The 72,089-nt window shown below is 43.3% G+C and overlaps 1 protein-coding gene and 1 pseudogene across 1 annotated transcript; both read right to left on the minus strand.

Annotated features, from left to right (window-relative positions):
- Positions 1-7,422: 7,422 nt before the first annotated feature.
- On the minus strand, positions 7,423-25,486 carry LOC133116930 (deoxynucleoside triphosphate triphosphohydrolase SAMHD1-like). The gene is made up of 15 exons (XM_061226952.1): positions 25,478-25,486; positions 22,975-23,135; positions 22,487-22,602; positions 20,118-20,188; positions 19,793-19,948; positions 19,381-19,481; positions 15,346-15,454; positions 14,034-14,125; positions 13,805-13,920; positions 13,397-13,536; positions 12,794-12,798; positions 12,251-12,267; positions 12,064-12,134; positions 7,706-7,810; positions 7,423-7,560 (listed from the first exon to the last, which is right to left on the minus strand). Exons 1-15 carry the CDS (start codon positions 25,484-25,486, stop codon positions 7,423-7,425), a joined length of 1,407 nt encoding a protein of 468 aa, XP_061082936.1.
- A 3,333-nt stretch (positions 25,487-28,819) lies between these two features.
- LOC133116931 (deoxynucleoside triphosphate triphosphohydrolase SAMHD1-like) lies at positions 28,820-42,157 on the minus strand (annotated as a pseudogene).
- Positions 42,158-72,089: the final 29,932 nt, after the last annotated feature.

Consider the following 72,089-nt stretch of genomic DNA (forward strand, 5'->3'; position numbering starts at 1 on the left):
ACTTAACAGTGAACCATCAAATACCCCCCAGATTTCAGTGCCCATCAGTCCTAACATTTAGCAATAGAATCAAACAGTCCAAAAGTAAATTAAATCCCAAACCAAAGCGAAAATCTTTTGATAGCCTACCGGTATGCTGCTCCAAACGAAACGCATGTCTCACAATAAAACGCACTTTAGGAAAAAAAGATCCTTAACTTGCTGTTATCTACGCTAATTTGTTATTGTTTATGAAGGCGTGTCTGGCAAGTTGTTACTTTATGAAGACGCCTCTGTTTTGGCTTTCAGCTTTAGCTACTCAAGTTGCGTTTCTGAACGGTTACAAGAAGTGTTGAACAGAGTTCGCCCACTTTAAGTGTAGCCTTTTACTTTATTTCTAAGAATAAAATTCTACAACAGAAGCCTAATAAGAAATAAAGGCCTGCCTCGAATACAAGCCTGCCCCAAATAAAGGCCTGTGCTTTGTGCAGCCTTAGTAAATAAAAGACCACAATTTGAGGATTTACGGTAAAGAGGTATAATAAAGTAAAAATGTTCCTAATAAAGTGCTTGGTGAGTGTATATATTGAGCAGGTTATATAAATCAGCAGTCGACTGAAGTGGCTGTTCCTCCAGTTCTGTTCAATGTTGAGCCTGAATTGCGACCTCACCCTCCCTAGGGGTGATCGCCGTGGTGATCCTGGTGCTGATCTGCCAGGCTGTCGTGCTCCTCTGTTACATACACCAGCGCAAGGGAACCTACCGCACCAACGAAGCCAAAGGCACAGAGCGCCAGAGACTCCTGACGCCGCACTGAAGAGAGATCCAGGACTGGAAGGTTCCATGGACGACGGCAACAAGGAGTACTTCATTTAAATGGCGTGTCCGCGCCAGGTCTAAGCTAGAGACTCAACCTGTGCCTCGATCCATAGCACAAAGAAAACAGAACATTCTAAAATTAATTTAACATTGCGATATATTAACTTCAGAAAATGTCAAATGTTCAAGCATGTAGCTCCTTCCACTCATATGCGAGGCATTGGGATGGCTCTTTTGACACCTACAAAAATGCAACACACACACACACACACACACACACACAATTGTGCAAACAGTGAGACATTATAAGCACTTTATAAGGTATTTATAACTTTACGTTTCTGCTGCTGCAGCCTATCCACTTAGAGGTTTGACACGTTGTGTGTTCAGAGATGTTCTTCTGCATACAACTGTTGTAATGTTTTGTTATTTGCGTTACTGTCATCTTCCTGTCAGCTTTGGCCCTTCTCCATTGACCTCTCTAATTAAGAAGGCATTTTTGTCTGCAGAAGTGCTGCTCATTGGATATTTTTAGTTTTTCGCTCCATTCTCTGCAAAGTCTAAAGACTGTTGCGTGTGAAAATCCCAGTAGATCAGAAGTTTCTCCGATATTCAAACCACCCTGTCTGGCACCCTCTGATCCTCCTGGGTGACTTCAACCTCAACTCAGAGTCTACCTTTCTCTCCCTCCTGACCTCACTCTTTCCCCTCCGACCCACAAAGCAGGCAACCTTCTTGACCTCATCTTCACAAGGAGCTGCACAACAACCAACCTCTCTGTAACACCACTCCATATATCTGACCACTCCTTCATCTCTTTTTCTCTTCCACTCTCCTCTAACACCCATCCATCTCTCCCACCATCCACTGTCACCTGTCGGCAGAACCTACGCCACCTGTCTTCCTCCACCCTCTCATCTACAATCCTCTCCTCCCTACCATCCGCGGAGTCTTTCTCTCGACTGTCTCCCGATGATGCTGCTACAACTCTCATGTCCTCCCTCTCATCTTCCTTTGACTCTCTGTGTCCCCTCACCACCAAACTAGCTCGGGCCTCCCCCCCCAGTCCTTGGCTTTCTGATGCTCTACGAGCTGTCCGAACCGAACTGCGGGCAGCGGAGAGAAAATGGAAAGGTCCTGTCTCCCCAGTGATATGGCTTCCTTCCATGCCCTCTGATCATCTTTCCATTCCTCTGTCTCTCTAGCTAAATCTTCCTTCTTTCACTCAAAAATTAACGTGGCCGCCTCTAATCCCTGCAAACTGTTTTCAACCGTTTCCTCTCTTCTGGCCCCCCCTCACCCCACCTCCTTCATCACTCACACCTGATGACTTTGTCTCCTTCTTTGAAAAGAAGGTTGATGCCATTCGCAATTCCTTCTCACAACCGTCTCCCCCTGCTGACCCTCATACCTTCCCCAACTCCCTAGCCTCCTTTTCTCCCCTCTCTGACGCCGACACATTGAAACTCCTTACATCCCACCGCCTGACCACCTGTCCTCTTGGCCCCATCCCCTCTCCCCTCCTACAATCTATATCCAATGACATTCTCCCTTTTCTCTCCTCTCTAATCAACACCTCCCTCTCTTCCGGCACCATGCCCTCTTCCCTGAACAGGGCCAGAGTCACTCCCCTGCTCAAAAAACCTACTCTTGACCCCTCTGCCCTGAACAACTACCGGCCTGTCTCTCGTCTTCCCTTTCTAGCTAAAACTCTGGAACGGGCGGTCTGCTCCCAACTGTCCACTTATCTTCTCCAGAACAATCTCCATGACCCCAACCAGTCTGGCTTCAAGAGTGGCCACTCCACTGAGACTGCCCTGCTCGCGGTCACTGAGGCACTCCACTCTGCTAAAGCCAAATCCCTCTCCTCTGTCCTCATCTTCCTCGACCTGTCGGCCACCTTCAAAACAGTCAACCATGAGATTCTGCTCTCATCGCTGTCTGGGATGGGTGTCACAGGGTCTGCACTCGCTTGGTTTTCCTCCTACCTCTCTGGTCGCTCCTACCAGGTGACTTGGAGGGGCACAGTCTCTGACCCTCACCCCCTACAAACTGGAGTCCCGCAGGGCTCAGTTCTTGGGCCTCTCCTCCTCTCACTATACACCATGTCTCTTGGTTCTGTTATCTCTTCCCATGGCTTTTCTTATCATTCTTACGCTGATGACACCCAACTCTTTATTTCCTTCCCCCCCGATAGCCAAGTCACCACACAGATGTCTGCCTTCTTGGCTGATATCTCTGCGTGGATGACTTCCCACCACCTGAAGCTCAACCTTGCCAAAACTGAGATTCTTTACATCCCTGCTAAGTCCTCTCCGTCAATCGACCTCTCACTGTCTGTTGAGGACTTTGTAGTTTCCTCTTCCCGTACGGCAAAGAATCTTGGGGTGACTCTTGATAACTGCCTCACCCTGGCTCCACAAGTATCCTCCACTGCCAGAACCTGCAGGTTCTTTCTCTACAATATACGCCGTATCCGTCATCTCCTGACGGAGAAAGCCACCCAGCTCCTATTCCAGGCGCTCGTCATTTCCCGCCTGGATTACTGCAACTCCCTCCTAGCTGGTCTCCCAGCATGTGCCATCAAGCCCCTCCAGCTGGTCCAGAATGCTGCAGCCCGCCTGATCACCAGTCAGCCCAGGTCGGCTCATGTCACCCCGCTTCTCATTGGCCTCCACTGGCTTCCTATTGCCGCACGCATCCGTTTCAAGGCCCTAGTGTTGGCATTTCAGGCTGCTAAGGGGACTGCCCCACCTTACATACAATCCTTGATCACTCCCTACTCCCCAGCTAGACCACTCCGGTCTGCCAGCTCTGGTCGCCTTATGTTTCCCTCTCTACGTGCACCTGGCAGTCGAGCTGCACGTTCACGCCTGTTTTCTGTTCTGGTTCCTCAGTGGTGGAATGACTTGCCTACCACTGTCAGGACAGCAGAATCCCTCCCCCTATTTCGACGCAGACTCAAAACACACCTTTTCAAACTCTACCTTAGTCCTCCCTCCTCATTTTCCCGGCCCCTCCTTTCTGATATCCCTATCCTTGTCTAACCCCCCCCCCCCCCCCCCCAAAAAAAAATATATATTTTTTAAATAGCACTTATGATGACGACTATATGTTTAGAACAGCATTCCATGTGTATGTTCCTAGTTCTGGATGTGATGCTTTGACTTGTGGTAGAACCTATGCACTTGTAAGTCGCTTTGGATTAAAAGCGTCTGCCAAATGACAAAATGTAAATGTAACAATCATTGTCAAAAGTCAAAAAGTCACCTTAGATTACATTTCTCCCCCATTTTGACATTTGGTCTGAAAAACAGCTGAACCTCTTGACCACATCAGCATGCTTTTATGCATGGTGTACAGGTCTACCTAATAAAGTACATACAAACACACACACAAATGCTCTGTGCAGACAGTGAGGCACACACACACACACACACTGTGCAGACAGTGAGGCATACACACACACACACACACACACACACACAAACGTACTGTGCAGACAGTGAGGCATACACACACACACACACACACACACACACACTGTGCGGACAGTGAGGCATACACACACACACACACACACACACACACACACACACACTGTGCAGACAGTGGGAGACACTGCTGCCCCACTACCACAGTGTTGGCAATGGAAATTCATGAGGGACAAAGGGTGCCAAAAACATGACCAACAGATCATATCTGTGACTTTGTCGTAGGATATTTTTTGTTTTGTGATTTATTTCCTGAGAAATGTGAAATGATGCCTGTTTTTGAAATCATCATCATCATCATCATCATCATCATCAATTCTATCACAAAATTAGAATTCCCTCACTGGCTGATATTCAGGCATACCTGTCTCCTGCAGTGCAAATCAATGAAATGCACATCACATTGTGCCAAGATTTGGGTTGCAAAGGAAATTTGACGTTTGCTGTCATTTAGCTGACACTTTTATGCGAAGCGACTTACAGCTGATTATGGTAATTGGTAAAAGGTTGGCATTTATATAGCGCCTTTATCCAAAGCGCTGTACAACTGATGCTTCTCATTCACCCATTCATACACACACTCACACTCACACACCGACGGCAATTGGCTGCCATGCAAGGCGCCAACCAGCTCGTCAGGAGCATTTGGGGGTTAGGTGTCTTGCTCAGGGACACTTCGACACAGCCCGGGTGGGGGATCGAACCGGCAACCCTCCGACTGCCAGACGACTGCTCTTACTGCCTGAGCCATGTCGCCCCCAATGTGATTAGACTAAGCAGGGGGCTAAACTAAGTTTGGGGCCTTGCTCAAAGGCCCAACAGCTGCACTGCTCTTGGTGTGGCTATACTGGGGCTTGAACCACCAACCTTCCACCGACATTTGGAGATAAGATGAGAATAGGCAAGCCGTCAACCAGCAAGACAATGCCTGGAAGCATTTGCTTTCAGTCGGGGTTACACAAGATGCTTTACTTCAAAAGGTTGTGTGTGTTTGAAACTTGTGGCTGCTATTATAAAGGCAACCAACCAGCTTGCTGAAATACTATTATTTCCCTTTAAATAAAACATAAAGACGCACAGACTGACAATAGAAAGGGGTGTACCCTGTGTGCCATTAATAGTTGAATTAATTGCCATTGATTTGGAGTCAATTGGTTATGTGACCTTTAAGCTATTGAAATATTAATATAATACTTGAAATATCTGTAAAAACTCAAACATGAACTCCTAGGGGGATCCTCTTGATCCTAAATACATTGTCTGAACACTCTCAGTCCTGTGGCGATTATTTTATTATTTTACTTGATCACCATTTTTCAGACAACAAAGCACTGTTCAGATGGCCTAAAAATGACAATTCGTTGCGAACATAGAAATATTGTTTAAGAATAAATTATGTGCCTAATGGGTAACTGAAATGTTATGCCTTAATGTTGTACGGTCCCACATCATAACACAGTTGTTCTGGAATGTGTTACCATTGTCATTTTGAAGCTATTGACGAAATATATTGTTGAATTAAAAGTGCGATGAAAAAAGCGTTGCGCCGCGTTCTCTGGGCTCCATTGATTAACAAACAGTTATTTTGAGCACTGTGCACAGTGTTTTGTTGAAGAGCTTAATAGCTTAAGTCCGAAAATCGAATATTGAACTTTACCGCACTTAAACGGCATCAGGCACATACGCTTAAACATTAGCGTTCAACCATTCCAACTAACACGACTGTTTAGATACAAAAAGTGGCAAAATAGCCTACACGTGCACAGAAACAGATTGAAAACGTACTGTCAATGTGTACATGTGATAGCCAGCGTCCAGTTATAGCAGTGAAGTAAGTTCCACACCTTATAAGTTCGTATGTATATACAAAACTAGTGCACACACAGACCTGAAAGTGAAAAAACATAAAAATACAAAAATACAAAAAAGGCAACAGTCTAATCTAAATCAGTGTAATTTTATTTATTTCCCAGCTGCAGTTACATGTACATCAGAGTCAAAACAGACTGAGACACATATGAAAGTGTGATAATGATACATTTTCTTTGTAATCTTCCCTTTAGTTTATGAACAGCCATCTCCCATCTGAACACCACCACCTGCTATATAGAAGAGTTTTACTTTTGCAGTCAAGGCACTATTCCCCAAAAAACACAAATAAATGTAAATAAGATGCCCCCTCAGACGACCACCTTCATCTTCATCATCATCTCAGCTCTCCATCAGCTTCAGGCCAGGCACATCTACATTCTAAACGAGTGACAAAATGTCAGTGAGGGATGGAATTATCTACTGCATTAAACTAAATGACTGTTATATGATTCACATCCCTCATACTAGCATTTTTCCAGGACAGCCTTGTCAAGCGTCTCCCAATACAATTTATGTTGCCCAACTAAGGCTGCTTCAAAAATGCATTGATCTTCAAAGAGTTTACAAAGATGCATTCATGGATTTGGACACAGATACTACAAGTCAAACAACAGGCAAGGCTCCCATTCAATAAATCACCAATGTGAGTGTCACGCAAACAGGCTATTCATCAGAGTGATGTCATATCTTCAAGGGAATTAAGAAGCTACTCTGTCATTGGTCGTGATGTACAGCCGACCAATCTGAAACTAGCACTAGTTAAAAAACTAAAAACACTTCATTCCCCCAAAAGTAATACATAAGATAATTATATTTATTAGGTGGCACGGATGGTGCAGTGGGTAGCACTGCCACCTCACAGCAAGGAGGTCCTGGGTTTGAATCCCCGTCGGCCTCTCTGTGCGGAGTTCTCCCCGTGTATGCGTGGGTTTCCTCCGGGTACTCCAGTTTCCTCCCACAGTCCAAAGACATGCAGGTTAGGCTGATTGGAGAGTCTAAATTGCCCGTGGGTATGAGTGTGTGAGTGAATGGTGTGTGTGCCCTGTGATGGACTGGCGACCTGTCCAGGGTGTATTCCTGCCTTTCGCCCAATGTATGCTTGGATAGGTTCCAGCCCCCCTGCGACCCTGTTCAGGATATGCGGGTTAAGATAATGGATGGATGGATGGAATTATGTTTATTATGTTGTTTTCAAATGATAATCTGTGGATAAGGCACCATATTGGTGGGGAAAAGGGCTGTGCTAGAGGATGGATGTTTAACCTTTGCTCAAGCGGGGACGTTTACGCCACTCCTCAAAGTAGATCTTGGCTGCCTGAAAGTTTATGTCATCAGTCTTCTTGCAGTAGACCCGGACCAGTTGTTCAGCAAACGTCTTCGGAAGGAGCTGGGACACCTGTGGGCAAGACGGTCCACTGCCAGGCATCAGGAAATGCACAAATGATGGACGGACATGATTCAAGGAAAATAGGATTCATCCTGTACTTCCTGTCTATCCAAAAATTTTCCAGAATTATACAGAAGCCCAAATAACCTCCTACCTCGTCTTCGTTGATGATTCTGGCATTTGTGGGGTCATTCTTGGTGTAAAAATACACGTTATTGATCAGGTTATGGTTTTTCATCCCATAATCCATGTTAATAATCTGCAGGAGTAAACAGGGAACAAAAGAGCACACGCAGAAAGCATGCCAAAGTTACTAAAAATTTTGTTATTAGCATGAAACGGAGACAATTATGCCAAGGCGTGTGCATTAGTGTTCTGCAGTGGCTTGGTAGCATTTTCTCCTGGATTAGTTAAGTCATTTGTTTGTTTGTTGTTTCTAATTCAGTTTAGTTGTCATTATAGTGTTCTGCTGTGTATTTGTTTGTTTGTTAGCTAATACAAGGGGTGTTTATTTAGATTACAGCGAAACTGGGTTAGGTGTTTGTTTCTCTCAGGTGAGCTAGGCTATTGAGTTAGGCTATTGTTTTTACTGGCTGGCAGGCCACAGCTTTTGTTGTAGGAGGAGCCAATAGTTTGCACCCTGCTTAGGGTATAATTACTGGCACACCTGAACTCACTTCAGTGTGCATTAGTGTTCTGCAGTGGCTTGGTAGCATTTTCTGGATTCAGCGTCAGTGTTATTTAAGCAGTTGTGTAGCACAACAGCGGCAGTTGTGTAGCGCAACAGCGGCAGCTGTGTGCGGCAGCCTCGGCTACTTGCCTCGGCTTACGAAGTCGCAGGTGTACAAAGTCGAGGGTGTCTATCGAGGCTGTCTGAGAGCCTGATGAGTGTTTTTGTTTTCGCTGCCTGCCCTCATTTCACTACGTAGTATTCCTCTTGTCCTCCCTAGTTCCCTCCATGTGTTTCCTTCCCATTCCTGTCCTCTCTCCTCTCCCCAGGTCCCAGTCAGGTAGGAGGTTCGCCTCCTGCCAACATGGCCAGAATATCTCAAACCTCATCTTCCCTCCCAGATCCGCTGGTATTGATCTCTATGTGGCTGGTGGCCTCTGGAACTGCCAGAAAGCAGACTTCATATCTGCCTATGCCTCCCACCTCAACCTTGACTATCTTGCTTTAACTGAAACATGGCTCTCACCAGAGAACACAGCCACCCCGGCTGCCCTTTCCTCTGCCCTCTCTTTTTCCCACACACCCAGAACCTCTGGCAGAGGAGGTGGCACAAGTCTGCTAATCTCATCCTCATGGAGATCTAGTGTCTTCTCCTCTTCCTTCGCCTTCTCCTCTTTTGAATTTCATGCGGTTTCTGTTACTTTGCCGTGAAAACTGTTTATTATTGTTGTTTATCGCCCCCCGGGTCCTCTGGGGAGCTTCTTGGATGAGATGGACATCCTCCTTAGCTCCTCACCAGTAAATGACACCCCCCTGATCCTCCTGGGTGACTTCAACCTCAACTCAGAGTCCATCCAGTCTACCTTTCTCTCCCTCCTTTCTTCTTTTGACCTTACCCTCGCTCTTTCCCCTCCGACCCACAAAGCAGGCAACCTTCTTGACCTCATCTTCACAAGGAGCTGCACAACAACCAACCTCTCTGTAACACCATTCCATATATCTGACCACTCCTTCATCTATTTTTCTCTTCCACTCTCCTCTAACACCCATCCATCTCTCCCACCATCCACTATGACCTGTTGGCGGAACCTACGCCACCTGTCTACCTCCATCCTCTCATCTACAATCCTCTCCTCACTACCATCCGCGGAGTCTTTCTCTGGACTGTCTCCAAATGACGCTGCTACAACCCTCATGTCCTCCCTCTCATCTTCCTTTGACTCTCTGTATCCCCTCACCACCAAACTCTCTCAGGCCTCCCCCCCAGTCCTTGGCTTTCTGATGCTCTACGAGCTGTCCAAACCAAACTGCGGGCAGCGGAGAGAAAATGGAAAAGGTCCTGTCTCCCCAGTGATATACCTTCTGTCCATGCCCTCCTATCATCTTTCCATTCCTCTGTCTCTCTAGCTAAATCTTCCTTCTTTCATTCAAAAATTAACGCGGCCGCCTCTAATCCCCGCAAACTGTTTTCAACCTTCTCCTCTCTTCTGGCCCCCCCTCACCCCACCTCCCTCATCACTCATACCTGATGACTTTATCTTCTTCTTGGAAAACAAGTTGACGCCATTCGCAATTCCTTCTCCCCACCCTCTCCCCCTGCTGACCCTCATACCTTCCCCAACTCCCTAGCCTCCTTTTCTCCCCTCTCTGACTCCGACACTTTGAAACTCCTTACATCCCACCGCCCGACCACCTGTCCTCTTGACCCCATCCCTTCTCCCCTTCTACAATCTATCTCTAATGACATTCTCCCTTTTCTCTCCTCTCTAATCAACACCTCCCTCTGTTCCGGCACCATGCCCTCTTCCCTGAAGAGGGCCAGAGTCAGAGACACACAAAACCTACTCGACCCCTCTGCTCTGAACAACTACCAGCTTGTCTCTCTTCTTCCCTTTCTTGCTAAAACTCGGGAAAGGGCGGTCTGCTCCCAACTGTCCACTTATCTTCTTCACAACAATCTCCACAATCCCAACTAGTCCGGCTTCAAGAGTGGCCACTCCACTGAGACCACCCTGCTCGCGGTCACTGAGGCACTCCACTCTGCTAAAGCCAAATCCCTCTCCTCTGTTCTCATCTTCCTCGACCTGTCGGCCGCCTTCGATACAGTCAACCATGAGATTCTGCTCTCATCGATATCTGGGATGGTTGTCACAGGATCTGTACTTGCTTGGTTTTCCTCCTACCTCTCTGGTCGCTCCTACCAGGCAACTTGGAGGGGCTCAGTCTCTGACCCTCACCCCCTACAAACTGGAGTCCCACAGGGCTCAGTTCATGGTCCTCTCTTCTTCTCCCTATACACTCTTTGTCTTCCTATGGCTTTTCTTATCACTCTTACATCGATGAAACCCAACTCTTTATTTTCTTCCCCCCCGATACCCAGGTCACCGCACAGATCTCTGCCTGCTTGGCTGATATCTCTGCGTGGATGACTTCCCACCACCTGAAGCTTAACCTTGCCAAAACTGAGCTTCTCTACATCCCTGCTAAGTCCTCTCCGACAATCGACCTCTCACTGACTGTTGAGGACTTTTTATTTACCTCCTCCTGTATGGCAAAGAATCTTGGAGTGACTCTTGATAACTGCCTCACCCTGGCTCCACAAGTATCCTCCACTGCCAGAACCTGCAGATTCTTCCTCTACAATATAAGCCGTATCCGTCATCTCCTGACGGAGAAAGCCACCCAGCTCCTAGTCCAGGCGATCGTCATTTCCCGCCTGGATTACTGCAACTCCCTCCTAGCCGGTCTCCCAGCTTGTGTCATCAAGCCCCTCCAGCTGGTTCAAAATGCTGCAGCCCGCCTGATCACCAGTCAGCCCAGGTCGGCTCACGTCACCCCGCTCCGCATTGGCCTCCACTGGCTTCCTATTGCCGCTGCCAGCTCTGGTCGCCTTATGGTTCCCTCTCTACGAGCACCTGGTGTTCGAGCTGCACGTTCACGCCTGTTTTCCATTCTGGTTCCTCAGTGGTGGAATGACTTGCCTACCACTGTCAGGACCGCAGAATCCCTCCCCCTATTTCGATGCAGACTAAAAACATACCTTTTCAAACTGTACCTTAGTCCTCCCTCCTTTCTGATATCCCTATCCCTCTAGTCTAAACCCCCCCCCCCCCCAAAAAAAAAAAAATGATGACTATATGTTTAGAACAACTTCTAAACTTCATGTGTATTTTACGAGTTATGGATGTGATGCATTAACTTGTGGAAGAACCTATGCACTTGTAAATCGCTTTGGATTAAAAGCGTCTGCCAAATGACAAAAAAATAAAAAAAATAAACAAAATAAAAACAGTGCTGGGTTTGGCTTACAGCCCAGTTTTGCAATGTGGTGTGGCTGTGATTATCTGAACCTTGAAAAGAGTATGCCATGAAATCAATTCTCAATGTAAACATTGTTTCTCACCTTGCCATATGACCAAGTATGCTCAAAGCCAACTCAAATCCAACAGAGATGAAATGTGTGCTTCACAATGCTTGGTAAATATATCTTGAACATTTCTAAACATGGTTAAACGCAGGCCAAGCAGAAATGTAAAAGTAAATGGTTTCCAGGTATTCGCATTGTTAAATACAATAGTGCCATGATGTTGTTACTTTTATAAGGCAGGGGATGGCGGTTTTGTTTCATGAACATTTGTAGGTTGTATACAGTGGTCATTACGTGTGTATGGCATCAGGAATAGTTGTTTATTCCAATGTCACACAATAAGTTAATGTCACTGATATGACAAAGTATTTGGAAATGGAATTCTTATAATAATTATAACTGACCTGCATGGTATACATAAGGTTTCAATCAGAGAACAGTTGCAAAGAGGCATTATTGTAGACATTTGACTCACAGTGACTTCGAAATCTTCAGCCTGAAGTGTTACACTTCTTCTGCAGTCAGGCAAGGCTTGAGCAATGCTGGCTGCTATCGCGGCACGCACTTCCTGAAGAAAAATGGACCACCCGAGTCAGAGTGATGAAAGACCTATTACAGAACAGTGACACAAAGTAGACAGAGGTATAAAGTGTAGGGACTACATTCCCACAGGAAAATTCTGCGACGTCCACGACGAATGACGTCTAATCCCGTAATGGCGGGAGCAATAAACGGTCCCGTATAAGAGCAAGACACGTTCTTGGGACCTCTCTTCTGTTTCTTCTGCTTCTTCTCTTCGACGCACCCTTTTTGGCCATTCGCTTCAGCTCATCTGCTCCGAGACTCGGACAGAGGCTGAATGCTGCACAGCGCACTACCAGGCCTACGGACCCACCCAGTTAACCTTGCGGTAACTTCGTGGCCTATAGCGAGTTTAAACTGGTGTACGCGGAACGCTACATCAGTTTACCCCTGCAAAGCTCACCAAAGAACAACTGAAGCGAACATCCTTCCAGCAACCGAGTGGACCAGACGACAACGCACGGCTAAGACGCCCCAGCCTGCGCACCTCTCCAGTACATTCACATTACCATCGCCGCTTCTACAAGGACAGCACGTCTTTTGGATCCAGCAATGCGTATGGACTCAGTAAGACAACACACCCAGAAATCTAGCTTACCCAAGCTAGCTACTCCCACTTTTACCTTTCCTTTGTTCAAGCGACACGCACGCTTGCTCGCACCCACACACACGCACACACACACCCTAACCCCCCCTACTAATTCCCGTTAGTTTATCTGTTCTGTGTTTGTACATTGTTTAATAAATATATTTTATTAAACCCCGGTGTCCGTTTTGGAATCACAAAGACATGAGAGCCGAGTTAAAGCAGTCTTTCGAAGAACTTCCAACCTTCAGGTTATCAGTGTGTTCAATCATTAATATTGGTTATTTTAATTATTAATTGAAATACTAAATTTGTGGTTGGATATTTCTGATAACAGTAATTTTATGAGACTGATTACTTTTTGCAGTTATACTGCTACATAACATTAACTGGCGCCCCGGTTTCGTAGAGAGTAAAATCCCTACGTTATTTGGCGGCCCGTGCGAGGACCCTACATAATTTGGAGCCCCGTGCGAGGACCCCTACATATTTTGGAGCCCGTGCAAGGACCCTTGCACTGATTGTGTTAGAAATGCTGGACTCATATGCTCTGTCAAGGCTCCCTGTCATTCCCACCATCTCCTTCTGTCACTCTCTCCCCCATTTTACAGCGTCTACAGACTGGTTCATCTAGTCTCACCGATGTGTCTGCCACAGGATTCTTGGGTCGGATCTTGCCCAAAAACTTGTAGATCTTGCGACAATTGATGTTTCGCAGGATGGCATTGGCCTCAGCCAGCTCTGGAGACGAGGAATACAGGATCTGCTGGAAGATGTGGTCTGAACAGGGAATGGGGGGGGGGGGGGGGGGGGTTCTTCTTATTATTATTATTATCAGGTGTAGGTTCATTCTTAAGCCTAAACGTTCTCAAAAGCTACACAATTTTCAAAAACTTGGGCTGCATATAGGTGATGCAGATAGCACCTGCTCTTTAGTAAATGTGATACCATTGTGTTTTAACGGGCACTTAATTTGCTGCTCTTCCGTTAAATCTCGGCAATATGAGAGCCTTCCATCCCTATATAACAGGTAAGTAAAGTGCCTAACCGGTGAGTTTGGTATAAGCCTCCATATCGTTAATGGCAGTGGAGAGGGAGAAAGTCTTGCCATCAGAGCCTATGATCTGAATGTGTTTGTTAGCCTTCACAAAAGCCTCTGTTATCCTGTAGAGAAGAGAAGCCATCACTGCTTACATTCATATCATTATGGCAAAGCAATATTGGACATGGTTCCCCAGTATGAGCTGGGGTCTTTTTGGAAGTGTGAAGGTACTCACATTGTTGCAATGATGTTTCCCACTTTGTGCCGGCAGGCCCGGCGATGAAGGCTATACCGTGTGTAGAACATGTCGTACATATTTTCCATTTCCTGGAACCAACAGAAATTGGCAAGGTGCTCACAAAACCATACGATTAACATACGCATCATAATGGCAAATCAAAAGTCCTAATAATATCAAAATAATAAATAATATCAGCAAAAGGGAAGTTTGGTGCAAGTATAATCCATGTGCAATGCATGAGACTTGTTTGATTCTAAAATACAAAGATACTTAAACTAGGTCTTCAGCTTGTAATGGGAATGGCAAGTATCTGTCCCAGTGAAAGCCATTTGCCTCGACCCCCCTGATCAAATCCTATCAAAAATCAAGGGCCTGGTTTGTGCTTTTATTTAGTGTAGTTTTTATATACTGGAGAATGTAGTCAGACTCCCATGCACATAATGCATGTAGATTTTGTTGTGGTGTCTATAGCCAGACCCACATAGTGTGTATAGCCTTTGTCAGGTATGACTTTTAAGACTCTGCAATTTTGGTTTCTCTTGTAAAACTTTTATTTATATTTAATTTGGAATTGAATGTGATTAAGTAAGTAACCTGCCTGGTAAAATACATTGTTGGTTACTCCCTAGAGTTGGTCTAGGGAGGTTGCAAATTTACTCTTAATGTATCATGGCATATTGCACCCGTAGGCAGTAAATCAATCGCCTCCGCTAGTCAGTTCATTCATGTCAAGAACAGTCATAGCTAATGTTGGTCTTCTTGGGTCCCTGAGCCGCCATCGGCTACACCCAATAGCAGTTATTCCTGCAACCTCTGTAATGACTGGAGATATCTAGCCAGCTTGTGACACATGCACATAACGGCCGATGTGACATGTGGCGGGACCAACAGAGGACTGTTCAGGGAGTTCGTTACGGGACAGGATTCCTTTAGCCATCAAGTCTAAATTATAAATAAGAAATCTACCAAAGCTAGATAACTAATCTAAATGATTATTAAAATGGAGTTAGATAATAAATACGAAGGTATATTTATTGGCCCTATTGTGGAGATGCCCGGACCAGTAGAAAGTGGTACTACTCTCTTTGTAACTTGGTTTATTTATTGGCTGATCTAGTCATTAACCATTAACATTTAACCCTACTAACCTCATTCAGATCAGAAGGACAAGCACACAGATACCTTCACCCTCGCTAAATTCTGTCGTTGGGTTCGTGTGAGGCTTACACATTTATTCCAGATATAATAGATCCCATTTCACGATGTGGTGTGTGGGGTCCTGGTCTCGGCACAGTGGCACCAGTACCTTGTCTCTAGGGCAGATGTGCTTCAATCCGTCCACCTCACACACACGTGAAAACTTCAGGAAGCGTCGGTGGTCAAAGCTATTTTGCATGCCCAGGTAGTAGGAGTCTCTAATGACAAAAAGAGAAGTTTGTAAAGATTATGGAAATTGGATATTGGTTAAAAGAATTTAATAAAATTAATCATTAACTGGCAAACAGACCCAACTGTCATGACATGCACGCTGCTTGTTCTGAGTAATTGACACATTCATTGAAAGGGGCGTGTTCAAAATAATAGCAGTGTGGATTTTAATAAAAACAGATGTCATTAATTGTCCTTTATTAAGGAAGAAGGGAAGCAAATGTTTCGCACATTGTCATTGTAAGGTGGAAATGATTAACATCTGGCATTGTCACTCAGGGCGCTGGTCAGCTTGCTGGGTTCCTCTGGTATTGTGGTAATATGTGGCTGTAAAGTAATTTAACCCAGGAGCATGCACCATTAACCCCCACCAACTCCGCACCCATACGGGCAGGAGCCTGTGGGGGAAGACTCAGGCCTCCAGCCGTAAAACTTGTTACGACAGGGGAAACATCCTTTACCGCACGGGAAGGTTTCAGAGGGCACGGTCTGTTGGGCCCATTATTCCCTTCGACCCCCTTCCTTACTCCCTCCCTCTCACATCTCCCTCATTCCTCAGTTTCCCTGGAAGTATGCATAAAGCATTGGATGTTTCATGACAAAGTCAGTTTAGATAATATTCATGTTTGGTATTATTCTGATTGTTTCAGTGCGACTGGTGCAATGGTTTTATTTCTGCAACAGCAAACCCTGGACATCATAACCAACCAGGAACCAGGGAGAAACTGTGTGGAGCTCTGCCCCAGTGAAAGACATGTGCCTCAACCCCCCGGCGTTTCCTGGGGAGGGGTGGCTCCAAATTCCAGATGGGTGACATCAAAGGCCAGATTTTGGATTCAAGGACAGTAAACTAAGCAATCTGGGAGGATGCAATCAGTCTCTCCCGTGCACACTGTGCACGTAATTTCTATGTACAGGGTGTCTGTAGCCAGACTCCCGTATGTAGCTTTTATTACCAGGTATGACTTTTAAGACTCCGTAATTTGGTTTCCTTCTAATGTTTTTATATTGTATTTGGAACTAGTGTGTAATTACGTATGTAACCTGCCTGGTAAAATAAATTGTTAAAACTTGATCTGTGTGGTTTCCCTTACTGACACTCAATGTTATGGTTTACCCCCTCGAACTGGTCTAGGGAGGATGAATATTTACGCTTAATGTATCACGGCGTATAGCACCCGTAGACCTATGATGGTAAATCCCTCGCCTCCGCGTGGTAGTTCATTCATGTCGAGCACAGCCATAGCTAGGTTGGTCTGCTTGGGTCCCTAGGCTGGAATCAGCAAGAAGCCGCCCGTAAAGCACCATTGTTGAAAAAACCGCATGTGCAGAATCGGTAAAAATTTGCCACGGAACACATTGATTGGCCCAAAGGGAAATGGCGTAACATTCTGTTGACTGATGAGAGTAAAATTGTTATTTTCTGGTCTACTGGTCATCGACAGTACTTCAGAAATGGGTGTTTCAACAAGACAACAACCCCAAACACATGAGTAAGTGAGCAACATCTTGGTTCCAGACAAAAAGGATTGAGATAATGGACTGGCCAGCTCAATCCCCCAACCTCAACCCCATTGAAAACTTGTGGGGTGACATTAAAAATGCAGTTTCTGAAGCAAAACCCAAAAATTCACAGGAACTGTGGAATGTAGTTTGTTCATCCTGGGCTGAAATACCTGTTTCTAGGTGCCAGAAGTTGGTTGACTCGATGTAACGCAGATGCACAGCAGTTATCAAAAACAATGGTTATGCACCTAAATATTGGTTCAGTCATTTAAAGTGAAGTTAAATCTTGAAAGATTTCTTCAGTTTATACAGTAAGTGGTTGAGTTTGAAGAGAAAAATGTTGACAGATTAATATTCCTTTTCTTTGCTTCCTGTAAAAGAATAATGCAGACTTGCCAAAATTTGTTAATGCTTTGATTTGGAATTGAATGTGTAATGTTTCCACTACATTTGAAATATTGGACGAAAAAAGCTATTTAAAAATATCTGCACTTTATTCACTTGTTTAATGAACTGCTATTTATTTGGACACAACTGTATATATATATATATATATATATATATATTTTTTAAGTGAGGACTGTAAACAGGCGGTTCTAAAGTGGTCATCAACTGATTATTCTGGGATGGATAGAACGATAGTTTATAATTGAATATTACTGTCAGAGAAATAACCAAAAAAGTACTAGTTCCATATGAATGAAAAATAATCTAAATTGGGGATGAACAATAACATCATCATTGAATAGTTATGAACTGATAATAGCTTAATACTCATTTTTAAGCTATATTTTTGGTAAAACACAGCAAGTACTTTTTGTGTTATTTCTCAGAGACCCACCAAGTATAAACTATGTAGAGTGAGGTCTGTAAGTATTTGGACAGTGGCACAATTGATTTTCTTTTGGCTCTGCAGCACATTGGATTTAAAATGAAACAATTAATAAAATGAGATTAAAATACAGACTGTCACCTTCAATTTGAAGGTACTGTATGTACATCATCAGGTGATCCATATAGGAATTGCATCCTTTTTTATACATAGTCCCCCCATTTTAGGAAACCAAAAGTAATTGGACAGTTGGCTTCTCATCTGTTCTGATGTGATAGGTGTATCCAATCGCTTCCTTAGTGCAGGTATAAGAAAGATTTTAGTAGTCTTGATTATAGGCTTTGGATTGCCTTTGGATTCTGTCATTGGAATTTGTCAACATAAGGACCAGAGTTGTCAGTGACAGTTGACAGTCAAAGAAGCAATGATGAGGCTGAGAAATAGGAAAAGTCCATCAGAGATATATTAGGCTTACCAAAATAAACTACTTGGAACATAATTACTGGTGAGCTCAGTAAAAGGAGCTGCCAAAGAAGAAAGAGGTCTACAGTTGATGACCAAATAAAGAAAAACCACAAACACCTGTCCAGCAGATCAGAAACACTCTTCATTAGGCAGGTGTGGATGTGACTACTGTCTGCAGAAGATATCACAAACAGAAATACAGAGGCCACACTGCAAGATGCAAACCATTAGTAAGCAGGAAAAACAGGATGGCCAGATTACAGCTTCCTAATAAAAACCTAAAGGAGACTGCAGAGTTCTGGAAAAAGGTATTTTGGAAAGATAAGATCAAGATTGACTTGTAACAGTGTGATGGCAAAAAGGGAGTAGGCCAAAAGTGGCCACCATCTGCCCACGATCCAAAGCAAACCCCTTCATCTGTGAAACATGGTGGTGGCGGTGTTACCATTTAGGCATGCATGGCTGCCACGCGTGCTGGCTCATTAACTCTGGTCCTCATGGTCACTCCAGTGGCAATCCTAGAATCAGGACTAGATACTGACCGATTTCACTGAGGAAGTGATTGAACACACAAGTAATCAGAAGAAGCGGAGAAGCCAAAACCTGGGATAAAGTTAAATAGTATCTATTTATAAATCCTGCCCTTCAAAACCTGGCTCCACTACACTATGTCCTGGCAAGCACTCTCTGCGTGAAATATATATTATCCTTTTCTAATTTCCAATTATGCCCCCTCATTCTGCTAACCAAACTCCTGAATAATTGCCTGTACTTCACTTAGTTAATCCCTTTAAGAAATGTAAAAGCCTCAATCAAATCACCCCTAAGTCTCATGATCTAGCTTTTCTTATTAGTCCCCATGAAGTCTGAGTAATGGGTCCTTATTACACCCCTAAGTCTCCTTTTACCAATCTTAAAGAGATTAGGCATCTTGAATCTTTCTGATGTCAATCTTTCTTTAAGTCAATTTGGTAGCCGTTCTTTGAACCTTTTCAAGCACCACTATATCTTTCTTGTAGTGCAACTTTGTTGTAGGAAATCAGCGTCTGAGAAGATATTGATATCAGCCCCAGAATTTCCATAAAGTGCACTTCTACCAAAATCACTCACCTAGCAAGATAATCGAACTTGTCCACATCAATTCCATTGTTGTTGTTGGCCACAATCTCATACAAGAAAGATTTTTCTTCCTGTCTTCCTTGATATGGCCACTGTAGAGATGAGAAAAAACAATATTTGGAACCTAGCACAGAAAAAGCCCATAGAGAAGAGATATGTCAGAATAGAGAGCAGGCCTATGTGTTTGGGTTACATTACATTACATTTGGCAGGCGCTCTTATCCAGAGCGACGTACAGTTGATTAGACTAAGCAGGAGACAATCCTCCCCTGGAGCAATGGAGGGTTAAGGGCTTTGCTCAAGGGCCCAACGGCTGTACGGATCTTATGGTGGCTACCTTGCCTATCCCAGTCATTTACCTTAACCACTACGCTACAGGCCGCTCCGGGTTGTAGTGACGCACCTGGCCGGGAGGAACATGGTTCCTCAGGGGTCCGGCAATCTGTTCCTTAATAAACACCAAATCCTCAGGCAGGTTCAGCTGATGACGTGTCATCACTGGCTCCAGACCGTTTACCTTGATCAGGTGATCTAACATTTGCACAGATGCAGTCTCATGCTAGAGCACGCACAGACAGACAGACAGACGGACAGACAGCATTAAGGATAAGCATAAGCATAAGTACCACCATAAACCGATACGCATTGTGTGGTTTGTAGAGTAATGTAAAAGCAAAAATACAGGCAACAAAAGAACAGGACACAAAAGAGTAGAAGTTGAAAAATACCTTCCATCCCAAATTCGGGTGTAGTTTTGGGATGAACATTCCATCGAACGTGTGGGAAAAAGGGCCATGTCCTGACCACAGCAAGAGGGATGAAAGAGGGGATAAGAACTGTCACTCACACACAATAAAAATATATACGATAACAATTGGGGAAAAATAAAACCCAAAGAATAATAAAATATATTACAATAGGGAAGATGACCCTCCTTATAGCAGACTTTTAAAAATAGCAACAAAATCAACCAATAACGTGACTACATTATCCTCCAACTTCAATAAGGAAAGAGATGCAAATCAACAGACAGTGTAGGCTAATTAGTGTTCCGTTTCAACCTGACAGAAGATGCATGTTATGGCTCAGACACGGACACAGATTTGAGGATGTCTGGACAGATGACCGCACCCAGCACCAACAGGGCTGTTTCGACTGGACAGGATTCTGAATGCGTCAGGATTCTTCTGACAATATTGATGAACTCACATATTGTATGTGGTTTACAGTTGCTTTTTGTGAGGATGCTGTGATTTCTTCAAAACTAGTAAAGATTTATCCCAACAATAAGCCTTAGGTTAATAAGTCACTGGAGGGTTTATTGGCCAAAGAGCATTCCAATTATGAGGCTGCCGAAAGAGAAACCATGAATGTATAAGGAAGAAATTGAGGGTAGGCTTGGTTCAAATTTGAGATTGGCTTGGAATGGAATGAAAACTATGGTTGGGCTGCAGGAGATGAAAATTGAGAATGTGGTGAACAGTAAGCTTGAGGTCCTTCCAACTTGGCGTGGATTCAGGGTACCCAAGCTCAAGAGAGAAGAGAACCATTAATCTGCCAAACAAGCACAAATAATCATACTTTTTATTTATTTAAACCTGATAATGCACCCTACATATTATATAAACTTAATATTAACTTTGAGAACTGGTGCATATTCAGTTTATTAACTCTATGGCTATAGCTCTACACTCACCGAGCACTTTATACGGTATTTATTAGACTTATTTTTTAGACTTCTACTGCTGTGGCCTATTCACTTAGTGCTGTGTGTTCAGAGATGCTCTTCTGCACACCACTGTTGTGTGTTGTGTGGTTATTTGCATTACTGTCACCTTCCTGTCAGCTTTGACCAGTCTGGCCATTCTCCTCTCATTAACAAGGCATTTATGTCTGCAGAACTGCTGCTCACTGGATTATTATTTTTTTGCACCATCCTTTGCAAACTCTAGAGACTAGTGTGTGTGAAAATCCAAGGAGATCAGCAGTTTTTGAGATACTCAAACCACCCTGTCTGCAACCAACAATTCCACGGTCAAAGTCATTTAGATCACATTTTTTATCATTCTGATGGTTGATGTGAACATTACCTGAAGCTCCTGATCCATATCTACATGATTATATGCATTGCACTACTGCCGCACAATTGGCTGATCAGATAATCGCATGAGTATGTAGGTGTAATAAAGTAACAATGTTCCTAATAAAGTGCTTGGTGAGTGTATGTATTGCTGACTACCTTAGACCTGTCATTTTAGGTGTTCTTTTAACTTGTGTGTTCTGTGTTCTTTTAAACCTTTCTGCAAATTGCCCTTCGAGGAACAATAACAGAATTGCAGTGCATTCCCTGTACTGGTGAGGGCAACTGACTTGCATTATATTTACTTATGGCTAAAGCCAATACCAGTCAGGTTCTGTGTTTTTCAATTGTCAGTTTTTGTCTAAGTTCCCTCTGTATTTACCATAGTCTGTTTCCTGGTTGTTCCATTCATTCATTCATTTCATCTGTGTTTTATTTCGTGTCTCCGCCTTCCCAGTCCTTATATGTATTTCCTTTCTGTCTCCTGTCATTCCACTCACCTGTTCCTCGTTATCATGCTTGTTATGTCCATGTATTGAACTCCCTTTGTTTCTGTCTTTCGTTGCCAGATTGTTATGTGTCTTGACATACTTATTTCTGATTGATCGCCATTACGACCTGTTTTGTCTTGGACCTCCAGCTCTAGATTTATCCTTCTGAAGTTTTTTGGCCCTGTTTGGCTTCTCGGTTTTTGTTTACGGATTCTGTTTTTGTTTGGACTGCCTGTGTGTTATCAACCCTTTGCCTGTGACTTTGACTTCGTATTGGATTATCCCTGATCTATCGGTCTGCTGGTGTACCGACCCATTGCATGGACTCTCCTTTACAAACTGCCTGTTCTCTGTTGCTACCTTTTGCTGGCTATCGACCTTTGCCTGTTTACTCTGCTGCAAAGAAAATTAAGACTTGAAAGCTTACTCCTGTGTTTTCGCTACTGGGTTACTGTTCTGGTCCCTGACAATACCAACTGTTTAGGGTAAGAGGAAGATGTATTGAGGGAGGGGCTGTGAAACATACCAAGGTCATGGCACAGTCCTGCTATCTGGACACACAGTATGTCGTTCTCAGTAATATTCAGCTCAGGCTGGCGCTGTTTCAGGGCCTTCATCAGTTTGCCTGCCAGGTAGCACACCCTGCCAGAAAGACCACATTCTTTTACATTGTTTACAGTACATTATTTGGGAAGTGGATACCCAGAGGCAAATTGGATCAAATAATTTGATAACTTGATAACTAGCAGACACTGCTACTCTGTGCTATACGCTCTTGACCCACACTCAAAAATATACTTACTGTGACACTATTAAGAGCTACCAAATCATACCCTGCTTTTATTTTTCAATGCATAATTGTTATGTTTTATACTTCATTCAAGACTTTCTTAAAAATGCTATTAATTGAACATTTCCAATTTATAAAATGTTAAAATTGGTTACGTTAATAAAAACCTTTGCCATGCAAGACCCAAATGGCACTTGAGACCTTTTAAAGGGAACATGACGTACCCAATAGAGTGTTCAAAGCGGGTGTGGCAGGCTCCCGGGAAAACAAAGTCTGTGGCTCCCAGCTGCTTGAGGTGGCGCAGACGCTGGAACTGAGGTGTGTCAATAATGCTCACCAGCAAAGGGTGCAATTCAATATAGCCGTGGATAGGGTCATTGAACACCTATAAGGATGTGAGGAATCAAAGCAAAGGAAAATGCTGAAGACCAATCCATATTGAGTTCAACTTGAGTTTGCTTTATTGGCAAGAAATACAGTGCAAAAGCCTAGATTAAAAAAAAAAGTCTTATTAATTTTACTGTTTTCTACATTAGTTTGTCAGTAGAAAATACAAATTTGAGACAAACATTAATTATCCAAAAGATTAAATGTTCTGAGGTTGCTCAAAACAACCGACCAGCCAATTTTCTGATAAGACAGTTTACCTAAGAGATTTGATGTGGGTTTTAAAGGTTAATGGTCATCAAAATAAATATTGATTTAGTTTAATTGTTTACTACTCTTTATAATACATTCAATATTTAGAAACTTTTAATTTCATTATTCTGAAAGCATCTTCGCTTTACATGCTTCTTTTTACAAGTGCATAAGACTTTTGCACAACATTGTACATACAGCAAATAGAGAAAGGGTAACACACAAGTAGTGCTGTAGAAGGTCATGAATACAGTAGTGTGCAGTGATGATTATACACTTAACATAATGAAGATAAATCATAAACCAAGTACTATTCAAGTATTTATTTCATGTAATATTGGGTCATGTGGATGAAAATAAGTAAACAGATAACAATATATTGTGTGGCCAAAACCCTTTGCTTTGCATTTAATCATTCACATATTTTTTATATTTCTTCACTTGTTAAACCATTCCATATGAAATGTTTTACACCAAATGAAACACCAAAGCTCAGAGCAATGCCAGGAAGAGACTTACAGTGCATCTAGAAAGTATTCACAGCGCTTCACTTTTCCCACATTTTGTTATGTTACAGCCTTATTCCAAAATGGAATAAATTCATTTTTTCCCTCAAAATTCTACACACAACACCCCGTAATGACAACATGAAAGAAGATTTTTTGAAATTTTTGCAAATTTATAAAAAAAAACAACAACTAAGAAATCACATGTACATAAGTATTCAATTTCTCCCCCATTCTGACATTTGGTCTGAAAAACAGCTGAACCTCTTGACCACATCAACATGCTTTTATGCATTTAGCTGGTGTACAGGTCTACCTAATAAAGTGCTCACTGAGTACATACAAACACACACACTGTGCAGACAGTGAGGCATACACATACACACACACACACACACACACACACACACACACACACACAAACGTACTGTGCGGACAGTGAGGCATACACACACACACACACACACACACACTGTGCAGAGAGTGGGAGACACTGCTGCCCCACTACCACAGTGTTGGCAATGGATATTCATGAGGTACAAAGGGTGCCAAAAACATGACCAACAGATCATATCTGTGACTTTGTAGTAGGATATTTTTGTTTTGTGATTTATTTCCTGAGAAATGTGAAGTGATGCCTGTTTTTGAAATCATCATCATCATCATCATCATCATCATCATCATCATCATCATCATCATCATCATAATCAATTCTATCACAAAAATAGAATTCCCTCACTGGCTGATATTCTGCAGTATGCCAGGCATACCTGTCTCCTGCAGTGCAGATCAATAAAATGCACATCACATTGTGCCAAGATCTGGGTTGCAAAGGAAATTTGACGTTTGCCGTCATTTAGCTGACACTTTTATGCAAAGCGGCTTACAGCTGATTAGACTAAGCATTCATAGGCCCAACAGATGCACTGATCTTGTTGTGGCTATACTGGGGCTTGAACCAACAACCATCCACCGACATTTGGAGATAAGATGAAAATAGGCAAGCCGTCAACCAGCAAGACAATGCCTGGAAGCATTTGCTTTCAGTTGGGGTTACACAAGATGCTTTACTTCAAAAGGTTGTGTGTGTTTGAAACTTCTGGCTGCTATTATAAAGGCCACCAACCAGCTTGCTGAAATACTATTTTTTCCCTTTAAATAAAACATAAAGACGCACAGACTGACAATATAAAGGGGTGTACCCTGTGTGGCATTAATAGTTGAATTAATTGGCATTGGTTTGGAGTCAATTGGTTATGTGACCCTTAAGCTATTGAAATATTACTATAATACTTTTAATATCTGTAAAAACTCAAACATGAACTCCTGGGGGGATCCTCTTGATCCTAAATACATTGTCTGAACACTCTCAGCCCTGTGGTTAAAAAGCGATTATTTTATTATTTTACTTGATAACATTTCAGACAACAAAGCACTTTTCAGATGGCCTAAAAATTACAATTCGTTGCGAACATATAAATATTGTTTAAGAATAAATAATGTGCCTAATGGGTAGCTGAAATATTATGCCTTAATGTTGTTCGGTCCCACATCATAACGCGGTTGTTCTGGAATGTGTTACCATTGTCATTTTGAAGTTATTGACGAAATATATTGTTGAATTAAAATTGCGATGAAAAAAGCGTTGCGCCGCGTCCTCTGGGCTCCATTGATTAACGAACAGTTATTTTGAGCACTGTGCACAGTGTTTTGTTGAAGAGCTTAATAGCTCAAGTCCGAAAATCGAATATTAAACCTTACCGCACTTAAACGGCATCAGGCACATACGCTTAAACATTAGCGTTCAACCGTTCCAACTAACACGACTGTTTAGATACAAAAAAATAGCCTACACATGCACAGAAACACATTGAAAACGTACTGTCAATGTGTAAATGTGATAGCCAGCGCCCAGTTATAGCAGTGAAGTAAGTTCCACACCTTATAAGTTCGTATGTATATACAAAACTAGTGCACACACAGACCGTCAGTAGGAACTGGAGCGGGAGGGAGGGTCCAGGTGGTGAAGTATGGAAAGAGAAATGTGTTCCACATTTCAGGAAAATACTCTGTGCTGTTATAAATAGTAAATGAAGACCAATAATTATGAAACCTTAATACACCAAGGGTACAATACTTTAGAAATCTGGGAAAGCTGAACTGCTAAAATAATATCAAGGTTCAATGTTCAATGTTCAATGAAAGTGAAAAAACATAAAAATACAAAAATACAAAAAAGGCAACAGTCTAATCTAAATCAGTGTAATTTTATTTATTTCCCAGCTGCAGTTACATGTACATCAGAGTCAAAACATATGTGAAAGTGTGATAATGATGCCTCCCAACAAAGTTCTTATTCTCATGGTTTTCAAAATAAAAATCTCAAGGAGCTCTGCTTTCAAGCATGGAAAATCAAGTGCTGACCATAGCTTATTGTGGATCTCAACCAAGATGGACGTCAGTATACAGTACATGAGAACCACATGAGAACAATGAATAAGACCTCAAAGCAAGGAGGACAAGAATAAAAAAATATATATATATATAAATAAAGTAAAAACACACCAAAAACACCACATTACGGTCACTCCAAATGCACAAAATGTTAACCAGATTTTAGCTGAAATGAATTAAGTTATTCTTATCTCAAGATGCCCACATATAATGTCCTTAGGGATTGCTTACTATCCTATTAGCTGAATTTAACGTTTAAAGCTATATGAAGAAAATAACCTTCACCTTTTTAGGAGCCTAGACTCTGACAAAAAAGCTTGCTAAAATTGTGAGAGTGAGTTCAATGTTTAAAAAAGAAGTATATTGCTGTTTTTGTGAATTACAATGATTTAAAAACAAAACAAAATTACACACAAATGAGCTACAGCTCATTACATAATCAGTGAACGGGAACCGCATTTTGCTAAATAGGCTGATATTAAACCGCGCAGTTAAAACACGTGTTTAGTGCTTTGAATATTATCACTGCGTGTGGTGATAACCATTTATCGTAAAGGCGTACATTCTGCATGTATCTTTGCAATGAGCTTCACTATTGCCGGGATAGAATGGCAACGTCGTGTGGGAGGCTCCACTCCATTTTTTATTTCTCCCAGAATTGTAATTATTTGTATGGCTGGGTGTTTGTCATGGAAGTCACAGGTGATTTTCTATTTTTTTGGCGGTCCCTTTAATTCCCAGTTTCTTCTCCGCGATTGTTTTCGAGGATAACTAATCAAAACAAAGGCACGTTCTTTCTGTGATGGACATAGATTTATTTTTACTTCAGTTACTGTCACTACAGTTGAGCACGTTATTCCAGTCGCTTCCAATTGCTTTGCATGTGATATTGCTTAATTTAATAAATTATTTGGTAAATATTTTCTGTGACAAACACCCAGCCTTAATTATTGCTTGGCTGACATCATTAAATGATATTTACTATTAATAATCTGTTTGATGATTTCTCGCTCTGGGGGTTGAAATAGTGGTCTTGCTGCAAAGATTATTTCAGTATATCTTCACAGCCTAGATCTGTGTTTCTGTCTTGTGTCTCAGTTTACGTTTGCTCTTTAGAGGTGGAGAAATTTCAGGTACAATTGGTTAACTTTTGTAAATTCAACGGAATACAGAATCAGCCACACTTATAATACCTCCTCCCTTTATTTGCGGGATCCATCACTGAATGCATACGCACTAACATAAGCTCAGCTTGGAGTGAGTCACCTAGATCACATGCGTACTGCGGTTCTAGTCCCGTGCGGCAGTTTGATACATACGCCACATGTTTCCTGGGCAGAATGCGTCATATGTCGCTGAATACATTTTCTTTATAATCTTCCCTTTAGTTTATGCACAGCCATCTCCCATCTGAACACCACCACCTGCTATATAGAAGAGTTTTACTTTTGCAGTCAAGGCACTATTCCCCAAAAAACACAAATATATATGTAAATAAGATGCCCCCTCAGACGACCACCTTCATCTTCATCATCATCTCAGCACTCCATCAGCTTCAGGCCAGGCACATCTAGATTCTAAACGAGTGACAAAATGTCAGTGAGGGATGCAATTATTCTACTGCATTAAACTAAATGACTGTTATATGATTCACATCCCTCATACTAGCATTTTTCCAGGACAGCCTTGTCAAGCATCTCCCAATACAATTTCTGTTGCCCAACTAAGGCTGCTTCAAAAATGCATTGATCTTCAAAGAGTTTACAAAGATGCATTCATGGATTTGAACACAGATACTACAAGTCAAACAACAGGCAAGGCTCCATTCAATAAATCACCAATGTGAGTGCTGTGTCACGCAAACAGGCTATTCATCAGAGTGATGTCATATCTTCAAGGGAATTAAGAAGCTACTCTGTCATTGGTCGTGATGTACAGCCGACCAATCTGAAACTAGCACTAGTTAAAAAACTAAAAACACTTAATTCTCCCAAAAGTAATACATAAGATAATTATATTTATTAGGCGGCACGGATGGTGCAGTGGGTAGCACTGCCACCTCACAGCAAGGAGGTCCTGGGTTCGAATCCCCGTCGGCCTCTCTGTGCGGAGTTTGCATGTTCTCCCCGTGTCTGCGTGGGTTTCCTCCGGGTACTCAGGTTTCCTCCCACAGTCCAAAGACATGCAGGTTAGGCTGACTGGAGAGTCTAAATTGCCAGTGGGTATAAGTGTGTGAGTGAATGGTGTGTGTGCCCTGTGATGGACTGGCGACCTGTCCAGGGTGTATTCCTGCCTTTCGCCCAATGTATGCTTGGATAGGCTCCAGCCCCCCTGCGACCCTGTTCAGGATATGCGGGTTAAGATAATGGATGGATGGATGGAATTATGTTTATTATGTTGTTTTCAAATGATAATCTGTGGATAAGGCACCATATTGGTGGGGAAAAGGGCTGTGCTAGAGGATGGATGTTTAACCTTCGCTCAAGCGGGGACGTTTACGCCACTCCTCAAAGTAGATCTTGGCTGCCTGAAAGTTTATGTCATCAGTCTTCTTGCAGTAGACCCGGACCAGTTGTTCAGCAAACGTCTTCGGAAGGAGCTGGGACACCTGTGGGCAAGACGGTCCACTGCCAGGCATCAGGAAATGCACAAATGATGGACGGACATGATTCAAGGAAAATAGGATTCATCCTGTACTTCCTGTCTATCCAAAAATTTTCCAGAATTATACAGAAGCCCAAATAACCTCCTACCTCGTCTTCGTTGATGATTCTGGCATTTGTGGGGTCATTCTTGGTGTAAAAATACACGTTATTGATCAGGTTATGGTTTTTCATCCCATAATCCATGTTAATAATCTGCAGGAGTAAAAAGGGAACAAAAGAGCACACACAGAAAGCATGCCAAAATTACTAAAAATTGTGTTATTAGCATGAAACGGAGACTATTATGCCAAGGCTGGCTCTAGCAGCATTGTGAACAAACAACATTCTCAAAAAAGAAAACCAGAGGACAGATAAGGAATTGACTCTGTATATTGTCAGTCTCTGTAAAAATAACATTGCCAAGAACAGTGAAATCACTCGGATGAAAACAGAGAGTGAGACTTCACCCAATTATAAAACAAAGAAATATGGCTGGTAGGTGAACATTAAAAAGATATGGGATACTATAGCACAAAAAAAGCATAATTGGCAAGATGTGACAGACATGCGCTGAACTGAAAATCTGCTCTCACGCCACAATTTGGCAGTTTAATGACAAAGAGATTATACACACACATACACACATTCGCGCCAACATGGCCGGAATATCTTGAACCTCATCTTCCCTCCCAGATCCGCTGGTGTTGATCTCTGTGTGGCTGGTAGCCTCTGGAACTGCCAGTCCGCCGTTCAGAAAGCAGACTTCATATCAGCCTATGCCTCCCACCTCAACCTTGACTTTCTTGCTTTAACTGAAATGTGGCTCTCACCAGAGAACACAGCCATCTCGGCTGCCCTTTGCTCTGCCTTCTGTGTTTCCCACACACCCAGAACCTCTGGCAGAGGAGGTGGCACAGGTCTCCTAATCTCATCCTCATGGAGATCTAGTGTCTTCTCCTCATCCTTCTCCTTCTTCTCTTTTTAATTTCATGCGGTTTCTGTTACTTTCCCATGCAAACTCTTTATTATTGTTGTTTATCGCCCCCCGGGTCCTTTGGGGAGCTTCTTGGATGAGATGGACATCCTCCTTAGCTCCTCACCAGTCAATGGCACTCCCCTGATCCTCCTGGGTGACTTCAACCTGGGGCCAGTCCCCCAGTCCACCTTTCTCTTTTGACCTTACCCTCACACTTTCCCCTCCCACCCACAAAGCAGGCAACCTTCTTGACCTCATCTTCACAAGCTGCACAACAACCAACCTCTCTGTAACACCATTCCATATATCTGACCACTCCTTCATCTCTTTTTCTCTTCCACTCTCCTCTAACACTCATCCATCTCTCCCACCATCCACTATCACCTGTTGGCGGAACCTATGCCACCTGTCTACCTCCACCCTCTCATCTACAATCCTCTGCTCACTACCATCCGCGGAGTCTTTCTCTCGACTGTCTCCCGACGATGCTGCTACAACCCTGCTGCTACACCGCCCTCTGTTCCGGCACCATGCCCTCTTCCCTGAAGAGGGCCAGAGTCACTCCCCTGCTAAAAAAACCTACTCTTGACCCCTCTGCTCTGGATTTCCTCCTACCTCTCTGGTCGCTCCTACCAGGTGACTTGGAGGGGCTCAGTCTCTGACCCTCAACCCCTACAAACTGGAGTCCCACAGGGCTCAGTTCATGGTCCTCTCTTCTTCTCCCTATACACTCTGTCTCTTCCCATGGCTTTTCTTATCACTCTTACGCCGATGACACCCAACTCTTGATTTTCTTCACCCCCGATACCCAGGTCACCACACAGATCTCTGCCTGCTTGGCTGATATCTCTCCGTGGATGACTTCCCACCACCTGAAGCTTAACCTTGCCAAAACTGAGCTTCTCTACATCCCTGCTAAGTCCTCTCTGACAATCGTCCTCTCACTGACTGTTGAGGACTTTTTAGTTACCTCCTCCCGTACGGCAAAGAATCTTGAACTGCCTCACCCTGGCTCCACAAGTATCCTCCACTGCCAGAACCTGCAGGTTCTTTCTCTACAATATACGCCGTATCCGTCATATCCTGGCGGAGAAAGCCACCCAGCTCCTAGTCCAGGCACTCGTCATTTCCCGCCTGGATTACTGCAACTCCCTCCTAGCCGGTCTCCCAGTTTATGCCATCAAGCCCCTCCAGCTGGTCCAAAATGCTGCAGCCCGCCTGATGACCAGTCAGCCCAGGTCGGCTCATGTCACCCCGCTCCTCATTGGCCTCCACTGGCTTCCTATTGCCGCACGCATCTGATTCAAGGCCCTAGTATTGGCATTTCAGGCTGCTAAGGGGACTGCCCCACCTTTCATACAATGCTTAATCACTCCCTACTCCCCAGCTAGACCACTAGTCCCCAAGTCCCCAGTTGCCAGCTCTGGTCGCCTTATGGTTCCCTCACTACGAGCTCCTGGTGGTCGAGCTGCATGTTCACGCCTGTTTTCCGTTCTGGTTCCTCAGTAGTGGAATGACTTGCCTACCACTGTCAGGACAGCAGAATCCCTCCCCCTATTTCGATGCAGACAAAAAACACACCTTTTCAAACTGTACCTTAGTCCTCCCTCCTGATTTCCCCCGCCCCCGTTTCTGATATCCCTATCCCTCTTGTCTACGCCCCCGCCCCCCAAAAATAAAACAAAAACAATTGCACTTCAATGATGACTATATGTTTAGAACAACTTCTAAAATTCATGTGTATTTTACTAGTTATGGATGTGATGCTTTAACTTGTGGAAGAACCTATGCACTTGTAAATTGCTTTGGAATAAAAGCGTCTGCCAAATGAGAAAAATAATTTAAAAAATAAAAACATGGCTGGGTTTGGATTACAGCCCAGTTTTGCAATGTGGTGTGGCTGTGAGTATCTGAACCTTGAAAAGAGTATGCCATGAAATCAATTCTCAATGTAAACATTGTTTCTCACCTTGCCATATGACCAAGTATGCTCAAAGCCAACTCTAATCCAACAGAGATGAAATGTGTGCTTCACAATGCTTGATAAATATATTGTGATAAATTTAGCATAGCATCTTAGCATCTTGACTGGTAACCACAGTCAAGGCTGACAAACATGAACATTTCAAAACATGGTTAAACGCAGGCCAAGCAGAAATGTAAAAGTAAATGGTTTCCAGGTTTCCAGTTTCGCATTGTTAAATACAATAGTGCCATGATGTAGTATGAAGTATTTGGAAATGGAATTCTTATAATAATTATAACTGACCTGCATGGTGTACATAAGGTTTCAATCAGAGAACAGTTGCAAAGAGGCATTATTGTAGACATTTGACTCACAGTGACTTCGAAATCTTCAGCCTGAAGTGTTACACCTGTTCTGCCGTCAGGCAAGGCTTGAGCAATGCTGGCTGCTATCGCGGCGCGCACTTCCTGAAGAAAAATGGACCACCCGAGTCAGAGTGATGAAAGACCTACTACAGAACAGTGACAGAAAGTAGACAGAGGTATAAAGGCACTGATTGTGTTAGAAATGCTCTGTCAAGGCTCCCTGTCATTCCCACCATCTCCTTCTTTCACTCTCTCCCCCATTTTACAGTGTCTACAGACTGGTTCATCTAGTCTCACCGATGTGTCTGCCACAGGATTCTTGGGTCGGATCTTGCCCAAAAACTTGTAGATCTTGCGACAATTGATGTTTTGCAGGATGTCCCGAGCCTCAGCCAGCTCGTCAGACGAGGAGTACAGGATCTCCTGGAAGATGTGGTCTGAAAAGGGAATGGGGGGGGGGGGGGGGGGTTCTTCTTCTTATTATTATTATCAGGTGTAGTCTTAATTCTTAAGCCTAAACGTTCTCAAGAGCTAAACAATTTTCAAAAACTTGGGCTGCATATAGGTGATGCAGATAGCACCTGCACTTTAGTAAATTTGATACCATTGTGTTTTAAAGGGCACTTAATTTGCTGCTCTTCCATTAAATCTCAGCAATATGAGAGCCTTCCATCACTAAATAACAGGTAAGTAAAGTGCCTAACCGGTGAGTTTGGTATAAGCCCCCATATCCTCAATGGCAGTGGAGAGGGAGAAAGTCTGGCCATCAGAGCCTATGAGCTCAATGTGGTTGTCAGCCTTCACAAAAGCCTCTGTTATCCTGTAGACAAGAGAAGCCATCACTGTTTACATTTATATCATTATGACAAAGCAATATTGGACATGGTTCCCCAGTATGAGCTGGGGTCTTTTTGGAAAAGTGTGAAGGTACTCACATTGTTGCGATGATGTTTCCCACTTTGTGCCGGCAGGCCCGGCGATGAAGGCTATACCGTGTGTAGAACATGTCGTACAAATTTTCCATTTCCTGGAACCAACAGAAATTGGCAAGGTGCTCACAAAACCATACGATTAACATACGCATCATAATGGCAAAACAAAAGTATATCAAAATAATGAATCATATCAGCAAAAGGGAAGTTTGGTGCAAGTACAATCCATGTGCAATGCATGAGACTTGTTTGATTCTAAAATACAAAGATACTTAAACTAGGTCTTCAGCTTCTGATGGGAATGGCGAGTATCTGTCCCAGTGAAAGTAATTTGCTTCGACCCCCCTGATAAAATCCTATCAAAAATCAAAGGCCTGGTTTGTGCTTTTATTTAGTGTCGTTTTTATATACTGGAGAATGTAGTCAGATTCCCATGCACATAATGCATGTAGATTTTGTTGTGGTGTCTATAGCCAGACCCACATAGTGCGTATAGCCTTTGTCAGGTATGACTTTTAAGACAATTTGGTTTCTCTTGTAAAACTTTTATTTATATTTAATTTGGAATTGAATGTGATTAAGTAAGTAACCTGCCTGATAAAATACATTGTTGGTTACTCCCTAGAGTTGGTCTAGGGAGGTTGCAAATTTACGCTTAATGTATCATGGCATATTGCACCCGTAGGCCTCTGACAGTAAATCAATCGCCTCCGCTAGTCAGTTCATTCATGTCAAGAACAGTCATAGCTAATGTTGGTCTTCTTGGGTCCCTGAGCCGCCATCAGCTACACCCAATAGCAGTTATTCCTGCGACCTCTGTAATGACTGTAGATATCTAGCCAGCTTGTGAGACATGCAGAGGACTATTCAGGGAGTCTGTTACGGTACAGGATTCCTTTAGCGATCAAGTCTAAATTATAAATAAGAAATCTTCCAAACCTAGATAACTCATCTAAATTGTTATTAAAATGGAGTCAGATAATAAATACAAAGGTAGATTTATTGGCCCTATTGTGGAGATGCCCGGACCAGTAGAAAGCGGAAGGCAGAGTGTTGTTGAAATTATATATTCATGTGATTATTTTATTATTAATTACTTATCCTATTATTGTTGCTTATGCTGGAGTGATCCAGATCATACATAATTGTTAAAGTACCATAACTTTCTTTGTGCTAATGAATATTATTTTCTGTAACTGTGTGAGTGGAGATGTCTCTCCCTGTCTGTACCATGGGCCACGGCCATTAACTGTGTGTTCTGGACTATCTTGTCTTGGTGCCTGAGAGCCTGCAGAACCAAAAACACAAGACCTCATGACGGAAGCTACCATGGGGATTATCTTCCTGGAAATAGGGAGTTAAAACAAGATAAGATAGATTTCTCAGACGCGCAGTTAATTGCACAGGCCCCTGCGTATACATCATGCTGGAATGTTTTGAGAACATGTATCTGCATAGACAGTACCTTGAAGGGGGAGATATGAATAAACAATCTGTTGTAAGGAGAAGAGTGGTGGATTGTCTTTGAATATTGATCATTGGGAATATTAATATTCAAAGGGGGCGTACATTTGTTGTGCTCTGCACATACAAATATCCAGACAAAGGAGAAAAACCTTTGTCCTTGTTTTTGCATGTAACTTGGACCCTATGCGCATAGTAAAGATTGGATTTTATGTACTGTCTCTGTCTCTGAGTGTTTTCTTACAGGAATAAATTAAAATTCCCACCACATAGAGTGGTACTACTGTCTTTGTAACTTGGTTTATTTATTGGCTGATGTAGTCATTAACCATTAACATTTAACCCTACTAACCTCATTCAGGTCAGAAGGACAAGCACACAGATACCTTCACCCTCGCTAAATTCTGTCGTTGGGTTCGTGCAAGGCTTACAGATACAATAGATTCCATTTCACAATGTGGTGTGTGGGGTCCTAGTCTCTGCATGGTGGCACCAGTACCTTGTCTCTAGGGCAGATGTGCTTCAATCCGTCCACCTCACACACACGTAAAAATTTCAGGTAGCGTCGGTGGTCAAAGCTATTTTTCATGCCCAGGTAGTAGGAGTCTCTAATGGCAAAGAGAGAAGTTTGTAAAGATTATGGAAATTGGATATTGGTTAAAAAAATTTAATTAAATTAATCATTGACTGGCAAACAGACCCAACTGTCATGACATGCACGTTGCTTGTTCTGAGTAATTGACTCATTCATTGAAAGGGGCATGTTCAAAATAATAGCAGTGTGGATTTAAATAAAAACAGATGTCATTAATTGTCCTTTATTAAGGAAGAAGGGAAGCAAATGTTTCGCACATTGTCATAAAATATATTTCCTTCTGAATTGCTAAGAAACATTGTTCGGAGGACCAACGTCATTTTATTAAAAAGTTGGAGAGGGGAAAACGTATAAAGAAGTGCAGCAAATTATAGGATGCTTGGCTAAAATTATCTCAAATGCTTTAAAATAGCAACAAAAACCCGAAACACATGGAAGAAAACGAGCAACTACTGTTAAAACGGATCGAAGAGTAGTCAGAATGGCAAAGATTCAGCCATTCATCAGTTCCAGAAAGATCAAAGATGATCTACAATTACAAGTGCTGTTAGTCAGGATGATCGAAGCTAAGCTATCAGCAAGAAGCCGCCCGTAAAGCACCATTGTTGAAAAAACCGCATGTGCACAATCGGTAAAAAATTGCCAAGGAACACATCGATTGGCCCAAAGGGAAATGGCGTAACATTCTGTGGACTGATGAGAGTAAAATTGTTATTCAGTGTTCATCGACAGTACTTCAGAAATGGGTGTTTCAACAAGACAACAACCCCAAACACATGAGTAAGTGAGCAACATCTTGGTTCCAGACAAAAAGGATTGAGATAATGGACTGGCCAGCTCAATCCCCCAACCTCAACCCCATTGAAAACTTGTGGGGTGACATTAAAAATGCAGTTTCTGAAGCAAAACCCAAAAATTCACAGGAACTGTGGAATGTAGTTTGTTCATCCTGGGCTGAAATACCTGTTTCTAGGTGGCAGAAGTTGGTTGACTCGATGCAACGCAGATGCACAGCAGTTATCAAAAACAATGGTTATGCAACTAAATATTAGTTCAGTCATTTAAAGTGAAGTTAAATCTTGAAATATTTATTCAGTTTATACAGTAAGTGGTTGAGTTCGAAGAGAAAAATGTAGACAGATTAATATTCCTTTTCTTTGCTTCCTGTAAAAGAATAATGCATACATTTGAAATATGGGACTAAAAGCTATTTAAAAATATCTGCACTTTATTCACTTTTTTTAATGAATAAAATGAGATTAAAATACAGACTGTCACCTTCAATTTGAAGGTACTGTATGTACGTCATCAGGTGATCTATATAGGAATTGTATCCTTTTTTATACATAGTCCCCCCATTTTAGGAAACCAAATGTAATTGGACAGTTGGCTTCTCAGCTGTTCTGATGTGATAGGTGTATTCAATCGCTTCCTTAGTGCAGGTATAAGAAAGATTTCAGTATCAAGTCTTGATTATAGGCTTTGGATTGCCTTTGGAGTCTGTCATTGGAATTTGTCAACATGAGGACCAGAGTTGTCAGTGACAGTTCACAGTCAAAGAAGCAATTATGAAGCTGAGAAATAGGAAAAGTCCATCAGCGATATATTAGGCTTACCAAAATAAACTAGTTGGAACATAATTAAGAACTGGTGAGCTCAGTAAAAGGAGCTGCCGAAGAAGAAAGAGGTGTACAGTTGATGACCAAATAAAGAAAAACCAAAAAAACACCTGTCTAGCAGATCAGAAACACTCTTCATCATGCAGGTGTGGATGTGACTACTGTCTGCAGAAGATAACAGAAATACAGAGGCCACACTGCAAGATGCAAACCATTAGTAAGCAGGAAAAACAGGATGGCCAGATTACAGCTTCCTAATAAGAACCTAAAGGAGGCTGCAGAGTTCTGGAAAAAGGTATTTTGGAAAGACAAGATCAAGATTGACTTGTAACAATGTGATGGCAAAAAGGGAGTAGGCCAAAAGTGGCCACCATCTGCCCATGATCCAAAGCAAACCCCTTCATCTGTGTAACATGGTGGTGGCGGTGTTACCATTTAGGCATGCATGGCTGCCATGCATGCTGGCTCATTAACTCTGGTCCTCGTGGTCACTCCAATGGCAATCCTAGAATCAGGACTAGATACTGGCCGATTTCTTATACCTGTACTAAGGAAGTGATTGAACACACAAGTAATCAGAAAAAGCGGAGAAGCCAACTGTGCAATTACTTTTGGTCTTTTAAAATGGGGGGAATGTGTATGATGGACCATGATGATATGATGACAAGCAACTCCAGACTGCCAGTAAATAGTACCACTAAATAGTATCTATTTATAAATCCTGGCCTTCAAAACCTTATGTTTCTGGCTCCACTACACTATGTCCTGGCAAGCTATTCCACATACTCTCTGTGAATTTAAAAAAAAAAAATTATTTTCTCATTTCCAAATATGCCCCCTCGTTCTGCTAACCAAACTCCTGAATAATTGCCTGTACTTCACTTAGTTAATCCCTTTAAGAAATGTAAAAGCCTCAATCAAATCACCCCTAAGTCTCATGATCTAGCTTTCCTTATTAGTCCCCATGAAGTCTGAGTAATGGGTCCTTATTACACCCCTACATCTCCCTTTACCAATCTTAAAGAGATTAAGCATCTTGAATCTTTCTGATGTCAATCTGGTTGCCCTTCTTTGAACGTTTTCGAGCACCACTATATCTTTCTTGTAGTGCAGAAGGTGGGAACTTTGTTGCAGGAAATCAGCCTAGCGTATGAGAAGATATTGATATCAGCCCCAGAATTTCCATAAAGTGCACTTCTACCAAAATCACTCACCTAGCAAGATAATCGAACTTGTCCACATCAATTCCATTGTTGTTGTTGGCCACAATCTCATACAAGAAAGATTTTTCTTCCTGTCTTCCTTGATATGGCCACTGTAGAGATGAGAAAAAACAATATTTGGAACCTAGCACACAAAAAGCCACTAGAGAAGAGATATGTAAGAATAGAGAGCAGGCCTGTGTGTTTGGGTTACATTACATTTTCGGCATTTGGCAGGCGCTCTTATCCAGAGCGACGTACAGTTGATTAGACGAAGCAGGAGACAATCCTCCCCTGGAGCAATGCAGGGTCAAGGGCCTTGATCAAGGGTCCACTGGCTGTGTGGATCTTATGGTGGCTAGACTGGGATTAGAACCACCAACCTTGCCTATCCCAGTCATTTACCTTAACCACTACGCTACAGGCCACCCCAGGTTATCGTAGAGACGCACCTGGTCGGGAGCAAAAGGGTTCGTCAGGGGTCCGTCGATCTGTTCCTTAATAAACGCCAAATCCTCAGGCAGGTTCAGCCCATGACGCGTCATCACTGGCTCCAGACCGTTTACCTCGATCAGGTGATCTAACATTTTCACAGATGCAGTCTCATGCTAGAGCACGCACAGACAGACAGACAGACAGACAGCATTAAGGATAAGCATAAGCATAAGCACCAGCATGAACCGATACGCATTGTGTGGTTTATAGAGTAATGTAAAAGCAAAAATACAGGCAACAAAAGAACAGGACACAAAAGAGAAGAAGTTGAAAAATACCTTCCATCCCAAAACCGGGTGTGCTCTTGGGATGAACATTCCATCAAACATGTGGGAAAAAGGGCCATGTCCTGACCACAGCAAGAGGGATGAAAGAGGGGATAAGAACTGTCACTATAAAAATATATACTATAACAATTGGGGAAAAATAAAAACCAAAGAATAATAAAATATATTACAATAGGGAAGATGACCCTCCTTATAGCAGACTTTTTTCAACTTTTAACCCCTTTCCCCGCCAATTATTTTGGAAAAAACCTGTCATTTTCAGATGATTTTCATTTTATTATATTTAATATAGTATTTTTTATGCTGATTATGTATTTCATTTTTTTCCCATTTTTGTGGTTGAAATTTTATTTTGAAAATAAAAGTGTTTAGACTCGTCCGTGACTGAAAAAAACACATTCGGTAAAAGCGTATATACTCGTCTCCGCCGGGGAAGGGGTTAAAGATAGCAACAAAATCAACCAATAACGTGACTACATTATCCTCCAACTTCGATAAGGAAAGAGATGCAAATCAACAGACAGTGTAGGCGAATTAGTGTTCCGTTTCAACCTGACAGAAGATGCATGTTAGGGCTCAGACATGGACACAGATTTGAGGACGTCTGGACAGATGACCGCACCCAGCACCAACAGGGTCGTTTGTTTGGGAGAATGCTGTGATTTCTTCAAAACTAGTGAAGATTTATCCCAACAATAAGCCTTAGGTTAATAAGTCACAGGAGGGTTTATTGACCAAAGAGCATCCCAATGATGAGGCTGCCGAAAGAGAAATCATAAATGTATAAGGAAAAAATTGAGGGTAGGCTTGGATCAAATTTGAGATTGGCTTGGAATGGAATGAAAACTATGGTTGGGCTGCAGGAGATGAAAATTGAGAATGTGGTGAACAGTAAGTTTGAGGTCCTTCCAACTTGGCGTGGATTCAGGGTACCCAAGCTCAAGTACAAGAGAACCATTAATCTGCCGAACAAGCACAAGTAATCATACTTTTTATTTATTTCAACCTGATAATGCACCCTACATATTATATAAACTTAATATTAACTTTGAGAACTGGTACATATTTAGTTTATTCACTTCATGGCTATAGGTCTACACTCACCGAGAACTTTATACGGTATTTATTAGACTTATTTTTTAGACTTCTCCTGCTGTAGCCTATTCACTTAGTGCTGTGTGTTCAGAGATGCTCTTCTGCATACCACTGTTATAATGTGTGGTTATTTGCATTACTGTCACCTTCCTGTCAGCTTTGACCAGTCTGGCAATCCTCTCATTAACAAGGCATTTATGTCTGCAGAACTGGTCACTGGATTATAATTTTTTTGCACCATTCTTTGCAAACTCTAGAGACTAGTGTGTGTGAAAATCCAAGGAGATCAGCAGTTTCTGAGATACTCAAACCACCCTGACTGCCACCAACAATTCCACAGTCAAAGTCATTTAGATCACATTTTTTACCATTCTGATGGTTGATGTGAACATTACCTGAAGCTCATGATCCATGTCTACATGATAATATGCATTGCATTGCTGCCACACAATTGGCTGATCAGATAATCGCATGAGTATGTAGGTGTAATAAAGTAACAATGTTCCTAATAAAGTGCTTGGTGAGTGTATGTTTTGTTGACTCCCTTACGGCTGTCATTTTAAGTGTTCTTTTAACTTGTGTGTTCTGTGTTCTTTTAAACCTTTCTGCAAATTGCCCTTCAAGGGACAATAACAGAATTGTATTGTAGTACATTCCCTGTACTGGTGAGGGCAACTGACTTGCATTATATTTACTTATGGCTAAAGCCAATACCTGTCAGGTTCTATGTTTTTCATTGTCAGTTTTTGTCTAAGTTGTTAGCTTTTCCGTGTATTCATTCCCTCTGTATTTACCATAGTCTGTTTCCTGGTTGTTCCATTCATTCATTCATTTCATCTGTGTTTTATTTTGTGTCTCCGCCTTTCCAGTCCTTATGTGTACTTCCTTTCTGTCTCCTATCATTCGACTCACCTGTTCCTCGTTATCATGCTTGTTATGTCCATGTATTAAACTCCCAGATTGTTGCCAGATTGTTTTGTGTCCTGACCATACTCTCTTATTTCTGATTGATTGCCATTACGGCCTGTTTTGTCTTAGACCTCCAGCTCTAGATTTATCCTTCTGAGGTTTTTCGGCCCTGTTTGGCTTCTCGGTTTTTGTTTCGGGATTCTGTTTTTGTTTGGACTGCCGGTGTGTTATCAACCCTTTGCCTGTGACTTTGACTTCGTATTGGATTATCCCTGATATATCGGTTTGCTGGTGTACCAACCCATTGCATGGACTCTCGTTTACAAACTGCCTGTTCTCTGTTGCTACCTTTTGCTGGCTATCGACCTTTGCCTGTTTACTCTGCTGCAAAGAAAATTAAGACTTGAAAGCTTACTCCTGTGTTTTCACTACTGGGTTACTGTTCTGGTCCCTGACAATACCAACTGTTTAGGGTAAGAGGAAGATGTATTGACGGAGGGGCTGTGAAACATACCAAGGTCGTGGCACAGTCCTGCTATCTGGACACACAGTATGTCGTTCTCAGTAATATTCAGCTCAGGCTGGCGCTGTTTCAGGGCATTCATCAGTTCTCCTGCCAGGTAGCACACCCTGCCAGAAAGACCACATTCTTTTACATTGTTTACAGGACATTATTTGGTAAGTGGATACCCAGAGGCAAATTGGATCCACCCAGTGGATCCACCCAATTTACACAGCTAGATGCCAATTTTCAATGATAGGATTTTAGAGGCCCACCCTGGGAATCAAATCATTTGGTTACAAACTCACCTTCTTGACAACTAGCACACACTGCTACTCTGTGCTATAAGCTCTTGACCCACACTCAAAAATATACTTACTCTGACACTTTTAAGAGCTGCCAAATCATACCCTGCTTTTATTTTTCAATGCATAATTGTTAAGTTTTATGCTTCATTCACGACTGTCGTAAAAATGCTATTAATTGAACATTTCCGAAATAATAAAATATTAAAATTGGTTAAGGTAATAAAAACCTTTGCCATGCAAGACCCAAATGGCACTTGAGCCCTTTTAAAGGGAACATGACGTACCCAATAGAGTGTTCAAAGCGGGTGTGGCAGGCTCCCGGGAAAACAAAGTCTGTGGCTCCCAGCTGCTTGAGGTGGCGCAGACGCTGGAACTGAGGTGTGTCAATAATGCTCACCAGCAAAGGGTGCAATTCAATACAGCCGTGGATAGGGTCATTGAACACCTATAACGATGTGAGGAATCAAAGCAAAGGAAAATGCTGAAGACCAATCCATATTGAGTTAAACTTGAGTTTGCTTTATTGGCATGAAATACAGTAGTGTGCAAAAGCCTAGATTTAAAAAAAAGTCTAATTTATTTTCTTGTTTTCTACATTAGTTTGTCAGTAGAAAATAACTAATTTGAGACAAACATTAATTATCCAAAAGATTAAATGTTACGGAGGTTGCTCAAAACAACCTACCAGCCAATTTTCTGAGAAGACAGTTTACCTAAGAGATTTGATGTGGGTTTTAAGGTTATTGGTGGTCAAAATAAATATTGATTTAGTTTAACTGTTTACTACTCTTTATAATACATTTTTCTATATTTTTTCAACTTTTAATTTAATTATTCTAAAACCATCTTCGCTTTACATATGTTTTTTTACAAGTGCATAAGACTTTTGCACAACACTGTACATACAGCAAATATAGAGAAAGGGTAACACACAAGTAGTGCTGTAGAAGGTCATGGATACAGTAGTGTGCAGTGATGATTATACACTTAACACAATGAAGATAAATCATAAACCAAGTACTATTCAAGTATTTATTTAATGTAATATTGGTTCATGTAGATGAAAACAAGTAAACAGATAACAATATATTGTGAAAACAAAAAATAGTCTCTTTTGGAGAAAAAAGTCAATATCTAGTGTGGCCAAAACCCTTGCATTTACCCTTGCTTTGCATTTAATCGTTCACATATTTTTTATATTTCTTCCCTTGTTAAACCATTCCATATGGTTTGAAGTTAATTCCAAAGAGATTCTTTCGATGTTACAACAGATGTATTTATCTTGGTATCCAGCAAATCCCAGATTTGCTCAATCGGATTAAGGTCTGGACTGGGGGCCACGTCATAACTTTTATGTCACCAGATGATTTGTTTCATCAAGTCACCAACCGGCATCATGTAAGGCTACAATGCGGCTACGAACAATCTCAGAGAGCTCCTTCCATCGTGCCATCGTGTTTAACACTGTGACACTGCTCAAAGTTTGTGTTACCTTAAAAGAAGTAATATTGCAGAATAATGTTGCTTCAAACCAGTTTAAACACATTGTTTAGCATCAACAATCATGGAATGAGCCTTCAAACATGCATTCATGCAATTCATTTTTCTTAAAAAATTACATTTTCAGTGTTTCTTTTTATTAGTTGTACTTTTACCCCAATGTAAATGGTTGGCATTCATATAGCGCCTTTATCCAAAGTGCTGTACAATTGAAGCTCTCATTCACTCAGTCATACACCAACGGCAATTGGCTGCCATGCAAGGCACCAACCAGCTCATCAGCTTTGACATGCCCAAGGTAGGAATTGAACCGGCAACCCTCCGACTGCCAGACGACTGCTGACGACCACCTGAGCCAATGTCGCCCCCAATGTAATTGTGGGAATGATTTTTTTGTTCTCATTGCCTACAATAGTATTGTTCAATACATTTTCACCAAAACATTTTAAAGAAGTAATATATTTGGACCCATTTTAGACAAATGTGGAGGTGTATAATCATCACTGCACATTTGAACCATTTCAAACACAATAAACACAATCACTCTCCCCCCTGTGTATTAAATGTCTGCTCATTTGAGCAAAAAGTGCAGTTTTACCTTGCTGTCTTGCATCTTGATTGTCGATTGCCAAGGAATGCAGAAGCTAACTAACTAATTCACATACAGTAACACGACTTCGTCCGTGGCAGCCGAATTCAATGCTTGGGCTTTGTAGATCAAGTCTTGTCGAATTTATAATGTCTTCCCACCGGCTATTTAAATGCTGTGTAATCCGTCCTCCTGTTTGTCGACGGGTGAGTAACCGTCGAAAGATGCTGCGCCCAATGTCAACTCAAGCTTTCCACTAGTTAACTCATACCAGGCATGCTGCTCAACCAGCTTCTTTGCATTGTATGGTAACAAGTATAAGAAACATGACAACTGCCACAATAAGACCATTACATTTAGATTTACATTTTAGTCATTTGGCAGACACTTTTAATCCAATGACTTACAAGTGCATAGGTTCTTCCACAAGTCAAAGCATCACATCCATAACTAGGAAAATACATAGGAAGTGCTGATTTTTTTTTTTTTGGGGGGGGGGGGGGGTTAGACAAGAGGGATAGGGATATCAGAAAGGGGGGCCGGGGAAATCAGGAGAGAGGGCGAAGGTAGAGTTTGAAAAGGTGTGTTTTTAGTCTGCGTCGAAATAGGGGGAGGGATTCTGCTGTCCTGACAGTGGTAGGCAAGTCATTCCACCACTGAGGAACCAGAACGGAAAACAGGCATGAACGTGCAGCTCGACCGGCAGGTGCTCGTAGTGAGGGAACCATAAGGCGACCAGAGCTGGCAGACCGGAGTGGTCTAGCTGGGGAGTAGGGAGTGATCAAGGATTGTATGTAAGGTGGGGCAGTCCCCTTAGCAGCCTGAAATGCCAACACTAGGGCCTTGAATCGGATGCATGCGGCAATAGGAAGCCAGTGGAGGCCAATGAGAAGCGGGGTGACATGAGCCGACCTGGGCTGACTGGTGATCAGGCGGGCTGCAGCATTCTGGACCAGCTGGAGGGGCTTGATGGCACACGCTGGGAGATCGGCTAAGAGGGAGTTGCAGTAATCCAGGCGGGAAATGACGAGCGCCTGGACTAGGAGCTGGGTGGCTTTCTCCGCCAGGATATGACGGATACGGCGTATATTGTAGAGAAAGAACCTGCAGGTTCTGGCAGTGGAGGATACTTGTGGAGCCAGGGTGAGGCAGTTATCAAGAGTTACCCCAAGATTCTTTGCCGTATGGGAGGAGGAAACTACAAAGTCCTCAACAGTCAGTGAGAGGTCGATTGACAGAGAGGACTTAGCCGGGATGTAGAGAAGCTCAGTTTTGGCAAGGTTAAGCTTCAGGTGGTGGGAAGTCATCCACGCAGAGATATCAGCCAAGCAGGCAGAGATCTTTGTGGTGACCTGGGTATTGGGGGGGGAAGGAAATACCGAGTTGGCGTAAGAGTGATAAGAAAAGCCATGGGAAGAGAAAACAGAACCAAGAGACATGGTGTATAGCGAGAAGAGGAGAGGACCAAGAACTGTCCCTCCAAGTCACCTGGTAGGAGCGACCAGAGAGGTAGGAGGAAAACCAAGCGAGTGCAGATCCTGTGACACCCATCCCAGTCAACGATGAGAGAAGAATCTCATGGTTGGCTATATTGAAGGCGGCCGACAGGTCGAGGAAGATGAAAACAGAGGAGAGGGATTTGGCTTTAGCAGAGTGGAATGCCTCAGTGACCGCGAGCAGGGCGGTCTCAGTGGAGTGGCCACTCTTGAAGCCGGACTGGTTGGGGTCATGGAGATTGCTGTGAAGAAGATAAGTGGACAGTTGGGAGCAGACCGCCCGTTCCAGAGTCTTGGCAAGAAAGGGAAGAAGAGAGACAGGCCGGTAGTTGCTCAGAGCAGAGGGAGTGACTCTGGCCCTCTTCAGGGAAGAGGGTATGGTGCCAGAAGAGAGGGAGGTGTTGATTAGAGAGGAGAGAAAAGGGAGAATGTCATTAGATGAGGACTAGAGAGGAGAAGGTTGAAAACAGTTTGCGGGGATTAGAGGCGGCCACGTAAATTTTCGAGTGAAAGAAGGAAGATTTAGCTAGAGAGACAGAGGAGTGAAGGCATGGAAGGAAGCCATATCACTGGGGAGACAGGACCTTTTCCATTTTCTCTCCACTGCCTGCAGTTGGGTTCGGACAGCTCGTAGAGCATCAGAAAGCCAAGGATTGGGGGGGGGGAGGCCCAAGCTAATTTGGTGGTGAGGGGACACAGAGAGTCAAAGGAAGATGAGAGGGAGGACATGAGGGTTGTAGCAGCATCATCGGGAGACATTTGAGAGAAAGACTCCGCAGATGGCAGGGAGGAGAGGATTGTAGATGAGAGGGTGGAGGTAGACCAATACCGCTGTTGGGCCCTTGAGCCACACCATTGAGCTAACATTGCTCATTTCTGCCAGAGGACCTTGTGTTTATCAAGAAGCAGTATGATGGGATTGGCCCCTGCTTAGCCCAATCAACTGTTATTTACTTGCATTCTCCACCACTGCAGGACTACAGAGGCATGGCACAGACAAAGCAGACGTAGTGCACAAAATACTGTCTTTTTTCAAATGGGGACAAAATGGGGGGAAATTGTGGCAGACGACAAGAATCCTAGTGTTTCAGGGGTAGGCAGGGAGGGTAAGTGCAGGTTGTAAGCTGTGCTGAAGTCTTTTCAGTGGCCATTCAGCAGGCCTCACTTTCTGCTGGAGGAGAAAACACGACGTTATTCTTCTGCACAAAAGCTCCAGAGAGAGCCAGCAGTGTCCATGGTGTGCAAACCCCCTTGATTGGGAAAGGACAATGTCAGGAGCCGGATGTGAGGGAGCAGGGGCGGGAGACCAAGAACGACCGGGAAGGGATCACAAAGTTACCAACGATAAGTTGGATAACCACTGAAATAAGTAAGGAAAATAAACAGAAAACGGGAGAGAGACTCCCTGGCGAAATGCCCACTGAAACAAAATCGGTCAAACAGGATAAGTGGCACTAGCACGGAATGCCCGAAGAAGCAGACGAGTTTTGTTTGAAAAAATTACAGAAAAGGGGAACCAAACTCCCCGGCGATTCGCCAACCAAAACTCTGACTCACCAAAGCTCAGAGCAGTGCCAGGAAGAGACTTAAATAGCTCTTCACGCAGCAACGACTGCAATCGGCCATGATTACACCCAAATTCCACATGCGGGAGGTAATTTTTCCTGCTGAACCTGGCCGGCACACCCTCTCGAGGTCTAGAGAGTTAAATACTGGAATTTCCTGAAGTAGGCAGTTAAAACCATGACACCGGAGCTGCACATATGCGTGCAGGGCGGGGATTCCATAGCAACACAGAGGATTATTTATATTTTATGTTGGGGAAAGCTATATCCTTTTATTTCAATGCATTTGCTCTCATGTTTTCTGAATCTCATGTTTTCTGAAAACCACAGGTATAAGGTTGGCACCCCTAACATTTTTTGTAAATAAAATCAAACAAACTGAAGACCTATTTTGGCAATACAATTGTACTTAATTTCGCTCATCTCAGTCTAATGGAACTATATTGTGTCATTCTATCACTTCCTGTTTCACTAGAGTATAAAAATGAGGTAACATGTATGCAAAATCCCTTTGTCATCCATCAGCATGGGGAAAGCCAAAGAACTGTCAATTCATAACAGAAAGGAGGTGCTTGACCATCACAAGTCTGGTAATTGGTACAATTATTATTCTTTTTTTTTCATTTTCTGATTTGGAAGGGCGGGGGGGTTACTGAGGGGGCGGTAATGCTGATGCCTGTGACAGTCAGAAGCAGAGGGTATGGATCTAGAGACAAGCTATTTGAAGGCCAGCTCTCAGAACTCTCAGAAACCTGTAATATTACAGTTCAACATAGGATGTGCCCAACAGACCAAAACTCAAGTTCAAAATGCAATTTCCATCACCATCTGGTGGCTGTTTTGAGGAATTGCAATCTCATTTCCTCAACTCTGCAGGTGTCTGAATAATTGCAATAGATATGTGTAACAGATAATTCAGACATTGATTGATCTATGAAAAAAACAGTTATGCCTGTATGAGGCCGCATAGTGAACCATCAACATTTTTGGCAACAAAACGGAATGCATAAAAGGAGAAGCACCTCATACCTGTCAAATACAATGGATGTTTTTTGCAGAGGCACTCATGAATTTTGCAGGGGCACCTTATAATTGTGACTTGTGATGGCTAATTGCCATCTGTCTCTTCTTAATTGACAGTTATTTGGCTTTTCCCATGCTGACTGGAATGGGATGGAATGACATGAATTCCTCATTAAAAAACATTGAAACATGAGAATACATGTATTGAAATAGCTTGAACATAAAATATAGTATGGATTATTATCCGAGTTGTTTACTAAATTTTGAATGGATCTCTATGGCAATTGGGGGGTGGGACTAAATTCAGCTTTAAGTCATCAGGGTTCCAAGGTATGAAATGAGCTTCAAACCTGCCTGATATGCAGTAGATATGAAATAATTGTGTTGCTTAGGATGTTTTGATTGTTAATCCCTTTAATGAATTTAAATGTTCTTAAATGTAGGCTATATCAATCGTATTTACCAAAAAGCATTCAGTAACCTAAACAGATCATTACTCACCCTGTTTCCAATGCCTTTTTGATGATCGATCATGCAATTAGATGAATGACTGAATAACAAATATCATAAAATTGTGTAACATTTAATATATACAGTAGGCCTAGCCTATGTAGTGGCGGCTAGTGCTGAAAAAGGGGGAAGTAAAGCATTCTCTTTTGGGAGAAATATCAGTGGTTTTATGCCTGAGGACTGTTTGCCAAATGCTAGTGATTTTTAGTTTTGTTTATTATTGAGCTTCTATCCAAACCTTCCCGGTCCCAGTCAAGGATCTTACCCACTAGGCTATAGGCTACCCCAGCTCTTGAAGCTGGCTCTTGAAATTCCAAATTCCTCCATCCTCAGTTGAGTTCATGTTCTGTGAGCTCATGGCTCTGTATCCAACTAGCCTTCTTCATTCTTCGGCAGGTGTTGTTCTGTGAGCTTGTGGCTCTGTATCTGACTAGCTTTTTTCATTCCTTATCAGGTGTTGTTCTGTGAGCTTGTAGCTCTGTATGTGACTAGCTTTCTTCATTCCTCAGCAGGTGTTGTTCTGTGAGCTTGTGGCTCTGTACCTGACTAGCTTTCTTCAGTCCTCAGCAGGTGTTGAAGCAGATGATGGATCCTACAATACCATCCTGGCAGGTGAGTGGAAATAAAACTCCTCATGGCTCATGGCGCCAAAGTCTGCACTGATCATGAGCCCCCAGGTCTACTGTTTATGCACCATGTTGGTGTTTGTTTGTCACTGTAAAAAAGAACATGAATGCTGCCCTCATCGACTCCAGAGGCCCTCATCTACCCCACTTATCCTGGATTACAGGATAAATGGGGATTACAGGGGCCACAAAAACGTGCCGTTCTCTGACCACAATCTTACCACTGATGATGGTACTCCAATCACCATGATCATACCCTCCCCCCATTTTTCCCCATAAAAATAATTTCCACTTCTATCCCTGCCTAGGAGCCCCAGCACAGTCTATATAAGATGTTACACACCATGATAACTTGTTAAACTAGCAGAATATGGAATATGTATAATTATCTTGCAATTATTTGAGAGAAACGAGAACATAAATTTTCCCTGGCGTAGCAGTTACAGCATAACGGAAGCTTATTTAAAATGTTTTACATCACCTCCTCATCATGGCCATTTCATGGGGAACAAATAACAATCCTTACACACATATAATACTACTCCAGCTCGTCTGTGTATTAATCACCTCATAAAGTATATGACTAATCACAATATACACTCAGTGAGCACTTTTAGGTATTTATTAGACTTATTTTTTAGACTTCTACTGCTGTGACCTATTCACTTAAAGTTATGATGAGTGTTCAGACATGTTCTTCTGCATACCACTGTTGTAATTTGTGTAACCAGTCTGGTCATTCTCCTCTGACGTCTCTCATTAACAAGGCGTCTCTCATTAACAAGATACTCAAACCACCCTGTCTGCCACCAACAATTATTCATTCCACGGTCAAAGTCACTTAGATCACATTTTTTCCCCATTCTGATGGTTGATGTGAACATTAGCTGAAGCTTCTGACCCGTATCTACATGACTGTATGCATTGCACTGCTGCCACACAATTGTCTGATTAGATAGTCATGTGAATAAGTAGGTATAATAAAGTAAAAATGTTCCTAATAAAGTGCTTGGTGAGTGTATATATTGAGCAGGTTATATAAATCAGCAGTCGACTGAAGTGGCTGTTCCTCCAGTTCTGTTCAATGTTGAGCCTGAATTGTGACCTCACCCTCCCCAGGGGGGATCGCCGTGGTGATCCTGGTGCTGATCTGCCTGGCCATCATGCTCCTCTGTTACATACACCAGTGCAAGGGAACCTACCGCACCAACGAAGCCAAAGGCACAGAGCGCGCAGAGACTCCTGACGCCGCACTGAAGAGAGATCCAGGACTGGAAGGTTCCATGGACGACGGCAACAAGGAGTACTTCATTTAAGTGGCGTGTCCGTGCCAGGTCTAAGCTAGAGACTCAACCTGTGCCTCGATCCATAGCACAAAGAAAACAGAACATTCTAAAATTAATTTAACATTGCGATATATTAACTTCAGAAAATGTCAAGTGTTCAAGCATATAACTCCTTCCACTCATATGTGAGGCATTGGGATGGCTCTTTTGACACCTACAAAAATGCAACACACACACACACACACACAATTGTGCAAACAGTGAGACATATACACTCAGTGAGCACTTTATTAGGCTTTATTAGTTACTTTATTTTTCTGCTGCTGCAGCCTATCCACTTAGAGGTTTGACACGTTGTGTGTTCACAGATGTTCTTCTGCATACAACTGTTGTAATGTTTTGTTATTTGCGTAACTGTCATCTTCCTGTCAGCTTTGGCCCTTCTCCATTGACCTCTCTAATTAACAAGGCATTTTTGCCTGCAGAACTGCTGCTCATTGCATATTTTTAGTTTTTCGCTCCATTCGCTGCAAAGTCTAGAGACTGTTATGTGTGAAAATCCCAGTAGATCAGAAGTTCCTCAGATATTCAAACCACCCTGTCTGGCACCAACAATCATTGTCAAAAGTCAAAAAGTCACCTTAGATTAAATTTCTCCCCCATTCTGACATTTGGTCTGAAAAACAGCTGAACCTCTTGACCACATCAGCATGCTTTTATGCATTTAGCTGGTGTACAGGTCTACCTAATAAAGTGCTCACTGAGTACATACAAACACACACACACACACACACACACACACACACAAATGCACTGTGCAGACAGTGAGGCATCCACATACACACACACACACACACTGTGCAGACAGTGGGAGACACTGCTGCCCCACTACCACAGTGTTGGCAATGGATATTCATGACGGACAAAGGGTGCCAAAAACATGATCAACAGATGTAATGTCTGTGACTTTGTACTACGATATTTTTTGTTTTGTGATTTATTTCCTGACAAATGTCAAGTGATGCCTGTTTTTGAAATCATCATCATCATCATCATCATCATCATCATCATCATCATCATCATCAATCATCATCATCATCATCATCATCATCATCATCATCCCCTCACTGGCTGATATTCTGCAGTATGTCAGGCATACCTGTCTCCTGCAGTGCAGATCAATCAAGATTTGGGTTGCAAAGGAAATTTGACGTTTGCCGTCATTTAGCTGACACTTTTATGCGAAGCGACTTACAGCTGATTAGACTAAGCAGGGGGGTAAACTAAGTTAGGGGCCTTGCTCAAAGGCCCAACAGCTGCACTGGTCTTGTTGTGGCTATACTGGGGCTTGAACCACCAACCTTCCACCGACATTTGGAGATAAGATGAGAATAGGCAAGCCGTCAACCAGCAAGACAATGCCTGAAAGCATTTGCTTTCAGTTGGGGTTACACAAGATGCTTTACTTCAAAAGGTTGTGGGTGTTTGAAACTTGTGGCTGCTATTATGAAGCCAACCAATCAGCTTGCTGAAATACTATTATTTCCCTTTAAATAAAACATAAAGACACACAGACTGACAATATAAAGGGGTGTACCCTACGTAGCATTAATAGTTGAATTAATTGGCATTGGTTTGGAGTCAATTGGTTCTGTGACCTTTAAGCTATTGAAATATTTATATAATACTTGAAATATCTGTAAAAACTCAAACATGAACTCCTGGGGGAATCCTCTTGATCCTAAATACATTGTCTGAACACTCTCAGCCCTGTGGTTCCCTGTGGGTTATTTTATTATTTTACTTGATAACCATTTTTCAGACAACAAAGCACTTTTCAGATGGCCTAAAAATTACAATTCGTTGCGAACATATAAATACTGTTAAAAATAAATAATGTGCCTTATGGGTAACTGAAATGTTATGCCTCAATGTTGTACGGTCCCACGTCATAACGCAGTTGTTCTGGAATGTGTTACCATTGTCATTTTGAAGCTATTGACGAAATATATTGTTGTATTAAAAGTGCGATGAAAAAAGCGTTGCGCCGCATTCTCTGGGCTCCATTGATGAACAAACAGTTATTTTGAGCACTGTGCACAGTGTTTTGTTGAAGAGCTATTAAGTCCGAAAATCGAATATTGAACTTTACCGCACTTAAACGGCATCAGGCACATACGCTTAAACATTAGCGTTCAACCATACCAACTAACACGACTGTTTAGATACAAAAAAGTAGCCTACACGTGCACAGAAACACATTGGAAACGTACTCATTTGATGCTGTCAATGTGTACATGTGATAGCCAAAGTCCAGTTATAGCAGTGAAGTAAGTTCCACACCTTATAAGTTCGTATGTATATACAAAACTAGTGCACACACAGACCGCCAACTGGAACTGGAGCGGGAGGGAGGGTCCAGGTGGTGAAGTATGGAAAGAGAAATGTGTTCCTTAACCTTGTGAACATTTCAGGAAAATACTCTGTGCTGTTATAAATAGTAAATGATTACCAATAATTATGAAATCTTAATACACCAAGGGTACAATACTTTAGAAATCTGGGAAAGCTGAACTGCTAAAATAATATCAAGGTCTAGTAATGGTGAAAGAGACAACTGAGTGTAACCAAACAGCAGTCAGGCATTCAATGAAAGTGAAAAAACATAAAAATACAGGCGACAGTCTAATCTAAATCAGTGTAATTTTATTTATTTCCCAGCTGCAGTTACATGTACATCAGAGTCAATACAGACTGAGACATACATGAAAGTGTGATAATGATGCCTCCCAACAAAGTTCTTATTCTCATGGTTTTCTAAATAAAAATCTCAGGGAGCTTTGTTTTCAAGCATGGAAAATCAAGTGCTGACCATAGCTTATTGTGGATCTCAACCTAGATGGACATCAGTATCAACTGCATGAGAACCACATGAGAACAATGAATCAGACCTCAAAGCAAGGAGGACAAGAATAAAAGAATGAATATATAAATAAAATAAAAACACACCAAAAACACCACATTACGGTCACTCCAAATGCACAAAATGTAAACCAGATTTTAGCTGAAATTAATTAAGTTATTCTTATCTCAAGATGCCGACACATAATGTCCTTAAGGATTGCTTACTATCCTATTAGCAGAATTTAAAGTTTAAAGCTATATGTAGAAAAGAACCTTTACCTTTTTAGGAGCCTACACTCTGACAAAAAAATTGTGAGAGTGAGTTGAATGTTTCAAAAAAAAAAAAGTATATTGCTGTTTTTGTGAATTACAATGATTTAAAAACAAAACAAAATTACACACAAATGAGCAACAGCTCATTACGTAATCAGTGAACGGGACTTCCTAGGAACCGAATTTAGCAAAATAGGCAGATCTTAAACCGCACAGTTAAAACACGTATTTAGTGTTGATCATAGAAGTCACAGGTGATTTTCTATTTTGTTGGTGTAAGCCAGTCATAAGTAACATTTGGTCTCATGCGCTGGTCAGCTTGCTGACTTCCCTCTCCTGGAGCATACTGTAGCGCTTTTGTGTTCTGTAGCGTTGGAAGCTAAGCGGAGAGCCAGGGGCGACCAAAGGTAGAACCTTTCTTAACCGACACGCGAACGTGTCAGTCACTAAATCCCAGGGAGAACCGAAATAGGGATACCCAGCTAGGAACAGGACTTCTCCCGGAACAATGGGAGGAAAGGAAATTAAACAAACCAAACTTAGAAATCGTAAACAGAGAAGTAGCTCAAAAACGGCTAGAGAACGTAAAACAACCCTTAAGTAACTAGGGCGAACCAATACTTTGGTACCGTGCCAAATAGCTGGGCACTGAGTGAAAACCAAAAGAAAATACAACCTAGCGAGAAAAGCTAGGCACGAAAATAAAAACCTCGAGGCGCAGCTCGGGACAAAAATGCAAACCAAAATACACACCGGGGACAACGTCCCTCTACCATCGACTCACACGAGTCCAAAAGAAAAACAAAACCCTTGAGGAAGGCGCCAGCACACACAACACTTCCAGCTGTACGCCTTCCTTACCTTTTAGATATTTCTCCTTTTTAGCAATGAGAGAATTATCCACCAGCACCGTACCTGACTCGTATAGGGTTAGAGTCTACCGGGCGCTTTACCGGCTTTGTGCCAAGGGCGAACGGTTGAACACAAAAGCACAGAAACTAGTCCCTGCTGGTCTTAAATACTCTCCCGGGAGGTAATTCCCCTGGCGTAAACGAGGAACAGGTGGAAACAATTATCCTCGGCCAACTAGTGGCACCAGTGAGAATTACCTCCCACGATGACAGGACCCCCCTACTAAGGAGCGACCCCAGACGCTCCTTTAGCCCCCCGCCTGTGAAATTCACGAATCAGTTCGGGGTCTAAAGTATCCCTAGAGGGAACCAAACAGCGTTCCTCCGGCCCGAAACCTTCCCAATCTATAAGGTATTGTCTCCCGCTGCCTACGCGACGTTCCGCCAGGATGCGACGGACGGTGTAGGCCGGGCCCCCGTCAATTAATCGAGGGGGTGGTGGAGGAACTTCCGCAGGTGCCAGTACGCTCGTCGACACGGGCTTGAGACGGGAAACATGGAAGGTAGGGTGGATCCTCATAGAGCGAGGCAACTGGAGGCGCACCGTGATGGGGTTGATCTTCCTAATAATTTTAAAAGGCCCCACGTATCGAGGGGCAAGCTTACGCGACTCGACCCTCAATGGCAGATCACGTGTGGACAGCCATACCCGCTGCCCCACCCTATAGCAGGGCGCTGCTCGACGATGCCTGTCGGCCAGCCTTTTCTGGTTGGCCGTAGCTCTTAAAAGGGCCACTCGCACTTTCCTCCAAGTGGCCCGGCACCGCCGAACAAAGGCCTCAGCAGAGGGCACTGCGCCCCCTCTCTCTAGCTCCGGGAACAGAGGCGGGGGATAGCCGAATTGTACCTCAAACGGTGAGAGACCTGTGGACACATTTAGTAAGGTATTGTGGGCGTACTCCGCCCACGTGAGCTGGCGGCTCCATGACGTGGGGTTGTCCATAGCCAGACACCGGAGCGTGTTCTCGAGAGTTTGGTTAGTTCGTTCTGTCTGTCCGTTGGTCTCTGGGTGGAAGCCAGACGAAAGGCTCACCGAGGCCCCCAACAGAGAACAGAACGCACGCCAGAACCGGGAAGTGAACTGGGGTCCGCGATCAGAAACCACGTCCTGTGGGAGACCGTGAAGTCTAAACACATGATCTACCACCAACCTAGCGGTCTCCCCTGCCGATGGTAATCTTGGCAGTGCCACAAAATGAGCCGCCTTGGAAAAACGGTCCACCACCACTAAAATGACCGTTTTACCGTCCGATGGTGGCAACCCCGTGATAAAGTCTAGTGCGATGTGACTCCATGGGCGCTTCGGGATGGGTAACGGACGTAGCCACCCTGATGGTGGTCGATGGGAGCCCTTGCTGCGTGCGCAAACTGGACACGCGGCTACGAATTCCCGGACATCCTTTTCCATCCCGGGCCACCAGAACCGTCGAGACACCAAATCTTTGGTGCGGTGGACCCCGGGATGCCCCGCCAGCCGTGAGGCATGTCCCCATTGTAGTACTTGGGAACGGACCCCCGCAGGCACAAAAAGGCTACTAGGTGGACCCCCCCCTGGACCCGGATCTTGGCGCAGTGCTCTCCGCACTGCCGACTCCACCTTCCAAACCACAGGCGCCACAATTTGAGCCCCGGACAGAATGGGTTCAGGCTCGTGCTCCCTATCCGCCTTGTCAAAAACCCGTGAGAGGGCATCTGGCTTGGTGTTCTTGGACCCGGGGCGGTACGTCACAGTAAAAGAAAAACGCGCAAAAAACAGCGCCCAGCGGGCCTGGCGCGAGTTGCGAGTCTTAGCTGATTGAATATACTCCAAGTTTTTATGGTCCGTCCACACTGTGAACGGATGCTCCGCCCCCTCCAGCCAATGCCGCCACTCCTCCAAAGCTAGTTTGACCGCTAGCAGCTCCCTGTCTCCCACATCGTAGTTTCTCTCGGGTTGGGACAGCGACCGCGAGAAAAACGCACAAGGGTGCACCTTTTGGTCTTGGGGGGACCGTTGAGACAAAATAGCCCCTACCCCCAGCTCAGAGGCGTCAACCTCTACAATGAATGGTAGGGAGGGATTCGGAGTTATTAAAATAGGTTCCGAACAGAACCTATTCTTTAACTCAATGAACGCAGCTTCCGCACGAGCTGTCCATACAAAACGCGTCGGGACCTTCTTTGTGAGCGCGGTAATGGGTGCGACTACGGTGCTAAAATTACGGATAAAACGACGGTAAAAATTGGCGAAGCCTAGGAACCTCTGCACCTGCTTAACCGATTCCGGGGTAGGCCAATTCTTTACCGCAGAGATTTTATTCTGGTCCATCTCTGTTTTCCCCGCAGATACAATGAACCCCAGGAAAGATACCGAATTAGCGTGAAACACGCACTTTTCAGCCTTCCCAAAAAGGCGAGCCTCCAAAAGACGCGACAACACTAGTCTCACGTGGCGAATATGCTCAGAGATAGTGGCGGAGAAGATCAGGATATCATCCAGATAGACGAATACAAACCTCTCCAGCATTTCTCTGAGCACATCATTTACTAACGCCTGAAACACTGCGGGGGCGTTGGTAAGACCGAATGGCATGACGCGATACTCATAATGGCCAGAGTGTGTGTTAAACGCGGTCTTCCATTCGTCGCCCTCTCGTATGCGTACCAAATTGTACGCGTTACGGAGATCTAATTTTGTGAACACCGATGCCGCCTGCAGGCGCTCAAACGCAGAGTTCATCAGCGGTAAGGGATATCTATTCTTGACTGTGATCGCGTTTAGCCCCCGGTAATCAATACACGGCCTAAGACTGCCATCCTTCTTTTTAACAAAAAAAAATCCCGCTCCCGCTGGTGACGACGATGGTCTGATAAAACCATTCGCTAAGGCTTCGCGAATGTATTCTTTCATTGCCTTGCTCTCAGGCACTGACAAAGAATAGAGTGCGCCCCGGGGTGGGACTGTCCCTGGGTGTAACTCGATCACACAGTCGTATGACCGATGCGGTGGTAGTGTGGTCGCGCGCTGCTTCCTGAATACTTCTGCCAGCTCGCCATATACCCTCGGAACGTTGGTTGGTAGCGGAAATTCGATAGCCCCAACCATACGTTCCTCACCCCCACTACCTGAGGTCTGAAACAAGCTCTCAGTGTCCCAATCAGAGCCCTCACTGCCCTCCCCGTCGTCAGTAAGACGATTCCAATCACACATGGAGTCCCACTCCAGACTCCCCTCCTGCTCCTCCTCCCCCTCAGGTACCCTGACACTAGGATTATGGGGCTCCCTAGCCTCCTCCTCGTCCAATTCGGACCCTATGTCAGTCTCAATAGGAGGGGTCGAGGAGTTATACACATGATTGGAGTGCTCATCACACTGCGGACCCCACCGGGACACCGGGTTGCTCCCGTTACCCCAGTTTATTTGTGGCTGATGCTTTACCAACCAGACATGTCCTAAAATAATCGGATAAACCGGAGATTCCACCAAATAAAAATATATACGTTCCCGGTGCCCCCCAAACGGGATACGCATAACCACTCGCTCCGTTTTGTGACGAACCACCCCGGAACCCAATGGGCGGCCGTCCAGCGCCGTAATGGATTGGGGCTGCGGTATAGACCGAACCGGCAGATTATTTTGCCTAGCCCACTGACGGTCAATAAAGTTGTCCACTGCCCCAGAGTCGATAAAAGCTTCTGTCCTCACTACGGCCCCCTTCCACGTCAGTTCGACGGGAAGCACTGTGCGAAAGCTAATACCTGCACCTGGTCCCACTAGTGACTCTCGCTCCACTAGTGGGACTGCTCTTTTGCTTTCCGGTTAGGACAGTTTTTTATTAAGTGCCCTGGCCGTTTACAAAAGAAGCACGACCATTCTCTCCCAGGCCGCCTCCTAGGACGCGCCAGCGTGGTGCTGTCAAGCTGCATGGGTTCCTCCAATTTGTGTACCCCCTGTCTCTGCTCCGCCTCTGTAAACTGGCTCAGGGAGGGCGGAACCGGCCAATTGAAACTGCCCATTCTGCCGGCTCTCTCTCGCTCACGTTCCCGAACCCGGTTATCAATACGAATCGCTGTCGATATTAGTGAGCCTAAATTCCCCGGTGGCTCCACTGTGGCCAGCGCGTCCCTGACCGAGTCTGACAGTGCACATGTAAAGAGTGTCATTAGCGGTTCGTCCGCCCACCCCGTCTCCCCTGCCAGAGCCTGGAACGCCACTGAAAACTCTGCCACACTCTGAGTTCCCTGCCTCATCCACGTTAATCGGGCCGCCGCCTCTTTACCCGTGACATTGTGGTCGAATACTCTTGTCATCTCCTGCATTAGGAGCTGGGAGCTGCTCATTAGGGGGGATTGTGCCCGAATCAGCGGATCTGCCCAGGCCAGAGCGGTCCCGGTCAACAGGGATAAAATAAACGCTACTTGGGAATCCTCGGTTGAGAATCGTGAGGGTTGGGCTTTAAAAAAAATTAAGCACTGGGAAAGAAACCCCCTACATCTACCCGCCTCTCCCCTGTACCGCAACGGCAACTGTAACTTAGGTTCCCGTTTTAGTGGTGAACTGGGCTGAGATGCGGATCCCGTAGATGGGGAGGAAGTGAGTGGCTGAGGGTTGTAGGGATGTGGTGCCTGAGCTTGTGGGGAATGGAACTCGCTTGCCAGTAATCGAAAACTATCGGCAAGCTCCATCAACACCTCTTGCTGCCTGCCCAGCCTAGACAGGATCTCGTCCTGCCTCTGAAAAACCATGGTCTGCTGCTCGGTGGTAGCTGTCTGCTGGGTGTGCAATTCCTGCAGCGCCTGCCCCTGCCTAGCTAGCATAGCCTGCTGAGCGGCTACCACCGCTTCTAGTGGGGAGTCTCCCATCTCCCTTCCAGTACTGGTCGCTGGTCTCTCCATGGTGGCTTTTGTGTTCTGTAGCGTTGGAAGCTAAGCGGAGAGCCAGGGGCGACCAAAGGTAGAACCTTTCTTAACCGACACGCGAACGTGTCAGTCACTAAATCCCAGGGAGAACCGAAATAGGGATACCCAGCTAGGAACAGGACTTCTCCCGGAACAATGGGAGGAAAGGAAATTAAACAAACCAAACTTAGAAATCGTAAACAGAGAAGTAGCTCAAAAACGGCTAGAGAACGTAAAACAACCCTTAAGTAACTAGGGCGAACCAATACTTTGGTACCGTGCCAAATAGCTGGGCACTGAGTGAAAACCAAAAGAAAATACAACCTAGCGAGAAAAGCTAGGCACGAAAATAAAAACCTCGAGGCGCAGCTCGGGACAAAAATGCAAACCAAAATACACACCGGGGACAACGTCCCTCTACCATCGACTCACACGAGTCCAAAAGAAAAACAAAACCCTTGAGGAAGGCGCCAGCACACACAACACTTCCAGCTGTACGCCTTCCTTACCTTTTAGATATTTCTCCTTTTTAGCAATGAGAGAATTATCCACCAGCACCGTACCTGACTCGTATAGGGTTAGAGTCTACCGGGCGCCTTACCGGCTTTGTGCCAAGGGCGAACGGTTGAACACAAAAGCACAGAAACTAGTCCCTGCTGGTCTTAAATACTCTCCCGGGAGGTAATTCCCCTGGCGTAAACGAGGAACAGGTGGAAACAATTATCCTCGGCCAACTAGTGGCACCAGTGAGAATTACCTCCCACCATGACACATACATTGCTAGCCCCCACCGTTGGCACACATGCCTGTGGGGGAGAGCTAGAGAAGGATTCTTAGAGGCACCTTCTTAGGCCCTGGGGGCCCCCCTTTTCTCACATTCCTACAGGATTTGAGTACAGGAGTACTGGAGATGGTATAAAGATGTTTCATGATAATCCCAGGTCAGAATATGTTGATGTTTGGTGTTATTCTGATTGGTTCAGTGCGACTGGTGTAATGGTCTAGTTTTTGTAACAGTCTACCTTTGATAGCATAACCATTCAGGAGCCGAGGGGAAACTAGGCAAAAGTTGTCTCTGTAGAAGCCATGTGTTTTAGCCCCCTGCCTGGTGGGCCTAGCTGTAAATTATAGATGGATCACTCACTTTTAGGGTCAAGAACTCTAAGGCCTGGATTTCGGAGATAAGGAGAAGAAACCAAACAGTCTGGGATGTCTCCTTTCCTTTCATTCACCCAAATCAGGTTTATCCCAAAGGTATATTACCATGAGAGGCACAAAGACATATTTACAGCATAATGCAGTTATCATGAAAACTCCCAACTACAGCATTCATAGATATGATGGGGCGGCCTGTAGCATGGTGGTTAAGGTCAGGAAGGGCTGCCATGTGTGAGGGGCCTGAGAGCTGGGGTTCCAATGTTGTTTAGACTACCTGTTGGGGAGTTAAGATGTATGAGTGGTCCAAGGCCAGTTGGGTCATGGGAAAAGAATCCTCCCAAACATTGGTGACCTCCCTGTGACCCCATACCTGGTCACTTCCAAGGGGGAAGACTCCGGACAATGCCACAGTGCCCTCATTTGGGCACTGCTGTCATTACACCGGTGACTGCTCTCTTAGATTAAATATTCAAAACTGCTATTAAGATAGTAAATAGACCCGGTAACACCTTGAAAACATTGCCCATGTGATCCTTGTATTATTGCATTAAGTCTTATGTAATGGTAACAGGAATTGCATGTAAAATGGATAATCAGGAGGGAAGTTTCACGATAACTGCAACATAATAAAACATAAGGGTAATCTGTTTGGTATGGATGTGATCTGATAAAATCAAGGAATCGGATGAGATACATTTCATACCAAATGGAATTTAATAAACTATAGTTTCAGTATCCCAAGGGAAAACCTACACGTCCTCTCCTGGTAATCATCTAATTTTCCCTACTCAACAATCCCCAACGGTGGGGGTCTAAATTCCAGATTTGACCACCCCTCCAGGTTGATTTATGGCACTGCCGCCTGGTTCCAAACGTATGATTTGGCATAAAAGCAAGGGAGACAGACCAATCTGGGAAGATCGTATTCGACTTCCCACACAACATGTCTTGTGTATGTATGTACGTGTATGTAAGTATCAGGAAGATCGTATTCGACTTTCCATACGGCATATTCTATACTCTGTGTTTGTGTGTAGTCCAAGCAGGCTAGGTATGATTATTTACTCTATCTCTATTCTTAATTTGTGTATTTTATACTTGATTGTGATATTCTAAAGCTAATAACCTACCTGTCTGCGAATAAACTATTTTGTTTGTAATTTGCGTGATCTCCATGACTCTAATTCATCTTGTACCTTTTCAGCCTAAATTACAACTGAAATACTCAGGGGGAAATGGTGGCCAAAAGACCGACCGATCGGCGGGGCGGTACACCTGTGATAGTTCTAAGTTGTGAGGCCAGCAATTTCTGTCCCTTAAAGGGTCGGGCGACGCAAGGCTCTTGTAATCTGGTGCGAAGGGAACCCATGGGCGTTACGGCTGGTTCCTGCCAAATTAGCTCTAAGGAGCCCAGACAATGCTACGCCGACCTGGGCTCGCAAATATCATGGCAGGTTTGCATGTATTGTGTTGATTGGACCCTCAGCCTCTGAGTTCTCCACCGAACTGAGATTTCAGCAGTAATGCTAATCCCGGGAGCATCTATTGAGTAATGGTGGCGCAGGTACAAGTCGAATGTAATCACTCCCGAGGTCCGCGTAAGTTGCAAACCCAAATTTCTAAATTATATTTTAAATGGAGTCAGATAAACGAGTAAAACTATAGTAACCACTAAGCGTACAATACGGCCCCGTTTGAGAACGGAGAATATTAAGAATTGTACTGATCCGTTTCTGGCCAGCTATAAGCGGGACATGGGGCAGGTCAATCCATATCCGACCCATGGCAACGGACCCAGTATATTCTTAAACATCATTGTGCTCTGTTCTTGTACGGAGGATAATAATTAACCCAACTAATGTTCTCCCAGCAACGCCAGAAGGACAAGCACGCAAAACCCCCTTCGGCCCCCGCTAAATTCCGTCATTGGGTTAGCTGTGGGGTTTTACATTGGCGGTCCCTTTAATTCCCAGTTTCTTCTCCGCGATTGTTTTCGAGGATAACTAATCCAAACAAACACACGTTCTTTCTGTGATTAACATTGTTTTTTTTTACTTCAGTTACTGTCACTACAGTTGAGCACGTTATTCCAGTCGCTTCCAATTGCTTTGCATGAGATATTGCTTAATTTAATAAATTATTTTGTAAATATTTTCTGTGACAAACACCCAGCCTTAATTATTGCTTGGCTGACATCATTAAATAATATTTACTATTAATAATCTGTTTGATGATTTCTTGCTCTGGGGGTTGAAATAGTGTTCTTGCTGTGAAGATTATTTCAGTATATCTTCGCAGCCTATGTCTGTGTTTCTGTCTTGTGTCTCAGTCTACGCCTGCTCTTTAGAGGTGGAGAAATTTCAGGTACAATTCGCTAATTTGTGTGAATTTTTGTAAATTCAATGGAATACATAATCAGCCACACGTATAATATCTCCTCCCTTTATTGGCGGGATCCACCATCCACCATTGAATGCATACGCACTAACATAAGCGCAGCTTGAGGTGAGTCACCTAGCTCACATGCGTACTGCGGTTCTAGCCCCGTGAGGCAGTTTGATACATACGGCACATGTTTCCTGGGCAGAATGCGTCATATGTCGCTTAGTACATTTTCTTTATAATCTTCCCTTTAGTTTATGAACAGCCATCTCCCATCTGAACACCACCACCTGCTATATAGAAGAGTTTTACTTTTGCAGTCAAGGCACTATTCCCCATAAAACACAAATAAATATATATGTAAATAAGATTCCCCCTCAGACTACCACCTTCATCTTCATCATCATCTCAGCTCTCCATCAGCTCCAGGCCAAGCTGATCCTAAACGAGTGACAAAATGTCAGTGAGGGATGCAATTATTCTACTGCATTAAACTAAATGACTGTTATATGATTCACATCCCTAATACATGATTCACATCCCTAATACAGCCTTGTCAAGCGTCGACCAATACAATTTATGTTGCCTAATTAAGGCTGCTTCAAAAATGCATTGATCTTCAAAGTTTACAAAGATGCATTCATGGATTTGGACACAGATACAGGGATCGAACCACCGACCTTGCAGGTCCTAGTCATCTACCTTGACCACTACACTACAGACCCCGTCCACAGACCACAGACTATCATTTGCAGCCACAAATTCCTTTGTGACACCACAAGGTGTCTCTGGCCTCCGGAGGGAAAATAGTGTTATTAGCATGAAACGGAGACTATAAGGAATAAGGAATTGACTCTATATATTTTCAGTCTCTGTAAAAATAACACTGCCAAGAACAGTGACCAACAATATATATAAAAAAACAAAAAACTATAGGACTTAAAAAAAAAAAAAAATCTCAGAGATTAAATACATTTTGAGGTTATAAAAGCATGTATTGTAGCATTGTTGTTCTGATACTTGGAAAGAATTTGAATTTTGCTTCAAAGTTAAAATATTATAGAACACACTTGTCATGCCTCCCATTCACATTGACATGGTATAACATTTTTTTACAATGTACATTATTGCTGGATTACTCAATGTTGTAATTGTTTTCAGTTACATTGATGAATGGACAGGTATTGGTACAGGTATTGGTGAATGCCCTCACATGCAAAGAGCATATGGGTCAGCCATAATTACAGTATTTCATGTGTGGGCATATTCCTTGAGCATTCTTATGTTTAGCCATTTCTTCACCTCTTCATATTAACTTCTTCAGCACCTTTAGGTTTTTTCCACAGTAAAATGAAAACACTATTTAGTGTAGTTTTTATATACTGGAGAATGTAGTCAGACTCCCATGCACATAATGCATGTTGATTTTTGTTGTGGTGTCTATAGCCAGACCCACATAGTGCATATAGCCTTTGTCAGGTATGACTCTTAAGACTCTGCAAGTTGGTTTCTCTTGTAAAACTTTTATTTATATTTAATTTGGAATTGAATGTGATTAAGTAAGTAACCTGCCTGGTAAAATACATTGTTGGTTACTCCCTAGAGTTGGTCTAGGGAGATTGCAAATTTACGCTTAATGTATCATGGCATATTGCACCTGTAGACCTCTGACAGTAAATCAATCGCCTCCGCTTGTCAGTTCATTCATGTCCAGAACAGTCATAGCTAATGTTGGTCTTCTTGGGTCCCTGAGCCGCCATCGGCTACACCCAATAGCAGTTATTCCTGCGACCTCTGTAATGACTGTAGATATCTAGCCAGCTTGTGAGGCATGCAGAGGACTGTTCAGGGAGTCTGTTATGGTACAGGATTCCTTAAGCGATCATTACATTACATTACATTATTGGCATTTGGCAGACGCTCTTATCCAGAGCGACGTACAACAAAGTGCATACCCATAACCAGGGATAAGTTCGCTGAAAGACCCTAGAGGTAAGTACAATTTCAACTGCTACCTGTACAACAAAGATAAGGACAAGGGCCTTTTTTTTTTTTTTTTTTTTTTTTTGAACAGACAAACAAACAAACAACAGAGCAAAAGTCACCAAAGTTAACTATCCAAACACTGCTTACCTAACCAACTAAAAATACCGATACACAAAGCAAGTCACAGAGACAACAATTAAGGTTCACAGGGAGGTAGGGAGGGATGGGGAGAGGTGCTGCTTGAAGAGGTGTGTCTTCAGCTTGCGCTTGAAGGTGGGGAGAGATTCTATAGTTCTGACCTCAACGGGGAGATCGTTCCACCACCGTGGAGCCAGAACAGACAGTAGTCGTGAGCGTGAGGTGGAGGTTCTGAGAGGGGGAGGTGCCAAGCGGCCTGTGGAGGCTGAACGAAGAGGTCTGGCAGGGGTGTAGGGTCTGATGATTTTTTGCAGATAAGCTGGGGAAGACCCTTTAACTGCTTGGAAGGCTAGCACCAATGTTTTGAATTTGATGCGAGCCATGACAGGCAGCCAGTGGAGGGAAGTAAGCAGGGGGGTGACGTGTGAGTATTTGGGAAGGTTGAAGACCAGACGAGCTGCTGCATTCTGGATGAGTTGGAGGGGTCTGATGGCGGACGCTGGGAGGCCAGCCAAGAGGGAATTGCAGTAGTCCAGGCGGGACAGAACCATCGCTTGGACCAGGAGCTGGGTCGAGTAGGGGGTGAGAAAGGGGCGGATCCTCCGTATGTTGTAGAGGAAGAACCTGCAAGACCGGGTCACCGCCGCAATGTTCTCGGAAAGGGACAGTCTGCTGTCCATCACCACGCCGAGGTTCCTTGCACTGGGTGACGGCGCGATCAAGTCTAAATAAATAAATAAGAAATCTACTAAAGCTAGATAACTAATCTGAATTATTATTAAAATGGAGTCAGATAATAAATACAAAGGTAGATTTATTGGCCCTATTATGGAGATTCCCGGACCAGTAGAAAGCGGAGGGCAGAGTGGTACTACTGTTTTTGTAACTTGGTTTATTTATTGGCTGATCTAGTCATTAACCATTAACATTTAACCCTACTAACCCCATTCAGATCAGAAGGACATGCACACAGATACCTTCACCCTCGATAAATTCTGTCGTTGGGTTCGTGTGAGGCTTACACATTTATTCCAGATACAATAGATCCCATTTCACAATGTGGTGTGTGGGGTCCTGGTCTCTGCACGGTGGCACCAGTACCTTGTCTCTAGGGCAGATGTGCTTCATTCCGCCCGCCTTACACACACGTAAAAACTTCAGGAAGCGTTGGTGGTCGAAGCTATTTTGCATGCCCAGGTAATAGGAGTCTCTAATGACAAAAAGAGAAGTTTGTAAAGATTATGGAAATTGGATATTGGTTAAAAAAATTTAATACAATTTATCAGTAACTGGCAAACTGTCACACTGCTTGTTCTGAGTAATTGACACATTCATTGAAAGGGGCGTGTTCAAAATAATAGCAGTGTGGATTTAAATAAAAACAGATGTCATTAATTGTCCTTTATGAAGGAAGAAGGGAAGAAAATGTTTCGCGCATTGTTATAAAGTATATTTCCTTCTGAATTGCAAAGAAACATTGTTCGGAGGACCAACGTCATTTAAATAAAAAGAGAGGGGAAAACGTATAAAGAAGTGCAGCAAATTATAGGATGCTCAGCTAAAATGATCTCAAATACTTTAAAATGGTAACAAAAACCCAAAACACGTGGAAGAAAATGAGCAACTACTGTTAAAACTGATCGAAGTGTAGTCAGAATGACGAAGATTCAGCCATTCATCAGTTCCAGAAAGATCAAAGATGATCTAGAATTACAAGTGCTGTTAGTCAGAAGACGTATGATCGAAGCTAAGCTATCAGCAAGAAGCCGCCCGTAAGGCACCATTGTTGAAAAAACCGCATGTGCAGAATCGGTAAAAATTAGCCAAGGAACACATCGATTGGCCCAAAGGGAAATGGCGTAACATTCTGTGGACTGATGAGAGTAAAATTGTTATTTTCTGGTCTAGTGGTCATCGACAGTACTTCAGAAATGGGTGTTTCAACAAGACAACAACCCCAAACACATGAGTGAGTGAGCAACATCTTGGTTCCAGACAAAAATGATTGAGGTAATGGAGTAGCCAGCTCAATCCTCAACTCCATTGAAAACTTGGTGTGACATTAAAAATGCAGTTTCTGAAGCAAAACCCAAAAATTCACAGGAACAAAAAGTACTAGTTCCATATGAATAAAAAATTATCTAAATTGGGGATGAACAATAACATCATCGTCGAATAGTTATGAACTGATTAAAGCTTAATACTCATTTAGTTTTAAGCTATATTTTTGGTAAAACACAGCAAGTACTTTTTGAATTATTTCTCAGAGACCCACCAAGAATAAACTATGTAGAGTGAGGTCTGTAAGTATTTGGACAGTGGCACAATTGATTTTCTTTTGGCTCTGCAGCACATTGGATTTAAAATGAAATAATTAATAAAATGAGATTAAAATACAGACTGTCACCTTCAATTTGAAGGTACTGTAAGTACATCATCAGGCCATCCATATAGGAATTGCATCCTTTTTTATACATAGTCCCCCCATTTTAGGAGACCAAAAGTAATTGGACAGTTGGCTTCTCAGCTGTTCTGATGTGATAGGTGTATTCAATCGCTTCCTTAGTGCAGGTATAAGAAAGATTTCAGTATCAAGTCTTGATTATAGGCTTTGGATTGCCTTTGGAGTCTGTCATTGGAATTTGCCAACATGAGGACCAGAGTTTTCAGTGACAGTTGACAGTCAAAGAAGCAATTATAAGGCTGAGAAATAGGAAAAGCCCATCAGAGATATATTAGGCTTACCAAAATAAACTACTTGGAACATAATTAAGAACTGGTGAGCTCAGTAAAAGGAGCTGCCAAAGAAGAAAGAGGTCTACAGTTGATGACCAAATAAAGAAAAACCGCAAACACCTGTCTAGCAGGTCAGAAACACTCTTCATCAGGCAGGTGTGGATGTGACTATTGTCTGCAGAAGATATCACAAACAGAAATAGGCCACACTGCAAGATGCAAACCATTAGTAAGCAGCAAAAACAAGATGGCCAGATTACAGATTCCTAATAAGAACCTAAAGGAGGCTGCAGCGTTCTGGAAAAAGGTATTTTGGAAAGATAAGATCAAGATTGACTTGTAACAGTATGATGGCAAAAAGGGAGTAGGCCAAAAGTGGCCACCATCTGCCCACGATCCAAAGCAAACCCCTCATCTGTGAAACATGGTGGTGGCGGTGTTACCATTTGGGCATGCATGGTGGCCACGCATGCTGGCTCATTAACTCTGGTCCTCATGGTCACTCCAATGGCAATCCTAGAATCAGGACTAGATACTGGCCGATTTCTTATACCTGCACTAAGGAAGTGATTGAACACACAAGTAATCAGAAAAAGCAGAGAAGCCAACTGTCCAATTACTTTAGGTCTTTTAAAATGGGGGGAATGTGTATGATGGAGTATGATGATATGAGTAGTCCAATCATTGTAATTTCACAAGCAACTCCAGACTGCCAGAAAATAGTCCCACTAAATAGTATCTATTTATAAATCCTGGCCTTCAAAACCCTGTGTTTCTGGCTCCACTACACTATGTCCTGGCAAGCTATTCCACATACTCTCTGTGTGAATTATTTTTTATTTTTTATTATTTTCTAATTTCCAAATATGCCCCCTCGTTCTGCTAACCAAACTCCTGAATAATTATCTGCACTTCACTTAGTTAATCCCTTTAAGAAATGTAAAAGCCTCAATCAAATCACCCCTAAGTCTCATGATCTAGCTTTCCTTATTAGTCCACATGAAGTCTGAGTAATGGATCCTTATTACACCCATAAGTCTCCCTTTACCAATCTTAAAGAGATTAAGCATCTTGAATCTTTCTGATGTCTATCTGGTTGCCCTTCTTTGAACCTTTTCGAGCACCACTATATCTTTCTTGTTGTGCAGAAGGTGGGAACTTTGTTGCAGGAAATCAGCCTCGCGTATGAGAAGATATTGATATCAGCCCCAGAATTTCCATGAAGTGCACTTCCACCCAAATCACTCACCTAGCAAGATAATCAAACTTGTCCACATCAATTCCACTGTTCCAATCTCATACAAGAAGGATTTTTCTTGCTGTCTTCCTTCATATGGCCACTGCAGAGATGAGAAAGTAAGAAAAATATTTGGATCCTAGCACAGAAAAAGCCCCTAGAGAAGAGATTTGTAAGAATACAGAGCAGGCCTGTGTGTTTGGGTTACATTACATTATCGGCATTTGGCAGACGCTCTTATCCAGAGCGACGTACAGTTGATTAGACTAAGCAGGAGACAATCCTCCCCTGGTGCAATGCAGGGTCAAGGGCCTTGCTCAAGGGTTCAATGGCTGTGTGGATCTTATGGTGGCTACACTGGGATTAGCACCACCAACCTTGCCTATCCCAGTCATTTACCGTAACCACTACGCTACAGGCCGCCCCGGGTTGTAGAGACGCAGGGGTCCAGCAATCTGTTCCTTAATAAACATCAAATCCTCAGGCAGCACCAGCCCATGATGCGTCATCACTGGCTCCAGACCGTTTACCACGATCAGGTGATCTAACATTTGCACAGATGCAGTCTCATGCTAGAGCACGCACAGACAGACAGACAGACATGACAGACAGCATTAAGGATAAGCATAAGCATAAGCACCAGCATGAACCGATACGCATTGTGTGGTTTGTAGAATAATGTAAAAGCAAAAATATAGGCAACAAAAGAACAGGACACAAAAGAGTAGAAGTTGAAAAATACCTTCCATCCCAAACCCGGGCGTGCTTTTGGGATGAACATTCCATCGAACGTGTGGGAAAAAGGGTCATGTCCTGACCACAGCAAGAGGGATGAAAGAGGGGATAAGAACTGTCACTATAAAAATAAAAATATATACTATAACAATTGGGGAAAAATAAAACCCAAAGAATAATAAAATATATTACAATAGGGAAGATGACCCTCCTTATAGCAGACTTTTTTCAACATTTAAAGATAGCAACAAAATCAAGCAATAACGTGACTACATTATCCTCCAACTTCAATAAGGAAAGAGATGCAAATCAACAGACAGTGTAGGCTAATTAGTCTTCCGTTTCAACCTGACAGAAGATGCATGTTATGGCTCAGACACGGACACAGATTTGACGACGTCTGGATAGATGACCGCACCCAGCACCAACAGGGCTGTTTCGACTGGACAGGATTCTGAATGCGTCAGAATTGTGCTTTATTTCGTGTCTCCGCCTTCCCAGTCCTTATATGTATTTCCTTTCTGTCTCCTGTCATTCCACTAACTTCCTGGTTATCATGCTTGTTATGTCCATGTATTAAACTCCCTTTGTTTCTGTCTTTCGTTGCCAGATTGTTATGTGTCCTGACCATACTCTCTTATTTCTGATTGATTGCCATTACGGCCTGTTTTGCCTTAGACCTCCAGCTCAAGATTTATCCTTCTGTACTGATTTTACCAAAAGTTTTTCGGCCCTGTTTGGCTTCTCTGTTTTTGTTTACGGATTCTGTTTTTGTTTGGACTGCCCATGTGTTATCAACCCTTTGCCTGTGACTTTGACATCATATTGGATTATCCATGATATACCGGCTTGCTGGTGTACCGACCCATTGCATGGACTCTCGTTTTCAAACTGCCTGTTCTCTGTTGCTACCTTTTGCTGGCTATCGACCTTCGCCTGTTTACTCTGCTGCAAAGAAAATTAAGATTTGAAAGCTTACTCCTGTGGTCTCGCTACTGGGTTACTGTTCTGGTCCCTGGCAATACCAACTGTTTAGGGTAAGAGGAAGATGTATTGACGGAGGGGCTGTGAAACATACCAAGGTCATGGCACAGTCCTGCTATCTGGACACACAGTATGTCGTTCGGAGTAATATTCAGCTCAGGATGGCGCTGTTTCAGGGCTTTGATCAGTTCTCCTGCCAGGTAGCACACCCTGCCAGAAAGACCACATTCTTTTACATTGTTTACAGTCCATTAGTTGATAAGTGGATACCCAGAGGCAAATTGAATCCACCCAGGGGATCCACCCAATTTACACAGCTAGATGCCAATTTTCAATGATAGGATTTTAAGGAATCAAATCATTTGGTTACAAACTCACCTTCTTGACAACTAGCACACACTGCTACTCTGTGCTATAAGCTCTTGACCCACACTCAAAAATATACTTACTGTGACACTATTAAGAGCTACCAAATTATACCCTGCTTTTATTTTTCAATGCATAATTTTTATGTTTAATGCTTCATTCACGACTGTCTTAAAAATGCTATTAATTGAACATTTCCAAACTGTTAAAATAGGTTACCCCCAGCTGGACCCCCAGCAGTCCGGCTTCAGACCTGGCCACTCGACAGAGACCCCACTCCTCTCCGTCAATGAGTCCCTTCAGGCTGCACGAGCAACCTCCCTCTCCTCTGTCCTGATCCTTCTTGACCTCTCTGCAGTGTTTGACATGGTCAACCACTCCATCCTCTTAGCCTCCCTGGCATCTACAGGGATCTGTAGTGTCAGGAACCTGACAGCTGTGCCGAATGTGCCAGAGAACTAATTGGGGCTTGGCGTGCACAGGTATCCATGCGTGTGTGATGTGGCATCTATCGGGTTTGGGGGCGTGACGCAGCGGTTTCATGTTTGTCCTGATTAGGCTGTGCTTAAAAGAAGCAGGTAAGGGGCAGACGCGGCAGAGAGATGCGGGGTGAATGTCTTTAAGGGTTTTAGACAGTTTGGATGAGTGCGTTTTTTTTGTTAATGTTTCTTTGTTCTCCTCCTACTCCTCCTCCTCCTTGTAAAACCCCACGCTAACCCAACGACGGAATTTAGCAAGGGCTGAAGGTATCAGCATGCTTGTCCTTCTGGTGTTGCTGAAAGAATATTAGTAGGGTTAAATATTAGTGGCCCCTATGCGGAGAGTCTAGATCAGCCAATAAATAAGCCACGATACAAAGACTGTAGTGCCACTCTGCCTTCCGCTCTTTACTGGTCCGGGCTGACCAAGAATCTCCACAATAGGGCCAATGCATTCACCTTCGTTATATCTGACTCCATTTAGAATAATAATTTAGATTAGTTATCTACCTTTGGTAGATGTCTTATTCATAATTTTGACTTGCTCGCTATAGGAATCCTGTACTGAGATTTACTCTTCTGAACAGTCCTCTATCTGCAGTCATTACAGAGGTCGCA

Source organism: Conger conger, chromosome 17, assembly GCF_963514075.1.
Source record: "Conger conger chromosome 17, fConCon1.1, whole genome shotgun sequence".
NCBI lineage: Eukaryota > Metazoa > Chordata > Actinopteri > Anguilliformes > Congridae > Conger > Conger conger.

Excerpts from the sequence above, each read along its gene's own strand:
- LOC133116930 (XM_061226952.1), bottom strand. Across the intron at positions 22,603-22,974 it reads CGCTTTGAACACTCTATTGG|GGTGTGCTACCTGGCAGGCA; the intron begins GTACGTCATGTT and ends TCTTTCTGGCAG. Across the intron at positions 14,126-15,345 it reads ACATCTGCCCTAGAGACAAG|GAAATGGAAAATATGTACGA; the intron begins GTACTGGTGCCA and ends TGTTGGTTCCAG.